This window comes from Misgurnus anguillicaudatus, unplaced genomic scaffold (assembly GCF_027580225.2).
Source record: "Misgurnus anguillicaudatus unplaced genomic scaffold, ASM2758022v2 HiC_scaffold_26, whole genome shotgun sequence".
Taxonomy (NCBI): Eukaryota; Metazoa; Chordata; class Actinopteri; order Cypriniformes; family Cobitidae; genus Misgurnus; species Misgurnus anguillicaudatus.
In genome coordinates this window covers 4,673,019-4,745,107 of record NW_027395276.1, presented here as the reverse complement: position 1 = coordinate 4,745,107, position 72,089 = coordinate 4,673,019, and the positions used below count along the sequence as shown (strand labels likewise).

Sequence of the window (72,089 nt, the reverse complement as noted above, 5' to 3'; positions counted from 1 at the left end):
ATTACGCCCCCTAGTGGCCAAATGACACCGTAATTCTTACAGACCTTCAGGAGCAGTACACGAAGAAGCACAGTGCGTTTCGTTCCGATCGACCTTCGTTAACCCTGTCAAATCGGTCCTCAACCTTCATTGGCCGATGACGGCCATGTTTTTGGAGATACGCCAATGTCCTTCCAGACCCTCATGGTACATTGCACAAAGACACACCATACCAAATATTAAGTGTATCAGGCTAACGGTTGTGTAATAAAAGCCATTCCCGAGCTCAAGCCTGTTTTAGCGCCACCTAGTTGCCAAAATCCGCATCTTTTTTACTGTGACCCCGGAGTGAGCTGGCACATATGTGTACCGAACCTCGTTAAGATATCTCAAACCGTTCACGAGTTATAGCCATTTCACTGACGATAGGCTACTTCCTGTATGGAGTTTTGGCGCCCCTTAGTGACCCTGAAGGAAAATTTCAAAATCTGTTCGATAATTATTTACCTACTCACTCCACAGATTTCTCCTGCGTTGGAATGATTCCGATCGGGCGAAAAACCTAGGACTAGTTCATTTTGGCTAGAAATGCATATTATGCAAATTAGCGAAAAATTGCATACCGGAAATGAAATCGGAGATATACATTTTTTAAGTTTGGAGCCAGGGATTACAATGGTACCAAATACTTGAGTGTTTGATGTCCGGTTTAGGAGTTATGAGCCCCAACGCGTCGGGCATTGCTATAGCGCCACCTATGGGCCGATTTGGCTGATTCACTGTATCTGAGTAGCGAGCTGATATACAACCAGTTGACCAAGTGGCAAGTTTCTACGACTTATGGTTTGTGCTGGGCGACGCGTTTTATGGCGGAAAAATAATAATAATAATAATAATAATAATAATAATAATAATAATAATAATAAAACAGACAAATACAATAGGTTTTCAGCACTTCGTGCTCGAAACCCTAAATATAGCTGCAAGCAGCGATTACGGGGTTCAAGCGATTTGGGACATTAAGACCTTTAAGGGCATGCCTGTATAGATTTGCTGCATTGTACAAAATAAATGATGAAAAATAAGCTACCAGACACACGTGTTCAAAGTTATCAGCAAAAAAGGTGCTATCATTCAGTGAAATGTCTCCCTCTCTTCTCACGGAACATTGACAAACAGAACAATGAAGGAAATGTTTGTGGTGCTTGCAGTGGCAAAACTCGGGTCACAAAAATACTGTTAATGAGTCAAAAGAGCCGAACCCCATGTCTCTACGATGTTCTGATACAGAGATACAGCTCTTGCTAAATGATTGCTAGGGTATTCTCATTGGTTGCTAGGAAGTGAATTGCAATCCACCAATGATTATACTCAAAGCCATGAAAGGCATAATCCATGATGACTCATGATTTTAGATGTAAGGTTGCAGTATTTTTAAGTGAAAATAACAAATAACCACTAGGTGGCGCTATGACAAACTCGTGCATGCAACCTCAGGTCATGACTGTGTTACTTGTAGCTAGTATCACGGCTATTCACTTTAGTTTAGTAAAGAAACAGTTGTATGACCATTGGGCTTACTCAATGTCAAAGGTTTTGTTCAATTATGAGGCCAACTAGTGGTGCAGGCATACTATTTTTTTTGTATTGCCTCAGACTCTGCTCAGACATCAGCATATCAAATTCGGTGAAAAAAATGTCATTTCGTTGCAGACTTATAACCATTTATGTGTAAAAAACACCAAATTTGGAGGTAATTTTTCGTTTTTTGCAATTTTCGGCCATTTCTGATGGAAATTTTAACATAACGTCAATAGAGTTTTTTGTTCAGAAGGTAAAGTTAATTTCTTCCTATGGTTGTTTCGAGTCGATCGGAATAACCCTCGCGGAGTTATTCGCGCGTGTTTTTTAAGCGCTATTTTGCTGTGCAGGGCTAACCGTTAGGCGAAAACTGGCATGTTTGGTATCGTTGGACTCGGCAACAATTCAAAACTCTAAGGAAAAAAGTCCCATGAAAATACGTTAAACTCAGCCTTAGTTATAAGCATTATTAGATTCGTCTGACCACTAGGTGGCGCTGTGACGAAACGATGCATGAAACCTCAGGCTGTGACTCTCATCACAAATACCAAGTGTCGTGTTGATACTTCATTCCTGTTCCCAGTTATAGCCAATAAAGTCCAAATGGCTGCGCACACTACAGACATTTGGGCGTGGCATGTTGACCGTGAGTCGAAAGTTCAACTTTTTTTTAATAATTATTGATATACAAACTCCAAGGAACATTTTAGCACTGGAATGATTCCGATCGGGCGAAAAACCTAGGACTAGTTCGTTTTTATTTTTTTAGACAAAATCGAAAATAGCGGAAAATTTTCCATAACGGAAATGAAATCGGAGATATACATTTTGTTCGTCTTGATGCAAGGAATCCAGGGATATAGGACACTTGACATTTGGACAAGAATTGTGGAAGTTATGAGCATAAACGTGTTTGCCATCGCTGTAGCGCCCCCCATAGGCCGATTGGGTTCATACTCTGTCAAGTTCGCGCACGAGTGAGACCTATCATTTGGCCAAGTCTCAAGTCTCTAGGCCTTACGGTTTGGTCTGCACGATCCGTTTTACGGCAGAAGAAAAATAATAAAAAGAATAAAAATCCATACAAATACAATAGGGTTTCAGCCCTTCGGGCTTGAACCCCTAATAATAAATATAGCTGCAAGCAGCGATTACCGGGGTTCAAGCGATTTGGGAACTTAAGACCTTTAAAGGCATACATGTGTATATTTGCTGCATTGTACAAAATAAATGATGAAAAATAAGCTACCAGACACACGTGTTCAAAGTTATCAGGAAAAAAGTTGCTATCATTCAGTGAAATGTCTCCCTTTCTTCTCACGGAACATTGACAAACAGAACAATGAAGGAAATGTTTGTGGTGCTTGCAGTGGCAAAACTCGGGTCACAAAACGTTAAAATACTGTTAATGAGTCAAAAGAGCCGAACCCCATGTCTCTACGATGTTCTGATACAGAGATACAGCTCTTGCTAAATGATTGCTAGGGTATTCTCATTGGTTGCTAGGAAGTGAATTGCAATCCACCAATGATTATACTCAAAGCCATGAAAGGCATAATCCATGATGACTCATGATTTTAGATGTAAGGTTGCAGTATTTTTAAGTGAAAATAACAAATAACCACTAGGTGGCGCTATGACAAACTCGTGCATGCAACCTCAGGTCATGACTGTGTTACTTGTAGCTAGTATCACGGCTATTCACTTTAGTATAGTGAAGAAACAGTTGTATGACCATTGGGCTCACTCAATGTCAAAGATTTTGTTCAATTATGAGGCCAACTAGTGGTGCAGGCATACAATTTTTTTTGTATTGCCTCAGACTCTGCTCAGACATCAGCGTATCAAATTTGGTGAAAAAATGTCATTTCGTTGCAGAGTTATAACCATTTATGTGTAAAAAACACCAAATTTGGAGGTAATTTTTCGTTTTTTGCAATTTTCGGCCATTTCTGATGGAAATTTTAACATAACGCCAATAGAGTTTTTTGTTCAGAAGGTAAAGTTAATTTCTTCCTATGGTCGTTTCGAGTCGATCGGAATAACCCTCGCGGAGTTATTCGCGCGTGTTTTTTAAGCGCTATTTTGCTGTGCAGGGCTAACCGTTAGGCGAAAACTAGCATGTTTGGTATCGTTGGACTCGGCAACAATTCAAAACTCTAAGGAAAAAAGTCCCATGAAAATACGTTAAACTCAGCCTTAGTTATAAGCATTATTAGATTCGTCTGACCACTAGGTGGCGCTGTGACGAAACGATGCATGAAACCTCAAGCTGTGACTCTCATCACAAGTACTAAGTGTCGTGTTGATACTTCATTCCTGTCCCCAGTTATAGCCAATAAAGTCCAAATGGCTGCGCACACTACAGACGTTTGGGCGTGGTATGTTAACCGTGAGTCGAAAGTTCAACTTTTTTTTAATAATTATTGATATTCAAACTCCAAGGAACATTTTAGCACTGGAACGATTCCGATCGGGCGAAAAACCTAGGACTAGTTCGTTTTTATCTTTTTAGACAAAATCGAAAATAGCGGAACATTTTTCATGACGGAAATGAAATCGGAGATATACATTTTGTTCGTCTTGATGCAAGGAATCCAGTCATATAAGACACTTGACATTTGGACAAGAATTGTGGGAGTTATGAGCATAAACGTGTTTGCCATCGCTGTAGCGCCCCCCATAGGCCGATTGGGTTCATACTCTGTCAAGTTCGCGCACGAGTGAGACCTATCATTTGGCCAAGTCTCAAGTCTCTAGGCCTTACGGTTTGCTCTGCACGATCCGTTTTACGGCAGAAGAAAAATAATAAAAAGAAATATAGCTGCAAGCAGCGATTACCGGGGTTCAAGCGATTTGGGACATTAAGACCTTTAAGGGCATGCCTGTGTAGATTTGCTGCATTGTACAAAATAAATGATGAAAATTAAGCTACCAGACACACGTGTTCAAAAGTATCAGCAAAAAAGTTACTATCATTCAGTGAAATGTCTCCCTCTCTTCTCACGGAACATTGACAAACAGAACACTGAAGGAAATGTTTGTGGTGCTTGCAGTGGCAAAACTCGGGTCACAAAATGTTAAAATCGTGTTAATGAGTCAAAAGAGCCGAACCCCACATCTCTGCGATGTTCTGATACAGAGATACAGCTCTTGATAAATGGTTGCTAGGGTATTCTCATTGGTTGCTAGGAAGTGAATTGCAATTCACCAATTATTATACTCAAAGCCATGAAAGGCATAATCCATGATGACCCATGATTTTAGATGTAAGGTTGCAGTATTTTTAAGTGAAAATAACAAATAACCACTAGGTGGCGCTATGACAAACTCGTGCATGCAACCTCAGGTCATGACTGTGTTACATCTAGCTAGTATCACGGCTATTCGCTTTAGTATAGTGAAGAACCAGTTGTATGACCATTGGGCTTACTCGATGTCAAAGGTTTTGTTCAATTATGAGGCCAACTAGTGGTGCAGGCATACCATTTTTTTTGTATTGCCTCAGACTCTGCTTAGACATCAGCGTATCAAATTTGGTGAAAAAATGTCATTTCGTTGCAGAGTTATAACCATTTATGTGTAAAAAACACAAAATTTGGAGGTAATTTTTCGTTTTTTGCAATTTTCGGCCATTTCTGATGGAAATTTTAACATAACGCTAATAGAGTTTTTTGTTCAGAAGGTAAAGTTAATTTCTTCCTATGGTCGTTTCGAGTCGATTGGAATAACCCTCGCGGAGTTATTCGCGCGTGTTTTTTAAGCGCTATTTTGCTGCGCAGGGCTAACCGTAAGGCGAAACCTGGCATGTTTAGTATCGTTGGACTCGGCAACAATTCAAAACTCTATGGAAAAAAGTCCCATGAAAATACGTCAAACTCAGCCTAAGTTATAAGCATTTAAATGATTCGTCTGACCACTAGGTGGCGCTGTGACGAGACGAGGCACGCAACCTCATGCCATGACTCTCATCACAAGTACGAAGTATCGTGTTGATACTTAATTTCTGTCCCCAGTTATAGCCAATAAAGTCCAAGTGGCTGCGCACACTTCAGACGTTTGGGCGTGGCATGTCGACCGTGAGTCGAAAGTTCAACTTTTTTTCAATGATTATTGATATTCGAACTCCAAGGAACATTTTAGCACTGGAACGATTCCGATCGAGCGAAAAACCTAGGACTAGTTCGTTTTTATTTTTTTCGACAAAATCGAAAATAGCGGAAAATTTTTAATGACGGAAATGAAATCGGAGATATACATTTTGTTCGTCTTGACGCAAGGAATCCAGTGATATAAGAAACTTGAGATTTGGACAAGAATTCTGGAAGTTATGAGCATCAACGCGTTTGCCATCGCTGTAGCGCCCCCCATAGGCCGATTGGAGTGACACTCTGTCAACTTCGCGCACGAATGAGACCTACCATTTGGCCAAGTCTCAAGTCTCTAGGCCTTACGGTTTGGTCTGCACGATCCGTTTTACGGCAGAAGAAAAATAATAAAAATAATAATAATAATAATAATAAAAATCCATACAAATACAATAGGGTTTCAGCCCTTCGGGCTTGAACCCCTAATAAAAATCCATACAAATACAATAGGGTTTCAGCCCTTCGGGCTTGAACCCCTAATAAAAATCCATACAAATACAATAGGGTTTCAGCCCTACGGGCTTGAACCCCTAAAAATGATGAATATTAGTTAATTGTACAGTAGTTGAACAAATAAATTAATACCTGACTAAATGAAATAATGCCTATTGGTTTGGCTCATTATGTTTTAAAGAAATACAGAGTTTGAGTGTTTTGTATTTTTAAGAGCTTTCATGTAAAGCAGGATGGTTTAATGGTTTCAGTCAAATTTTGTTTACACATTGGAGTTCACTTAGTAATCCTGTCATGTGCATAGATGATATTTAGTAGATAATAGTTTATCAAGCTCTCATCTGTTTTTAAAAGCTGAGATGTTTGTAAAATGAAGGGGAAAAAATTCTATGTCTTACCGCTCCTGCTTGTTTTATCTTTGTCATTCCTGACAGAAATTTGCATTTTTCCTGACAAACTTTGTGTCTCCTAATGGGTTTCTCAGTATTTGTAATGATTTTGCATGATTTGGGTTTTTGTATGCATGAACACAGTCTCAATCTGTTCAGTTTGAGATGACACATAAAAATAACTTAATAACACTTAAATCTCATAGGATATAGACCAAAAATCGTATCTTTCTAAGTTTTTTCATGTAAGATGTCATAATTACATTTATTATGGGGGTTAAAATGAAAATAAAATTCAAATAAAGGGGTTTTCCTCCTATTTGAAAATATACAGCTGCACAACATGCAAGCTGGTTGAAAAGTTTGAGTGTACATTCATATTGAATACATATTTAATTAATTTATGCACAGCACTACTTCTGTGTAATTTGTAGACATGATTTATTTATCATATTTTAAGTTAAAAACTACAGCAGCTACCTACACTTCTAATCACTTTGTTGTAAATTTTTTTCTTTTGTGGTCTTCAAGGCTATGAAATAATGATGTTAGTGGTTATGTTGCTGGTAAAATAGATTATGAGATATAATATGTATCAGTATAGCAATATAACTATAATGCAATCATTGTATAGCCAAACAGTACAGTACATATCAAATGCTGGATAATATTCACTCTAAATATAACAGCATAACATAAAGCATAAGTGTATGTTTTAATCCTTACTTTCCTCTCTAATAGCACACAAAGTTAAGTTTCTCCATACAGCCTCTGTTCTCCCATCGCTGAGTTTCCAGGTGTAGAGATCCACAATAAGAGTAATTGACAGGACATGCTGGCAGATTAACTAAGTTTCCCAAACCCTCTCCAGTCAACCAGAACCAAGAACCTGCCAGAAACCTCAGACCGGTCCACACGCTGGGGGTTTCAGTGTTTGAGATGCTTTGGTTGAGTTGGATGAGATGTGAATATGTAGGCAGACTGGCCAGATCAGTGTAGTGAGTCCTGCAGTGTTCAAACGCATCCTCCCAACTCATCTTCTCTCGCACCAGGATCAGTTTAGGCTCCCACTTGTAGCAGAAGAAAGGGAACAAGAAAGAACAGGACCGGTCATACAACTCTCCATTTAAGACTGAACCACAGATGTCATTGCCTGGATCGTTTGGTTCACTGGGTGCCCAAATATAAAGCTGTTGATTACTTCCATCACTCCACTGCCAGGTGTTTTTAAAGGTTTTCTTCAGACCAATCCAGCTTCGTGGGACCACTGTGTAGTTTATCTTTAAATATTCTATTGGACTGTCTACAGTGGACAGGTCATCAAAGTTGTCTCTACAATATTTTTGAGCATTGCTCCATGACTTGGTTATATTTATATGAAAGTGTCTTCTTTGCAGAGCTACAATCAGCTCAAAGTGAGCTGACAGGTAAAGAGCAAACACCACAATCTTCATCTCTTCAGTGAAGGTCTGATCAGTCACTACGGCCTTATAAGACACGCTCAGTCTGGTCAAGCAAATCTCAAATTTGACAGTCATTAATGTATGGAAATGTTCACTACGCATAAAATAACAATGGAAAAAGAAGATGCAGTGAACTCAGCAGTCATTATGTACTAGCTGGTTTTTATTAAATACTTCTACTGTGTGTTAAGGTCTAAAACAGGTTATATGTTGTTTTAATGATACACAGTCATTTCGTGAACAAGATCAAGCTTTCCAAATTTCATGTTTTAATTTATTGCAAAAGTAGTTTTTGCCTCGCGTGCAGAGTTCAAGAATCAGCACATTATTTGGAACAATGGTGACATAATTCATGAAGTGCATCATGGGAGTCAAGTGTTTTATACTACAGTGGATCCCAGCATGCATTGCAACATGGAATATGTCACCATGGTTTTGATTCATGTGCTGATTATTCATATTTGGATGTGTGTTTATAAAAGTGTTCCACAATGTGTAAAAAAAGAGATTTAATCCTGAAACAATCCTATATTTAAGCAATCTTGGCAAAAAAATTATCTGTAACAAATTAACTATTTTAATGACCCCGACTAAAAGAAACACTGATCACCATAACGGCAACCAAACATTTTGAATCAAATATCAGCATCTAAACCTCTGTCAATTCTCAAAAAAGCAGACATAAGAACAGTCTGTTTTGTTATAAGAAAAATATTTATGTCTTTTCATTTAATTTTAACTAAGGCTGTGGCTGGAAGTCAGTTGTAGTTTTTGTGTTTCTCTTTCCTTCAGTGATTCTGCTCAATATCACCAGGTGTCTACATTCTCAAATAATCATCATTCAATTAATCATTAAAAAAATTTATTAACTTTAATACTGCTTTAGTGTTACTCTAACACACCAACCGTGTTAAATTAATCACCAGGAAATGTACTGTTTACAAAGAGTTAGAGATAGAGGTGAGAGAAAATACATTTATGTAAAGAAAATCAATTTAAATAAAATTATGAATGTTATTTAGTTGTACAGTAGTTTAAAATAAAATAATAACTGAATAATGAAATAACGTCTGGAGACTGGGTTGGTTGGTTTGGCTCATTATGTGCAATGTTTTGAAGAAAGGCAGAGTTTGAGTGTTTTGTATTTTTAAGCTCTCATATGGAAAGCAGGGTGGTTTAATGTTTCAGTCAAAGTTTTATTTGCACACTTAATCCTGTCAAGATGATACACAGCAAAATCTCAAGAGTTAAACGAACACTGCTGGTGTATATATTGAAGCAGAATTAAAAGCTGCATTCTGTAACTTTATCCTCTCTATCACCATCTCTGTTTCAAACCTAAATTGCATTTTACATCTTACTTGTGGAGTTATTTTCTTGGCTATTTCATTTAAAGGCATCATTATGATGATCAGTGTTTGTTTTAGTTAGACTTAAATCTTAACTTATTCAGTTTTTTTGGCTGCTATAACTTTGTGTGTTTAAGACATGTTTTTTTATGGCAGAAAATGACAATTGTGCAACTATTTGGTGGTGGTTAGTAAATTACATCAAACATCATCATCATCTAAAAAAGATGATTTATTAATTTAGTGTTTACTCATTCATCAGAAGTATTCTTTTCTGTTACTACAGGGCAAAGTCCAGAACTCTTATAACAGTTTGTCATTCTGCGCATAAAAATTAACCACTGTGTAAATTAGACACACAAACGTCAAGAATCAGAGTATGAATCTCAACAATCGTGACAAAAAATAATAATAAAATGTTCATTATTTATTCATGCCAAAGTGCATTCTCGGAGTTCTGGATGAGATATGAAATTTTTGATACCCAGCATGCATTGCAGGCAGCATGAAGTTTTTCTTTAGAATTGTCACCATTGTTTAGATTCATACTCTGATTCTTGAACAAGCAAAAAAGTAAATATAAAAAAGTTGTTTTAAACATTAATTTGAAAATGGTAGAATGTAACATTTCTCTAACTTTCCGACAATCATTCTTAAAACATTTTTTTTTAAACTGGACACTTATGTTGGCAGAATGTTTTTGATCCCTATCACAGTGGAACAGGAAACCATGGAGCTTATCGCTGGAGCTAACATGCTTTTCAAAACAAAGCAAAGAAATAAGCACCTACATATACACTCTATAACAAAAAAATCTGTCCTCCAATGAAAACTATTTTAAATATGTTTCAAAATATACAAAAAAGCCAGGAAATATATTTGCTGAAATATATTTTGGAATATGTTTACAAAAATATTTATATTTATTATAATATAATATAGTTTTCCTTACTGCAGCTACTCAATCTCATTTAAACTTAAAGTAAATCAGCATTAAATTTCGGCAATATTTAGCAAAGGTGGGACGGAAAAACTGATTTCCGAAATTCCGATTACACAGACATGATCAAAATCAAAAAAACAATTTTTTTCATTTATTTTAAATGGATTTTGTATTTTTGTATAAAGGGTCTTTGTCTCTGTTTATAATAAACTCATGCCTAAGGGCCACTGGGGAGCACAATGTATACATTCCCACAAGAAAGTTCATTTTGCAAAAAAGCAGAAAGCGAAAGCGAAATTTAAACCAGTACCGCTGACTTTTATTTTGTAATAGCGGCTCAGAACCACTGATCTTTTTTTTTTTTTTTTTTTTTTTTTTTTTTTTTTTTTTTATAGAAAGTTTATTTCAGAAATTCAAAAAATATACAAGGAGTTATAAAAAAAAATATACAACTCGCAACAATATAATATCAAGTAAACATAGAATATAGAGTAGTTAAAAAATAAATAATAAGCAAAAGAAATAGAAAAAAAAATTGCCAGTGGTAAGTTATAACAATTTAAAATAACAAAGAATTTCATGGGTTTTTCTTGCCTTTTTGTTTTTGATTTTGTCCAGTGTAATACCATATTGTTTAATTTCTTTTAAAAATTGTTCAAAGTTTGGCTTAGCTTTTGTCCATCTTTTTACATGAATATGGTATTTTCCAAGTAAAATAAAAAGTTGAATAAGGAAAAACATCTTACTTTTGGAATCAACAATGTCCTGCACAAAGAAAAAAACTACATCATAAAGATCAATTTGTATACATATTTCACACATCCTAGAAATGAAGTTAGATACATCTACCCAAAACATTTTTGAGTATACACAATCAAAAAAAAGATGAGTGATAGATTCTTTGGCAACACCACAAAATTCACACAAGTTTTCAATATTCAAATGGAAACGTTCAATCACCTCTTTGACAGGATAAATTCTATGTAAAATTTTATAAGAAACTTCTTTAATTTTATTACTAATAAAAAATTTATTTGTAATTGACCATACTTTTTTCCAATTAATATCTTTAAATTTTGTGGACCAAAATACTGTTGAGGATGGTAAATAATTTGTTTTTAAAATATTTCTTATATATTTATTATTACATTTATCTTTCAGTATATCAACATCCCCAATAAACATTGTATCACTACAAAAACTGGTTTGAAGATCAACATTTACAGGATAGAATCCAGGATTCCGTAATAGTAGTACAATTTTATCAGAGATTGCATCAAAGATAATAGCATATTCTTTTGGTCTCACAGGAATCATAAATTTGTTGAGAAATTCAGAATATGTTAAGAGTAATCCTTGTTCATTAAGCAATTGATTAACAGTAAGAATTCCATTGTCGTACCAAGTCTGATTAAATATAGATTTTTTTTTGTACAGGATATCTTTGTTATTCCATATAAAGTATCGATGCGGAGAAAAGTTATGTTTATAAATTAATTGCCAAGCCAGCAATGCCTGCTTATGAAAGTTTGCCAATTTAATTGGGATTTTGTCAACTGAAAAGTTGCATTTTAAAAGAAAATTAATGCCACCCAAAGAATTAAATATGTAATTAGGGAAAATATTCCAAATACTGTCTTTATTTTTAATATATTCAATTATCCATTTTATCTTAAACACGTTATTAAGATCTGTAAAATTTAAGACTTCAAGGCCACCAAAAGCTCTATTATTATTTAGAATATCTTTCCGTAAATAGTGTATTTTCTTCCTCCAAATAAAATCATAAAGAATCTTATCCAGTTCTTTGACAACAATGTTTGGTACATCTGCTGACATTGATATATAAACAGACCTTGAAATCCCTTCTGCCTTTGAAAGCAGAACACGTCCATTTAGGGACAGATCTCGCATAAGCCACATATTAAATCGATTCTTAATTTTCTCTATAATAGGCTCAAAGTTTAACTTGCTTCTTTGATTCAAATCTTTACATACCATTATCCCAAGGTATTTGAGATTATCTTTAATTGGTATTCCACAAATTTCCTTCAAGACACATTCTTTAAGAGAAAATAAGATGGACTTATTCTTATTCATCACTAATCCAGATATACCAGAAAATGTTTCAATACAATTAATAACTTCGCCCACATCATCACTGTTTTTGATAAAAATTGTGGTATCATCTGCTAATTGACTAAGTTTAATCTCTTTCCCAAACACTGATATTCCTTGAAAACTTGCTTTTTTGATATGTGCAGCCATGACCTGAGTAACCAAAATAAAGAGAAAAGGTGATATAGGACATCCTTGTCTTATCCCACGGCCTATATCAAATCTCTGACAAGTACCGTGGGAAAGCTGGACTGAACTATTACATCCATTATAAAGTGTACGAATTGCTTTTTGAAAAAAAAATCCAAAACCAAAAAAGTCGATAACTTTGAACATAAACGAATGTTCAATAGTATCGAACGCTTTATAGAAATCAATGAATAATATAAAGGAATCATCTGGAATAAGGAATCTATAATCAATTAAATCTAAAATTAATCTAATATTATTTCCAATAAAACGTCCTTTCAGAAAACCCGACTGCTCTTCGTCAATTATTGTATTCAGATATTTTTTGAGACGTTTTGCAAAGATTAAAGAAAAAATTTTGGTATCATTGTTTAACAAACTAATTGGTCTCCAATTGTCTAAGAATAATTGATCTTTGTTAGGCTTTGGTATAAGTGTAATTACCCCTTGTTTTAATGATGCAGGCATTTCTCCCAAATCAATGGCTTCTTTAAAAACAGCAAGTAAAAAAGGTGCAAGGTCATCACAAAACTTTTTAAAAAATTCCCCTGTCAATCCATCATTCCCAGGTGCCTTGTTGTCTTTAAGATCAGTTATACAATTAGTAATTTCCTCAATATTTAATTCTTTATCACATAACAGTTTGTAATCTGATGAAATTTTATTAATGCTGTTGGACACATTATCAAGAAAAAAATCTGCATCATTTAGTTGATTATTTGAACTATACAATTTACTATAAAATTGATGAACAAAACAAGAAATATCCCTGGGATTATCATTAGTAACTCCATTAATTATTAATTTATTTACAGATGTTATTTCTCCATTTCTTTTTTCTAAACCAAAAAAGTATTTTGTGTTTTTTTCTCCTGCTTCCATCCATTTTCTTCTAGACCTAACAAAAGCACCCTTCGCTTTCTCTTCATAAATCTTATCCAGATCATTCTGCAATGTAGCAAGTTTTAATAAATCAGTGCTTGTCATATTTTGGTTCTTTTTACAAGTGATGGATATTATTTCATTAATTATTTTATTTTCATTTTCTTTTTTCTTTTTCTTAATTGATTTTCCATATGATATTGCAAATCTCCTTATTTCAAATTTAGTTTGTTCCCATAATTCCCCATAAGTTTGAATCAAAGAAGCCTGTTGCCAATATTTAACTATTAACTTCTTAATTTGGTCACAAAAATCATTGTAATCCAGTAAACTATTATTTAACTTCCAATATCCTCGCTTAATTCTGCTTGACTGACATACTAACACATTTATTTTAATTGATAAGCCTTTGTGATCTGTTAAAACTGATGGTTCAATAGTAACAAATTCAACTCTCTCTTTTATATGTTCTGAAATTAGCCAAAAATCAATACGTGACTGTTGAGATCTGTCCCTATTACTCCATGTATACATAAGTGATTGTGGATTTTTATATCTCCATATGTCGATCATGTTCAGCCGTAAACCAGAACCACTGATCTATATAAATGACTGGATTGCGCATGACGTCACACTTGTGAAGCCACCGCGCCGCCATGTTGGTATACCCAAACGTTCTATTAAATCAATGGACGTTATCAGATTTTAATGATAAAACATCACTTTACTCGTCTTCGTTTTTATATGTGTAAGACGCCACCCAATTGGCCCAACGTCGAAGTCCAATGCGTGGTGAAGGTAACACGTGTTCTTTCCTTCCATAGCACTTCTAGAAGAATAATTCCATTTATTTAATTTATTCCTTTGACCTCTGTGGTTAAATTATAATCTGACTCCAATTTAATACAGTAATAATTTAGTGTATTATTCCAATTATCTGTTGATCATAATTTAGTTATTGATTATTTATAAATTCCCATAGTCTTAGTTATTCGTTCATTAGGGACCCGATATCGCACAGAGTATACGTCGGCCGTTGCGTATATCTCACGGACACAAAATTGCCAGTCTGACCTTCGTCAGAGGTTGCCGGGTAAACTAATATTTTATGTCTGGCCGCCCCATGCTTGCTCCGATCATAAAATAGTTACTTTAGTCACGATCATGCAACTTGCTAAGTCAGGTGATAGACATAAATCTGAGAGTCCTGGTGAACGTGCCCCATGCTCCATCCAACATCAAAACACCAGTGTGATCAATATCCTGGCATACTTATTTTGCGGTAATATCAGACTCCTTCTAATCTACTGGAAATAATAATTTCTGAAAGAATTAAAATAAATCAATACAATTTGGAAGAATTTAAAATGAATCAATAATAACAATTTATTATGCCAGGCAGGTTACACTTAAATCAATAATTTAGTTTTCAAATTCATGGATCAAAATATCAACATTCACATCCAAAATGTAAAACTTAAAAACAGTTGTAAATGAAATAAAAATCACAAAGTCAAATCATACCTGGCAATTACAACGACACACCGTAGTGCGGGAAGTCTGAATACAGATGCTTCCATCATTAATATAATACACCCAAATGGTGTAGGAAGACTCTTGTTAAAGATTTCTTCCATGATGTTTTAATACACACACAAAGTGTGGGAGCTCCTGGTTACAGGATGCCTCCATAAAGTTTGAATACACACAGAGTGTGGGAGCTTCTGGGTACAGAATGGCTCCCAGAACATTTTGCCAGGCCACCTTTTATACACAGCTTGAGAAAGCTACCAAAATCTAGTTTGACCTGTACCAAGTGAAACTAAAGAACACCTGGTCAAAATCCAGTTTGACCTGTACCAAGTGATACTAAAGAGCACCTGGTCAAACTAGCCAGGAGTATCTTGGAAACTGGTCAAACTAGCCAGAAATATCATGGCAAAACCCCACCTCTACAAGAAATGCATCTTCTATCCAAAGTTCTAAAACCTTAATCCATCTGATCTTAGACTTATAGAAATGAGACCTTTTTACTCATCGCACCATGACCTTTAAAATGAAACCAAACATGAATATAAAATTACAATCTTAGAACCACATAATTTATATACATCATATATTTCAGCAGAAACTCAGTGATATGAGCCTTAAGGCTAACGGTGCAAAAGCCTTTGTGATGAAGAGATTAGGAGCACCAAGAGTTTCATGTCTGTAACCAGTTCCACCTAAGAGTCAAATTTGGGTTAGCAACACCACCTGAGGTTTAATTGTTTTATAGTGTCTCTTCATAAATAAACTTAAAGTTGATTATATACCAGCTGTACTACAAATTTCTCCCCTGGCCCTTTTGGGGCAATTGAAAAATGGTCCCTAAAGGCCATTGCTGGTCATATTCAAATCCTCGTGCGTTTTTTCTTTTATTGCAACAGTCTCTGTATGGCGGGCACTTGTAGAGGACTCGGGGTGAAATCAGTGTTGGCAGATGTCCGTAAAGAGTGAATTGTGGACCTGAAATAGCAGCATTGAATCAAAGAAAGCATAAACACAAGTCCACTGCCAATCACACCCCCATGAAAAATCCAGTTCCACCAAGTGTACACATACTGTGCAGAGCGAATAGATGAACTTGACAAATTTTTTGCTGTTCCTTTGGCCAGGTTTGTTTCTACCTGAGCCTGGTTTAGATGATACTCAGTCTGTTGAAACGTCTGTTGCACCAAATTCATGGTGTCAGTCAATGACTGTACTGTGCTCGTTGAAAGTGTCTCCCCACCACGGAAAGACATGTGTCTAGCGGGATCCTCCCCAGGATATTTCTCTGACATTTTGAAAAGTCCTCTGTTACCTACTGGCAGAAGGTAGTTTTTTGTAGAATAGTCAGACCTCCATAGGTGAAGGAATTCCTCACACTGAGAATGTACCACTGTATGTGGGACATTTTAAGAACATCAAACACATGATCATGCAATGGCTGAACACTGAAGAACTTGACCTTCATTGGACGAAAATGGTTGTGAAAGATTACACAAACAAATGACATTATTAGATGTTTCATAATAGTAGGTGCGAATGGTAAAAGGTCTTATTTCTCTTTTCAAAGTAATTTATCCCATAAGGTAACAAATGAATTCATCCCATTTAAATACCAATTTCTTCTCTATTATGCATCTCTTATATAGAGTGGAATTTTGATATAATCTGTGTATTTTAAAGGAAGAGTGGCAAAAGTTTTTAACTGGCATATTTACCAGTGGTATACATCATTAAAGCATATAAACAATAGCATTCAAATATAATACAAATAAATGTACTAAAATACAGATATTTATACTAAGGTATATATAATATGATATATCTATATGATATATGACTATGTTTTAGTAACCATATTATTAGTTCAGAACACTGAAAAGCAAGTTAACCATGTAAATCTAAAATTTCATTAAAGCAAATAAAAAATACATAGAAAACTTTACACAAACAGATTTTGACTTTCTTATTTAACCATTGTTCACAAATTCTGTACATATACATTGGCAAAGTCACAATCAATGGTTAGGTGTCTGATTGAGTATCATGTGGTTGATCAATAGAAGTGCACTTCAGATCTAACCATTTTTAAAGTTTGGAATGTCATAAGACATGTTTGCAACCACGTCAAATGGCTTAATTCTTCACTTATCTTATTCTCAAATAGGTCTTATTTAGAGTTTTCAGGTAGAGTTTCTACCTTTTATTTATACAATCAGAGACAAAAACCTTAATTTGTGACTATAACCATGCATATGTTCTACGTACACTGTAATATTTCACGTAGTTCAAAAGGAAAATTCAAACATAGTTTTTATACCAAAAATAAAATTAGCATCATGAGTAGATCTTTGATTTCCTATGTGTGATATGCTAATTGGTTTTGTATGACAAACTTTAGAGTTTGGATTCTTAGTCATTAATCATACATATGTGTGATGTTTTCAGCCTGGATAGTTTTAAAACTTATACCAGGTAACAGTGTTATGTTGTTGCAATGGTGAAAATATGTGCATTAAATGTTCATGCCTGGGAATGGGTGTATTCTAACTTAAAGTAATCTGTGTTGCACAATTTTAGTTCCGATGCTACATCGGGAGGTCAGATAATGAATATATTATTTTATTACTGTGAGATGTGTATGACCTCTTAAAGCATTATCACACCCACCTCCTGCATTTCAGGCTTCTGCCTGTATTTAGGCTAAGACACATCTCTAGTATCTGGACTCTTAAGGAGTCATAATAATCCACCTGAAAGGAAAGATGTTAAGATAACAGACAACGAAACATTCATTTCTAAACTTTGGTCAATTTGCATTAAGGCATGGCATCATCTTTGGTTTACATGTCACTACCACACAGCTGTCCATGACAGCGTTATCTTGTAAATTCTTCCTGTTAAGAAGATTTGTATCATTACTTTCTGCAAATTAATTTCAGAGGCCAGATTAAATTGGGAATTTTCTGTTATATATGACTATGTTGTTTCAGTATAGTCTGAGTGTGTATAGCACCATAAACTCCACTTGCATTTAAACTGTGAGCATAAAAAGTCCCATTTTTGCTGGGGAAATTTTCTGGATTAACTTTAGATTTAATCTTAAACTTAAATGACTTTTCTCTGAGTTGTTCTCAGTACCGTCAGCTCACATGTTTTACTGCTGTGATGTCTGTTTATGGTACACACTTTTAAACTTTTCACATCTTTGTGACCTGTAGGACTGTAATTCCTGATGATTTAACATTTCCCACAGTTTTAACCAACTATAAAAGTAAATTGACTAATCAGATTCAGTTAAAGTTGATGTTTCAAACTTATAAAAGAGTTGTTTGGTTTGCTATCTTGTGCCATAATATTTTCCGTGTTCCTGCAAAACAAAAAACAAAGCAAAACAAGCAAGCAACAAGTAAAAGCATACACATACCCCCATTTTGGCACGAGATAGTGGACCAAATAAATCTGAATCGAAATATTCCCCGGGCCTTTTTGTGGGTCTTAATCATATAAGTTTGAAATGCATGTAATGCATCATTTTTCACCATATTAGGCCTGTTTGGCCATTACAATATAATGTATATTATAATGCGATTATAATATAAATTTCATTATATTAAAAATAATATTCATTAAAATAATTTTATTTTATTACTGGTCTCGAGGGCTTCAAGAATGATAGTAAATTTGCAAAATTTAGAACATGTTTCTGTGCATTAACATGTTCACTAACAACACAGCTCACTGTTGTGAATATAAAAAGTAATCAAGGAATAGGGTGTAAAAACACAAACTTTTGCTTTAAATGTTAAGACATACAGAAATATTAAAAGACTTTTAGCTCTGACCGATTTAATATAAACAGGAATTCTGTATTCCTGCAGTGATTTAAGACTCAGCTCTAAGCTCTCTTTTTATGACTTTCACAATCTTTAGACAATTAGACAACAAATTGCTCTTTAACAATTTCCACAATCTCATAGAGAAACAAAGACTCAGCTTCGATAATTTCCAGAAAACTGGGTTACATTGTTTATTTACCAATTAATAATAGTCATCATAAAGAAAAGACTACGTCTAGCATTTTTAACAGTGCTGACTATACAGTGTGTATGTACTACTGTATGTATGATGTTAATTAAAGACTTAAATAGCACTTTGATTGATTCACAGAAAATAATGATGCATTTTATTTGTTAAATCTTATCTAAACATCTCACTTGAAACAAGGAGAACCACACATATTTTTTGAGAGGGGGGTTAAGCCCTTTTACTCTCAGTGGTGATTCTTTCTCAGTGAGATAAGATCACATGTGTTTTATTGACCATTGTAAGAACAGTTTCATCATTATCTTTCTGTGCATCAGTTAAAGCTTAACTCAATTTGCCATATTTCAACATTAGGGAATCCTGCAATAATTTAGGAGTTTTAAAATTTACTTATTACATTCCAATCCTGAGTGTTCTTTAGGAGATTCACTCACAATCATTATTAAATCCTTACTTGCTTAATATCTTAATATTTAGCTCCACTCTGCATTCACTGAACCTCTAACATCAACAACGCTGCCTTCAATCATGTATTTACTTCCATTTATCTTTCATTCCCATAATTACATGTATCTCCTTAACTCATCAGGTATAGTTAATACGCTGATGTTTGCAGCATTTAATGATCTTAAAAAAAACTAATATGAACATTTGCTCTTGTCATATCAATCATGTAAACCCCAAATTCACTTCTTATATGCAAACACATTAACTTACACTGTAGTTTAAATGTATATAAAATCTCTTTATTTAAGTTAATTCTTGTTCATAAGATTGTTCCTTTAAATGTTGCACATTTGCTGTGACAACATAAACAACCATACAGTGAGCTCAGATTTAGTCATTACTGTAATAATTCAATGTTTACCCTTATTTGAGAACCAGAATAAAATTTGGAAGATGTTACTCCATTTTAAGTTTATCTTTTGTTGCTTTAACAAACAAAAGAACTTTGATTTGCTAACAAAGGGGATTTATCCTCATCTACGCTGCTGTTGTCATGCTGTGTATTTTCATTAACAGAGTTATTATCGCCTGTTTCGCGCAGGTTTGTTTACATACACGGACGCAACGACTTGGGCACGGAGTTTTCTCATCTCATCCGACATGACTTTATTGTTCACAGATATTCGCTAATACTTTACGGGTTTCCGATATAGTTGCGAGATCGTTCAAACGAGCAAATAGATAATCGCAACGGATATGTTTCCACTTTTAGACTCAAATGTACACTTTTTCGTAATGTAACGTTACCGCATAACAATTTAGCCATTAGTTCATGTAATTTTCACTCCTCCTGAGTGTAAACGTAAGAGAGGATGTTTGATTCGGAGCGCGAGGAAACATATTATTTCATTATCTGCAATGCCACAATTATATCCCTGACAGCGGTGTTCTGATTGTCATGCCTAAACGGATTTCTCCGGACTTTCACTGAGATTACCGTCCCATTCTACAACATACGGGTGCGTTTATGCTCACCCCCAACATTTCTAATAGACAAATAAAATCAACTTACCAACACAGCTGCAGACAGAAAAGAAGAAGTTTAAACCTCCTGTTTTGCGATGAATGTAATCCTCTGTTATGGTTGAAATGTCGCGCTGGAAAGCTTCATGGAGTACCACGTCACTCTTTCTGGTGTACACGTCACTCGTCCCAGCCTATGACGTATCACGTCGGGGTCACCAAGCTGTAAGACGCCACCCAATTGGCCCAACGTCGAAGTCCAATGCGTGGTGAAGGTAACACGTGTTCTTTCCTTCCATAGCACTTCTAGAAGAATAATTCCATTTATTTAATTTATTCCTTTGACCTCTGTGGTTAAATTATAATCTGACTCCAATTTAATACAGTAATAATTTAGTGTATTATTCCAATTATCTGTTGATCATAATTTAGTTATTGATTATTTATAAATTCCCATAGTCTTAGTTATTCGTTCATTAGGGACCCGATATCGCACAGAGTATACGTCGGCCGTTGCGTATATCTCACGGACACAAAATTGCCAGTCTGACCTTCGTCAGAGGTTGCCGGGTAAACTAATATTTTATGTCTGGCCGCCCCATGCTTGCTCCGATCATAAAATAGTTACTTTAGTCACGATCATGCAACTTGCTAAGTCAGGTGATAGACATAAATCTGAGAGTCCTGGTGAACGTGCCCCATGCTCCATCCAACATCAAAACACCAGTGTGATCAATATCCTGGCATACTTATTTTGCGGTAATATCAGACTCCTTCTAATCTACTGGAAATAATAATTTCTGAAAGAATTAAAATAAATCAATACAATTTGGAAGAATTTAAAATGAATCAATAATAACAATTTATTATGCCAGGCAGGTTACACTTAAATCAATAATTTAGTTTTCAAATTCATGGATCAAAATATCAACATTCACATCCAAAATGTAAAACTTAAAAACAGTTGTAAATGAAATAAAAATCACAAAGTCAAATCATACCTGGCAATTACAACGACACACCGTAGTGCGGGAAGTCTGAATACAGATGCTTCCATCATTAATATAATACACCCAAATGGTGTAGGAAGACTCTTGTTAAAGATTTCTTCCATGATGTTTTAATACACACACAAAGTGTGGGAGCTCCTGGTTACAGGATGCCTCCATAAAGTTTGAATACACACAGAGTGTGGGAGCTTCTGGGTACAGAATGGCTCCCAGAACATTTTGCCAGGCCACCTTTTATACACAGCTTGAGAAAGCTACCAAAATCTAGTTTGACCTGTACCAAGTGAAACTAAAGAACACCTGGTCAAAATCCAGTTTGACCTGTACCAAGTGATACTAAAGAGCACCTGGTCAAACTAGCCAGGAGTATCTTGGAAACTGGTCAAACTAGCCAGAAATATCATGGCAAAACCCCACCTCTACAAGAAATGCATCTTCTATCCAAAGTTCTAAAACCTTAATCCATCTGATCTTAGACTTATAGAAATGAGACCTTTTTACTCATCGCACCATGACCTTTAAAATGAAACCAAACATGAATATAAAATTACAATCTTAGAACCACATAATTTATATACATCATATATTTCAGCAGAAACTCAGTGATATGAGCCTTAAGGCTAACGGTGCAAAAGCCTTTGTGATGAAGAGATTAGGAGCACCAAGAGTTTCATGTCTGTAACCAGTTCCACCTAAGAGTCAAATTTGGGTTAGCAACACCACCTGAGGTTTAATTGTTTTATAGTGTCTCTTCATAAATAAACTTAAAGTTGATTATATACCAGCTGTACTACATATGTGAAGTTACCCTGTACATTATTACAACACAAACGTCCAAAGCATGTAAATAGTTATTTACTGAAAGTTGTACATTTTGCGTTTTAATCAGTTATTATACATTCATCTTCATTACAGTATCAGATCAGCAGACAGACCGCAGCATATTTAGTATTAATGACAATAAACGTGCTCATTCTGAAATCTAAATAAATAATCATGCTTTGTACCGTATGTGCATGCAATAATTTGCTAGTTTTGTAATTATGTTATCTAAACTTACAAGTTACCTAAACTTATTTAGATAAATAACGCTGACCGTCACAGTGTAGCTGAATGTCAAAAAAAAAAAAAAAAAACTTTATTTATACCCGTGTCATTAACAAATGCAACAGACACACTCACATTAACGGTTTTTTATAAATCCATTATCCTGCCCGATTAAAACATAAACATTGCAAATAACACCAGAATTAACAAATAATTAACGTACACATATCATAAAAATTAACCTTTTGTAACTGATATGCTGTAAAGGGGGTAAATTTTGATCATGATTTTGAATGGAAGTCAATGACGCTCTCTGCCGGTTGGGTATACCAAGATGGCGGCTCGAACTCTGCGCTGGCTTCACCTCGCGCAGTTACGTCAAGCGTTCTATGCGCAATCCAGTCATTTATATAGATCAGTGCTCAGAACCCGGAAAACTTACCTGTGCAGTACGTCTCTCGATGTTGTAAACGTTACCTTTTTTAAACATTAACATTATAAAATTATTTTGAATATAATTATAATGGTGTGCACTTAATATTTGTACAGTGTGTCGTGAATGTGTAAGCATTTAGCCTAGCCCCATTCATTCATTGGGATCCAAACCTTGTTTTCCCTATTTAAAGACTGTTACATGAGTATATGGTGTCACAAAATAAAACCTGGCGATTTTTTAAGGGGATAATTTTTTTTAAACTATATTCATTGTATGGCTAAACACTGAAAAGAACAACTTGTAAAATTTACTTTAAAAAAATCCTCGTAACAATTTGCACTAACCTTTATTTAAGTAAAATTTTAATAATTTAAAGTATTTTTATAAAGTAAATAACTAAAATTAAATAAAATCTACTTAATAATGCATGAAAAACATTTGTTAAATAATTAAGTATGTCACTTAATTATTTTTATTTTAACAGTTAGATTTATTTTAATCGTTTAGTTAAGTATACTTTTTTTGAATATTGAAGCATTGTTGTATGGTAGATTGTATTTAATGTTTGTTATTTTCTTTAACATTAGTTAATGCATTAGCTAACATGAACTACTGACATTAACTAACATTTACAAAAATCTACACATGCTGAAAAACTCCATTGTTTATTCATGTTAGCTAATTGAATTACTAATGTTAACTAATACAACCATATTGTAAAGTGTTACCAATAGTTAAATGTATTAAAATGCAATGTGTTGGACGTGCACTGTGAAATATGTGAATACAAAATAAATGTCTTATTTTGAACAAGCTGGATTTTGGTTTAAATCTTGTGACCACTAGATGACTAGATGATGTACTGTACAATAGATGTAAGATGGCTGTGTCTTCTTCACAAAGGCTTTATAAAGTATGGTGTAAAATACTTCTTGGCCATACTTCATTTTTAGTAGGCCTTTGTAAACAAAGATACAATGGGGTCCAGAAATATATTACAACTATGGTAAAATGTTTTTGTTTGACATTTCTGTATAATTTCCAGTATTTTTACAAAAAAATATTTTGCTGAATACAAATAAAGATATTTTAAAGAATATTTCTAACCAAGCAAATCTGGGGCACTATTGACTTCCATTGTACGAAAGATAATACAATGGAAGTGAATGGTGCCCCAGATGTGTTTGTTTATTAACATTTTATACAGGTTTGGAACAGCTTTATTTGCAAATTATTCTTTTAATGATGCAGGATCCCAAAACATTTATTGTGGTCAGACTTTTTAACGCCATCGTTTCTCTTTCATAGAAAACACTTTTAGGAAGATTTCAAGTTGCGTTTTTATTGTTAAAATAGAAATATTTGTCAAAAAAACCGAATAAACAATAAATATACACAATCTTTGTAAAAAATATATACCAAAGTCTTTGTTATAATCACAACGCCTTTATAAATACATAAAAATATAAAAACCCATATGACTTTTTAAGGCACGGCCTCTGAAGTATTCTGAAATGTAATTAAACAAAATTAATTTATAATTCCTCTTCTATCTGCAAAGGTAAACAGCAATTGTCTCGTTTGCTCTATCATTACACGCGTGACAGTGGCATTTGTTTTGGGGGACACAGAACCGAGCTTGCTGTGCTCGACCTCGCAGAGCTCGACCTCCACGTGAGTCTCGTACTCGCGTCACTGTAAACGGACCCGCTCGTGCCCTTACCGCCCCAGCTGTTCCAGGAGCAGCGCGCGCACAGAGCGCGCCACGAGTCTAGAGTTTTGCCGGACCACGTCCACGCACCGGACGCGATCCCGACCAACAGGCACATAAAGTACTTGAGCATAAAAACTGCATAATACTGTCTCGGAGCGGTTTTCTCCGGCTGACAGGAGCACGCATGTGCGTTTTCCCAAGCCTCGCGATTGTAAAGTTCGTAGACATAACAGGACACGATCACGGTGGCGAGCACCGTGTACAGCACCGTAAATACGCCGATTCTTACCATCAGCCTCTCCAGTTTGTCAGTTTTCGTGCCGCCTTGTTTAATGACGCTGCGTATCCGAAACATGGACACGAACCCGGCAAATAAAAACACAGTTCCGATCAAAAGATAAATCACCAGTGGAGCAATCACGAAGCCTCGCAGATTATCCAGATTTTGATTGCCCACGTAGCAGATACCCGCAACCGAGTCCCCGTCCACCGAGCTCAGCGCGAGCACCGCGACGGACTTTACGCTCGGTATGAGCCACGCAGCAAGGTGGAAGTACTGCGAGTAGCGCGCAATTGCTTCGTTTCCCCACTTCATCCCGGCCGCTAGGAACCACGTAAAGGTGAGAATGACCCACCAGATGGAGCTCGCCATCCCAAAAAAATAGATTAACAGAAACACAAGCGTACACAGCGCAGGTCCTCTAGTTGCGTAATGGATGTGATCCACCTCATGGTCCTGGTGGCAAGCAACATTTTCGTGGCCGGCGATGAGTCTGATGATATACCCGGCGGACACGAACATATAGCAGGTGGACATGAAGATGATCGGGCGCTCGGGGTATTTAAACCTGTCCATGTCGATCAGAAATGTGGCCACCATGGCAAACGTGGACACGAAACACAGAACTGACCACACTCCTATCCAAAAAGTGGTGAAGGTCCTCTCCTCTTGAGAAAGGAACGGGCTGTGGCACGGCATTACGCAATTCGTAATCTGACCTGTTTTGACCCTGTTGAACAGAGGATGCCGGTCACTGCTTACTGTTACCATTGGAGCCCGACAGTGGCATCCCGGCTCACAGGAAGTCGATCCTAATCCAGGCAATTTATGTTTACCACCCGGCGCGCGTCCATTATTGCTTTTAGTCCTTCGGTTGTTTGGTTTCCCCGGGCGGCTCGTCGGTTTTGCAGCACCCGGTGACGCGGTTGTTATGTCAGTCCTGTTGTAGTCCATACACAACGTGTTTGGATCCCCCTGCACGGGCAGTACATCGCACCTCATTCGGTCCGGCCACGGGAAACCGTACTGGCGCATTAACGGCGCGCACCCAGCTCTCGCCCGCTCACACACGCTCCTGCACGGCGGCAGTGGCTTTTTGTAGTCCTCCAGACAGATAGGCGTGTACAGGCTGCAAAGAAAGAAGCGCATGTCCGGGGAACACTGGATCTCCACGAGCGGCCAGAACTGATGCACCTCGAGCCCAGCCTCGTCCTGCGTGGCATGGTTGAACTGGTTGGGCATGTACGTGTAGTTGTATCCGATCCCTCTACACAGCGGGACGGAAATCTCCTGACAGATCGGCTCTCGAGCGCGCACGAAGCTCCACAATAGCAGGGCACAGATTGGGTACCAGTAGGATCCCTGCACTGGGGAGCCCATCCTTGGTCACAGTTGCGCGCACCTCCCGGTCTTCTAAATAAAGCAGGATGCGCATGCATGTGTTCAGTGGCTGTCCGGTTAAAACGCAGTCATCTTCTGGCAAACAGGTACATGCTGATGTCTGGAGTGCAACACTTACGATTGTCTACATACACGCTGAGAGAAATATCAGGTTGCACATCAGGACCACATCCGTCTTGCGTTACTCATAAATAGGTGAACTGTCAAATAGTGAGGACTGGAGTCTGTGTATTTATACAGAGGGTAGACAAGTCACGCCCCTTTCTCTCAATGCCCAGTCACAGCACTCATGGGGCGAGATCTGATTGGTGATAATCATGCATCCCCCGAGTTGTCTTAAGTAAATGTTTGCATTGCCTACGGTTTGTATGTCTTAAATTATTTTACTTCTGTTTATCTCCCACCCTCTGTCTAAACATTGAGTCTGTAACTGTAAACAAGTATCACGACATGTTTAGATTGTTCTGATCCTCCCAGAATATCTATCCTCTGAAAAATGTCATTATTACGCAGCTGAATTCCCATTTTTTCTGTATTTAAATGGATTTTAAAGGAAGTAGAACGGTGCGTAATAATTTCAAGAGCTACACAAAAGCAATAAAATACCACACAGTAAAACAAAAACAACAAAATCCACGCTGCGATGTAAAGTTTGCACAATGCCCATCCATTTTCTTAAAAAAAAAAATCAAAGGTTGTCCATGAAGAACATTTAACTTCCTGTTGCACAAAAGGTTCTTTGTAGTGAAACCTTTTGACTTTTATGATGAACAAAACAAATTGTTCTTCAATGGCATCGCTGTGAAGACCCATTATACAACCTTTAATTGAGGGTAAAATGTTTATTGGCACTTAATACTCCTAAACGTAGTAGCTATGTAATTTAAAGCAAGACACTATAAGTGATATAATAGAACCATATACTTTTCTTATATCTATACTGCTTTTATGACTTTCTAGAGAAATACATTAACTGAATAGTGAATTTTCAGTGTAGTTTCAAAGTTTTCCCATACTTTCTGGTTCCACTACAGGTGCTTGCATTCTCATGGACAGAAACAACAGCGCGCATTTAGAGACGCACGCGAGGTTTCTCTCTGTTGCCGCGTGCGCGTGGTCTTGATGAAGCGGGATGGGCTCGACGGGGGGCAATTACCGTACAAACTGCCACGAGCTGGGTGGTGGTGCATTGTTTTCCTGGCCTCAATAGATTTTGGTCAAAAACAAGTTTATGACAAAAAGTATAGAAGACTGGGACTGAGTTATTTTTTTAAAAGTCAAATTCTGTTTATGAAGCTTGCACAAAAAATCACTTAACATTGGCCCGAATAAAAATTTCACTGAACACATTTACTTTATGTGGGGCATGATGTCGTCACACTTTAAGTTATAATGGCAACCTTAGTAGTCAATAAATATAAATAACTAAAATGAAAAAAAAAATTTCATTCAAAATAATAATGTGTAAACAATATCAGGCAAATAGCAAAGATAATGTAATAGGTCATTAATACATTGTATACAAGAAACACATTAACATTTTAAAGCGACCATCAACACGTTAACATTTAGGCATTTAGTAGATGCTTTTATACAAAGTGACTAACAAAAGAGAACTTCAAAGCACTTACTTAAGAAGGAAATGATGTGGCAAGTGATGAGATATAAAATGTAAACAATTGTTAGAGACATATCTGCTAGAACAGAAAGAAGAGGAAGATGATTTAGAGCAGATGAAGAGTGTAAGTAATCCAGCATGCTTTTGATAAGTCTTCAGAGAAACCAAATGGCACTGCATACTCACATTTTCCAGATTATGTCTATGTCAAATCTCAGACAATCAAATCAAAGAAACAAATAAGCTTACACTGTTAAAATGTCTGTAGAAATTACAATATTACTGTGAGCTTTTAATTGATGTTATTTACTGGCAACAGTTTGTTCAAAGTTAAATGAACATTAAACATTAACAAGTTTTTATCTTTATAGAATAAAACTATAAAATAACAGCCTTATGCAAAACATTCTGAAGAAAACGAAAATCTGAAGGAAAAAAAGAAAAAGGTTGATGAGGATTTCTGGTTCCCAGAATGCTTTACATGAGGCTGTGATTTTATAGTTTAATTCTGTAAAGATAAAGACTGAAAATGTTTCATGTTCATTTAACTCTGAACAAACTCTTGCCAGTAAATATGATAAATGTGAAATCTACAATAAGTTACTGGCAACCAGCTGCCAGTAATACCCAGTAATACTGTAATTTCTACAGACATTTTTACAGTGCAGTAAATAACATAAATCTACAGTAAGTTACTGGGAAACAGCTGCATAACTACAGCAAATATATGTAACACACAACACTGGCTTAAACATACACACAATTTGCTTGTAATAAAAAAAATGATTTTTTTCCCTGCCATCACATCGGACACTTCTGTTCTGTACAAAACACAAATTTTCCACTATATATAACACCATAAATTACGCTTTTTTAAAACATCTTAAATATTTTTTAATCAAGATTTGGTGTCCAATTATACTTATGTGGCAAGTAAAATCTGTCTAGAGAAACAGATAAACACGAGCTAAGTGACACTTACACAATATCTCTATTTTAGACGGTGAACTTGGCATAAACTTCTCACACACACAACCTTTGGCTCAAATCCACATTCAGCCCCAGTGATTATATTTGCTCCTGTCAGAGTCGTCCTTCAACCCTCCAGTTTTCTCAAATGCATTCACCAGATTCCTCATTATGGCAAGAAGCCCACCCAGACGGCACCCGGCAGTCTAGACACACATTCACATACACTGTTATGCTTTTTCCCAAACAGAAAAGGTCAAACATGAAAAGTTTGAAGTTTCCTAACACTTTGATTTGGTGTCTTGTAGTTCTTATCACTTCGTAATGTTTTGTCCTCTTCGTTCAATCCGAGCGGAACTCAAATCCGCCGCTTCCCCTTCGACTTCCACACATCGCACAGGGACTACAAACATCCTGTGAAAATGAAAACAAAACCTGCAGAGGAATGTACTCGAATGACTTGATATCCAACATAAGAGGAGATGTTATCAGCTTTAATCACAATTTCTTTGTCTTGTTAAAATTACAAATAAAGAGACAAAACAAGACATCACATCACGTGCTGAACTGTGTGTGTACATGCCTTTCAGTTTACACCTGGGGAACTTTGCATCCAGACGGCTGAACTTGGTGAACCAATGTCTCAGTCTGTCTTCGGCCCGCAGAGTCATGACGTATATATATGGCACACTCTCAGAAATAAAGGTACAAAAGTTGTCACTGGGACAGTACCCTTTCAAAAAGGTACACCTTTGTACCCAAAGAGTGCAAATTAGTACTTTGAACTGCCAAAATGTACCTTTAAAGGTACATATTTGTACCTAAATGGTACATATTAGGACCTTTTTTAAAGGGTACTGCCCCAGTGACAGCTTCGTACCTTTATTTTTGACAGTGCACTCGTGAACGATTGGCATTTGTGCAGGACTGAGGAGAGAAATCCCATCAGCTGGTACTTATAAATGCCAAGAATAAGAGAGTGATTTATTACTACATGCATTATTTTTAGGGCAGTCAAAAGATTAATCACAATTAATCGCATACAAAATAAAAGTTTGTGTTTGCATAATATATTTGTGTATAATTATTATGTATTTTTATATATAATATCAATTATTTCAAAATCTAAATATATATATGTTTCTAAAATACATACATCCATATTGCGTGCAATTATATATACAAAATAATTACACACAGTGCACACATACAGCACAGTCCAAAAGTTTGGACACACTTGAATAAAATGTTAATTATGACTTTAAAAATATTTTAATCTGAAGGTGTATGGTTAAATGCACACTGAAAAAAAATGATTCATTGAATTTAATCAATTTTTTTAAGGTAAGTGGTTGCAATCAATTTATTTAAGCTACATTTAAACAAAAGTTTTATATTTTATTTTACTTTACTAATCTTTTTTGTTTAAATGTAGCTTAAATAAATTGATTGCAACCACTTACCTTAAAAAAATTGATTAAATTCAATGAATCATTTTTTTTCAGTGCATGAAATTGCGTTTGTAGAAAAAACTATACCTGTGCAAAGCAGGTTCATTTCTGTTATTAGAAAACTAAAATTGTATTTTAAAATATTATTTTTTAAATAGATGACACAAAAATCTGTCAATAAGAGCCCAGATTAAATGTGAAGTCCTTCAATATTCTTTAACATTCAGTCTAAAGTAAAACTTCCAGAAGCTTCTTGATAAAATGACACGAGTATGGTTTTGCAATTTCTAGGCAAAGGGTTGGGTGTAATTATTTTGTAAGATACTTTGGATAAAAGCATCTTCTAAATGTATAAATATGAATGTAAATATCTTGTTGCATTTACACTTAATTTCTGAGTAAAATATTCAGACGTGCCTGATGCATGTGTGCATTGTGTGCATGTGGAGCTCTTTTGTTGATTGTTTTATAGTTTCTCTACTTTAATAGTTGTTGTGCACAAATGACTGAAATGTTTTCTTTTGTGCACTTAGTGTTTCTACTTCCTCTTAGTGGCTTTATTTCCTTTTGTTTATTCAAGTACCCCCAACCCAACACCCCCCACCCCCAAACATCAGTCTTACGTCTGTTTAGTTTTTCTACCATTCACCTCAGGCTTAAGACCTCTGTCTCTCACCAGACTCCTCCAGGCTCTCCATCTCCCCTCCTCTTCCTCATCCTGCTTTCCTCTCATTCATTCTTTCTCTTCTTGTCCTGGTGGTCTCAAAGGACATAATTAGGCACCAAATTCAGAGAGTCTCTACAACAGTCTTTATATACTCCTTCTCAATCTCTCTTCCTCTCTTTCTAAAGCCTGTTAAATGGCATGGAAATCTGTGAATGTGTCTGCTTAACTACAGCAATACACATCTTACATTACTGCCTCTTTCATAGATAATGTGTTGACGGACATTTTAAAGTTAGCATCTTTTTAACAGTGCTGTTGAAACACTTCTTGTATTATTGCCACCATATGACAAATCACTTAATTGTTTCCTAATCTTTGAATAAAAGCATCTGCTAAATGCCTAAATGTAAATATATTGATGTGTAATGATTCATTCTGTTTGGTTAACCACAACATTGTGCAAGCAGCGATTTTTACGTATTGTATGCTGGGAAATTAAAGGCAATATTTTGCATTGTTTGTTTCACATTAAAAATATGTATTTGGTTACATCCTTTCTTGTTTAGCGCATTGCATTGTGGGATAGCTACAGCTTGCACATCCCACATTTGCCCAAGCTTGGGGTGTCTGTGGGAGTTTATTGATTATTCTAGATTAAACTCATTAGAAATCATTTGCATAGACTGATTAATCTTCTGGTCTGTTTTGATTTTGTCAGTACAAATGTGATCACACGGGCAGATTACACTACTGTTGTGTTTTTGGACATACTGCCAGCTGGCTCAGGTCCCTAATTAGACAACACATCTGTAAAATAGCTCATTACCTCAACGTTTTACTCAATTGACAATTCAGCAACCGTAAATTTTTTTTTACATGTTTTATTATTTCTCTTATAACTTCATTATGGCCATAAAATTGTTGAGGCTGAGATCAAGATCTCATAATGCAATTTGAAAATGAAAATAGATGGAGAAAAACCTTTAAATCACATTATGCTACAGACAATTTCTCTTAAAGTGTACAGTTAAACAGCTGTTAATATATTTCTTACTGTTTACATACAGAAAAACAGAACTGGTAGTTTAACCTTATATTGCCTCGATTTAAATATGTGTTAACTTTCTATATTCAAGCTGATGTGTGTCTTTACTTTGTCACCTTATGGCTATAATTTATGTAATCAAAGTCACTTATACGTATATTGAACTATAGTCTGAAAATTAAGTCAGACAACATGATGTCAATGCAAATGTTTAATTGGGTGAAGATATCTGATAAAGATTTGAATAAGCATGAAGAGAGGAATACTTTGTCTATTTGTATGTGCGTGTCTCCAGTTTTAGCTGTATAGGGTAATTAAATAATGTTTTTAAGGACATCTAAAGATAGAAAAGGTCACTTAAAACACATTCAAACCCTGATTTAAACTACCACATACACTTCATGCAAATTCATTAAAAATATATATTTTTTTATAAAAACTATGAAAATATATTTCATAATGTATTTTCCGCAATGATGACTATCAGGATAATTATAAATTAAATATACAATATGAATGATAAATACAATAGGCCTACAAATATGAATTTGGTAAACTAATTTATGATTTTCATAAGTTATTGATTGTCTAACTAAACTAAATACATATATGTAAACGGAGTACAAGTTATGGCAAACATACCAGTATGCAAAATAAAAATTGCACATTTAAATAAACACGATTAATGTGGCAGTTTCTTGGACAGGGTTTAGGTTAATCCAGGACTAGGCCTATTAGGACATTTAAGTCGTTTTTACAAACATTCCTTAATAAAAACAAAACTGGTGTGCATCTTGAGACAAAACAATGGCACTGATTTAAGATATTTCAGTGCAAACTGATTTCAGTATGGACGACTCAAACAAGCATTTTAGTCTGGGTCTAGTAACAATTTCAAATATTATAGCATTTTTTTTATATGTTGGCAACTGATTAAAAACAATTTCTCATAACTGCATTTTGATATATTACATTTAAAACACAGTAAAAATGCTGCTGTAGTTCATTTAACTTTAAACAAACAGTAAGCAGTAAATAACATCAATTTAAATCTACAGTAAGTTACTAGCAGCTGACAGTAATAATTAACTTTTTTACAAGTTTATTTATGTATTGCTAATGTTTTTGGTAATGTTTGGGTATGTGGCTTTTTAAACCTCATATTAATTGAGATACTACAAAGCTATTAAATACTACAGGGCTATTCAATTAGTTTGTCGTGGGGGCCAGTTCATAAAAAGTATCTTAAATGAGGGGCCGGAGATATAACAGTGATGATGACTAAATTTTTCTACATTTAAACATATTCATGTTGTATTTTGAAACTGCATAACAAAATCATCAGTGCATTGTACAATAGGCTTTTTCTACAAACATGTATTTTGAAACTGCATTCAACAACATTAGTGCATTGTTAGATGTCAGAGTAGGCTTTTTCTACATCCAGACATGTTCGTTGTATTTTAAAATTGCATAACAACATAAGTAAGATGCCCAAGTAAGCTTTATTATACATTTAAATAGGTAAATAAGATCCATATCACACTTGAGAATTTAACTCATTTACTCACTTCAGTGCACATAACAAAAAAGTTTATAATATGGAACAATTGTTTTATGCTGTTTTTTTGTCAAAAGCTAATTATTACAGTAGCCCTATTTAAACTACAACAGCCATCTTAATAACTGGCAAACATTAGGCTACCTTCTAATAAACAGAATATGTTTTTAGATTTCGCAAGAGCAGTAAAATCAGGTGTATGTTTGTCAGCATGATACGCATACAGTGGTGCAGGTGCTGTGAGCGATGGGCGACTAACTGTTACTCGTTTTAATTGCATTCTTATGTGAGAACGATGACTCGCATAATATTTGAGCTTTTGTCTGCTTTGAATTTTGGAGAAACTGCAGGATCTTTTTGTCTAGTCCACAAAATCGTTTCAACGAGTTTTCTTTATTAAGACATCTAACGTTAATGTAATTGTGGATAAGCATAAACATATCAGACAACAGTTGTCGGAAAAGGCAGTGTTTTAAGCTGAAAATACAACAAACAAAGTTAAAACAACCATAGAGTCCGGTCTCTTAACTCACCACTGTCTGTCAGCTATCGCGTCTTGAGACGCGGGCGCGAGCGGGGGAGGCGATCGCTTTGAACTTGTGGACAAAAGCGCGAATATAATCACGTGACACAGCTGCTCGCACCAGTCACGTGACTCGCGCTCTGCAGCTCATGCTGCATGAAACAGACGCACGCGCATCAACTCGTAACTGTACGGCCCGTTGTCTAACTTACTAAATTTATTTTAGAGATGTCTTTTTTACAGACTACATAAGGGCCGGATCAAATTACCTTGGGGGCCGGGTTTGGCCCGCGGGCCGCCAATTGAATAGCCCTGAAATACTATATTTATACTTTTGTCACAAAGCAGGGCCAGTTAAGAAACTTAAAAGCAAACAGCCCTTATAAAATTGGTTTCAAAGGTGACCATTCACACGTGCTATTATACACATTCCCTTATAAGTTCAGAGGAATTTTTTCCTAAAACTTTGATGTTGATTAAACGCCTCCATGAACATGTAATGCATCAAGTACACAAGAAGTTAAATAACATTAAAAGTCATTAGAATAATGAAATTAACCCATTATAGCAGGGTATAGATGTTTGTTTTAGTGTGTGATTTAATGAAGCCTGACGTATTGGTCAAGAGTGTTGTGTATTCAGGACTTATTAACCCCTGTGTGGTCTCTCTCTCTGTGTGTGTGTGTGTGTGTGTGTGTGTGTGTGTGTGTGTGTGTGTGTGTGTGTGTGTGTGTGTGTGTGTGTGTGTGTGTGTGTGTGTGTGTGTAATGAGACCCTAACATAATGAGATTGACCTCCCCTTTTAATGAGGCTCATAATCACTGTTTGACAACCACTTTACACTAATTGTCTGCAGATATTTGTGTATTTGTAAAGGGGTTTTGTGGTGGTAATTAGGACTAATGTTAACCTAATGTAAACCAAGAGACAGACACGCTTTATCTAGCACTTGTCTAAGACAAACACGCTGTCATGCACAACCACTGACTACTGAGGAGGATTATGTTTACTTAATGATACGTTGGAAGTAGATAAAATTGGTTTTAAATTAGGGCTGGGCATAGATTAATCTAGATTAATCTCATACAAAATAAAAGTATTTTTTTGCATAATATATGAGTTTGTTATGTGTGTAAATATTATGTATATTTAAACAGACACACATTATATATACATTTAAGAAATGTTTTATTTAAATATTGTTTTTTTATTTATATATAATTTAGAATATATAAAAATATAAATAAATATATATACACATGTAAATGTTTCTTAAATACATACATGAATGTGTGTGTATTTATATATACTTAAAAATTACATACAGCACAAACTCATATGTTATGCAAAAATTTACTTTTATTTTGTATGAGATTAATCTAGATTAATCTATGCCCAGCTCTATTTTAAATAAATTATTATTAGTTGTTTTTTACATAATAATGCCACCAGCTTTTATTTATTTCAAATTTAGCAAACCTATTAATGGTAACTTTGTTATATTGTTATTGTCTCTATGTTCATTCCATTAAGCACACATACAACTATTTTCCAATTTTTATAGAAAAACATAGGAAACGTTTTCATTTTGTCTGATATAAAAGATTATTTTTCAAACATTGCAGTGCATTGCATTAAAGTACAGCATGATCTTATTGATATATGTATATATATATGCATTTGTAATTAAGGTTGTAAAAATGAATGCATATGATATAGAGCAGAATTGAGGGCTTTTGATTCTGAATCTTAATGTTGCTGCTTTCTACCGCTGTGTTTTCTAAACAACACTTTCAGTGATTCATAGTGCACTTTAAGTAGTACATACTCTTTCCTGTGGATGTGTGGAAAATTGTACACCATTTACCATTATGAACAAACCCACCTGCTTTCTCTCTATAAGTTTCTTATTGTGTGTGTGTGTGTGTGTGTGTGTGTGTGTGTGTGTGTGTGTGTGTGTGTGTGTGTGTGTGTGTGTGTGTGTGCGTGTGCGTGTGCGTGTGCGTGTGCGTGTGCGTGCGCGTGTGTGTGTGTGTCTGCTTTAATACACTATATTTTAATATATTATATTAACTATATATAAATAATATATAAAAAATGTGTAAGATCAGATATCTATTTAATCCTTCATATTGTGTGATGATATTTGACTTATTTTGATTTGAATAATTTAAAAAACAATAAAAAAACAACAACATGGATTGTACTCATTATTGACAGTGGCGCTGAACAGATATGGTACAATGAAGCTGGGGATTTGAATAATGGAACTTGTATTTTTGTTAAGAAAACTATATCCTGGCTAACCAAAAACAAACCTCAAAAAAGATCATTCCTTTTTTTGGTTGGGTTATAGTTTGGTTTTCTCTTACTCTGTTTTTATGGCCCTCCTAGATGCGGGAGTATGTTTCGAGGGTTTGTGGGTGTGACTTACATGATGTAACTGAATAGATCTCATTTCACATTGACCTGTTAAATTGTCTGACAAGCTTTTGTCAACCATGGTAACCATCCTGTTCTTGCCATGTTGAATAGTCAAGTTCCTAGTTCTTTAAACATTATTTTAAACTGCACTGACCCAGCGTAAACATCGTTTTATGAATAAATATGCATTTCACTGTATAGATTACAAGTGCATGGTATAAAAATTTGACTTGAGCTGGTAAACATGGGTAAAAGCAATTAGGATATTTGTAAATTATGTCATTTTGTATATAGTTATGCCATATTTTCCCCCAGTTACTTATGACCTGGTTTGGCTCAGCCCAATAGTCTGTATTTCGAAAAGACAGGCCTACCCATATGGCAAAATTATATATATTTTTTAAATATAATTTAAAATATTTTTCAAAATAAAAAAATGGCCAAAAAATATATGTGCTGAAATATATTTGTTTTAATATGTTTACAAAACTGTAATTTTCACCAATATATATTTCTGGCCATTTTTTGTATATTTTAAAATATTTTTTAAAAGTAAATATATTTTAAAACATTTATATTCATGTAGCATTAGAAAATGTACAAAATTATAGCAAAAATATATGATTTTATATTTTATAAATATGTATACATTTTATAATTTCTACATTTTATACAATCTTTTATATTTTGCCCAGGAAAATATAAAATGTAAAATTAGAAATGTATTTGTTGCCCCTGAAATACATTTTTAAAGGTGCAGTGTGTAAATGTTAGCGGCATCTAGTGGTGAGGTGGTGAATTGCAACCAATGTCTCAGTCCACTGCTTACCCCTGGCTTTTGAAACACATAGAGAAGCTACTATAGCCAGCACCGGACAAACATGTCATCGTTGGAAACAACTTAGTAAAAAAAGTTTGTCTGTTAAGGGCTTCTGTGGAAATATGCCGGCCCAAAATGGCGACTTCTATGTAAGGGGACCCTCAGTGTATGTAAATAAAAAAGTCTCATTTTATGGTAATAAACACATAACGGTTCATTATGAAAGGTCTTTATACACCCCTGATCATATAGTTTTGTATATTATTTTGCATTTCTGTCAAGAGATCCTTCTTAAAATTACACACTGCACCTTTAAGGCAAACCTGTCCCGTACAATTTCATTTAGGAATATTAAGAACATTGATTTCCCTACTTTTTCCGATGAACTTGCCATCTTCTCCAGTAAATCTGATTCCTCTTCTGTTGATGAATTAGTAAAATATTATGATGATGGACTGAACACGATCTTGGATGAACTTGCACCTGTGAAAACTCGAACTGTTTCATTTGAGCTCCCTGCGTGAACTCAAAACTAAAGTCCGTAGGCTGGAGCGGCTGTGTGTCAGGACTGGCCTTACTTTTCATAAGGAAATGTATGCTTGCTGAACATATTCAAAGGTATAAAGATGCAGTGACTAAAGCTAAATTTGATTACTACTCCAATATAATTGGAGTTAGCAATGGAAATTCTAGGTCTCTCTCTTTGGTGGTAAACAATATTCTGAAACCCCCTGATTATTTGCCATCTGATATGTATTCCACTGACTTATGTGATCGCTTTTTGACTTATTTTGCATCTAAGGTTGAAAATGTACTTTGCAATTACTTACTGGTACTCTTTATAATGACTCTTGTCAGTTTATAACTCACACACCTGTCCATTCGGTTTTCTTTAATTTTACACTACCTACTGCTTCAGAGATAATGGGTACTTAAGAAACCAGGAGGTGACCCATTAAATTTTGACAATTTTCGTCCAATTTCAAATTTACCATTTATCTCTAAGGTAGTGGAAAAGTGTATTGCAATTCAAATTCATGAACACCTTTCTAATAATGACTTGTTTGAACAATTCCAATCTGGTTTTCGTCCCCACCACAGCACTGAGACTGCTCTTGTCAGAATAACCAATTATCTACTGTTGTCAGCTGACTCTGGGATTTTAAGTATACTCGTCCTTCTTGACCTGAGCGCTGCCTTCGATACTGTCTCACATAAGATACTTCTTGACAGGTTAGCTTCTATTGGTTTTGCTGGCACCACTCTGTGTTGGTTCAGGTCATATTTATCTGGACGCAGTCAGCGTATTCAAAGGTTTTAGTTCAAGAATATCAACAGTCACTACTGGTGTACCACAGGGCTCTGTTTTGGGCCCGCTTCTTTTCATGACACCCAACTTTACCTGTCTGCCAAACCCACTGGTTCTTTTCCTCCGCCATTCTTGTCAAGCTGTTTGTATGAAATTAAAGATTGGCTTTCAGCAAACTTCTTAAAGGTAAATGGCACAAATGGCTTTGTGGTTGGCACTAGATCTGTTGTGTCTAAACCTAACTGCTTTTCTCTCACCATTGACAAAACACAATCTGTCCTTCCTCACAGGTTAAAAGCTTGGGTGTCATCATGGATAGCACACTATCCTTTGAAGCACAAATAAAAAATATAACACGGACTGCATACTTCCATCTGCATAATATTAACCATCTTCACCCTTTTCTTTCAAATAATAATACTGCAGTTCTTATTCACGAACTAGTCACTTCACGTATAGACTACTGCAATGCTCTTTTCCAAATTGCTGCATAAACATTCAGATGGTTCAGAATTCTGCAGCTTGTGTTCTCTCTAGAACACCTTATACTGCTCACATCTCTCCGGTTCTTCAGCAATTACACTGGCTTCCAGTAAAGTATAGAGTAGATTTTAAAATCTTGCTACTCACTTATAAGGCACTTCATAGGGCCCTATTTTAACGCTCTAAGCACATTGTCTAAAGTGCACAGCGCAATGTCTAAATGGGCGTGTCCGAATTCACTTTTGCTAATTTAACGACAGGAAAAATTATTTGTGCGCTGAGCGCATGGTCGAAAAGGGTTGGTCCTATTATAATGGGAGTATTTTGGGCGTAACGTGCAATAAACCAATGAGAGTCACAGCTCTCATCCCCTTTAAAGCCTGTTGCGCTGGCACTATGTCTAATACCCATTTAGATGATGGACTTTGTAAACTGAAAAACTAAGCGGAGGAAGAAGATCCCCAGTTTAAGATTAATGTTAAATAATTGTGTTGTTTTTCACTTGTATTGAAATTGTTATTTTTTTTATTAAAACCTTTAAAACCCATTTTCTTTTAGTCATGGAAGTAAAAAGCAGGCTTGTAATTGCTTTAAATGTATGGCTATCCAATATCATCAAAAATAATTTACAAGTATGTAAGATAAGGTTTGTACTCTAAAAATACTTTATTTGTAACAAACAGGAGATAAAGAATTTACAAACGGCTCTCCAGCAGGTTCAGCATTTTGGACAGCGTTTTTTTTAAGCAAAGAGTTTTTTTTATTACTTAAAATGTTTCTCATCTCACCATATCCACAGGTACAGAGTCATCATATACAATAAATCCGTGAGGTAGCATTAAAAAAAAAACATTTAAAAACAGACGCATTTGTTCAAAGCAAAGCATTTATTTACTTACCAGGCTGCAGGTGAAGCAGCTCTTTGTGCCTTACGTCTCATAATCGGTCCTCATTTATGTCCAAGAGACTCAATAATAATATTTGACATTCAATCATTTAATCTTTCAAATTTAAAAAACGTTTTTGTGCTGCTGGGCATTCATGTAATATGGGATAAGCAAACCCGCGTTGTCCTCCTGTTTATAGGCGCATAGTACTAATGCGCTCTTTAAATAACATAAAACATATTGCGCCATTGACTTTAGACTTTAGAGCAGGTTTTTGTTGGTCAATGGCGTAGTCTATTTTAGTTGCCTCAAAATAGCAACGCGCCAACAATGCGCCTGAACACACCTCGTTTTCAGACCAGAACGCCCATGGGCGCAAAAGGGGGCACAAATGCATTGACTATTTAAACAACGCGACGCTAAACGTGAAAATGATAATTGCGCAGGGTGGAAACTAGCGAAAGACACTTGCGTCACGCATTGCGCTGCATTGCGCCGGGTGTAAGATAGAGCCCATAATCTTTCACCACAGTATCTTAATCAACTTCTTCATGTTTACACTCCTTCACGTGCACTTAGATCTTCATCTTCAATTTCTCTTGTGGTACCTCAGATTCAACTTACTACAATGGGTGCCAGATCTTTTTGTTATGCTGCCCCTTGCCTATGGAACTCCCTTTCCCTTGATGTTCGCAATAGCGAGTGGTTGTTGACTTTTAAAAAGCATTTTAAGACATATCTTTTTATACAGGCTTTTTTAATGAAATGTTTTAATTGAGATTTAAATGTAATTTACATGTATGCTGTTTCTTTGATGTGTGTTTTGTCTTATGCAGTGACTTGTATATTTTTATTATTTCTTTTTGTAAGGTGACCTTGGGTGTTCTGAAAGGTGCCATGAATTAAAATGCATTATTATTATTATTATTATTATTATTATTATTATTATTATGTTGAAAAAACGTCATTAAAATGTTGTAAAGTAGCATCACCCCAAATAGGGCTGTATTACACCACTGTATTCACCTTGTGTGAAAATGTATGGTTTTTTATCCATATTTGTGACCCAGTCTGTAAAAACCCAGCTGAAATAATTTTGATAAAAAATGTTATTGGATAAACTGATGCAATAGGGAGACTTTAGAGACTTTGCATGATTTTATTAAGCATACATTTATTAAGAAATAACATGTGAGAAAATCTTGTATCAGTTAATTAAAATGAAACTTGCCTTGTCAGGTCATTGCTGCATATTCACAAAATCTTATAGGCCTATTCTCTCTTGAAACCTGAACTTGCTACAAAGATTTACATACATTACATGGCGTAAGATCTAATGTTTGAAGATCAAAATGTCATTCAAACCTTATTATTTTCCATTTATCTTTGAACAGGGACTTTGTTTCATTTGGCTGATTTAACTTTGTTAATATTACACATGATTTACCTCAGGTGTGTCCATGTACAATAGCAAATACAAGCCATTGTGTGTATTGTCTGCGCCTTAAATCTGTTTTGCTTCTTTCCTACACATAGTAAGCAATGTGTAAAACTCCAAATGTTTTCCTGATTTAAAAGACAAGATAGTACAGAAAATGTTTTTGATTTGACTTTTAGAATTAAGAAAAATATGCTGTTATATTTAGTGATTGATTCCCAAAGGGCTACAAAGAAAGCTTTTCAACTGCTCCATTATCTGAATCTAAAATACAAAATTCAATTACAAACTAAATTACTAATTTAAACATTCTTTTTAAACTCATCTTTATTTTGATTAGAGCGTTTTTTGATCATCAAGGCCAGAGTCTTCTTTAGTCTTGTGTGTTTCCTTGTTGCTTTCTGATTGTAAAGCACGAACAACATTTTTCATTTTCATAATTTTCTGAGCAACCACTTCCATTCTCTTCTTTCTGTCTACCATGATGCAGCGCTCATTTTCAAGCAGATTCTCTCCTCTAGCAATCTTTTCCACAATAAGAGCTTCCTCTTTCATTTTCTCAAGTCCAATGATGCGGTCCTCAAAGCCAGGTTTTTTCTCCTCCTCCTCTGTTTTGATCAGAATGTTAAGGTATTCTGCTGTTGAGAGAGATTTTGGCTTCAGTGCAATTTCATCCAGTCGTCTTAAACAATCAGAGGACAGTTTGATCAGTTTCATTAGTTTGTCTTCAATTACTTTGAATTCATCTTCAAGCGCATCAAGCATTTGCCTGGAATCCATAAATTTCCCTTTTGCCTTCATGAAGTTCTCCTTTAGCTCATTTATAGTTTTTTTCTCTGTTTTTGTTTCATACGACCACATGACTTTTTCCCGTAAATGTTTTGAGTAATGGCAGTTTTCAGGACACATAACACAGTAGCCATCATTGCCCATTGCAGCACAAGTACTCTCTGAATCTTCTTGAGGAAGGAAGCAGTTGGAGTGACATGTAAAGAAGCAGCTGTTGCAGTTCATGGTAAAACAGTTTACAGGAGTTCTGACTGCATGCACCACCTCCACTTCTTGCTCGAAATTCTCACTTTGTTCCATGTTCTCACTTTCGTTTTTCAAACATTGCTTGAGTTTCTTGATCTCACTCAGTTTAGAGAGGCCAGCAGTTATCTGAGGGGTCAGACTTGCCATTGCATTCTCAAGACGCGCTCGTTCATCCAAGACCTTTATAGTCATTGTCAGATCTTTACTTTCAATGGCCCCCAGTGCCTTGAAAAAAACTCTCATCTGTTTGAAGGTTGATGTCCAGACCATTTCGTTATATTTTTGATCATCACCACCTTCCTCTGAGTCATCTGAATCATTGTCGGACGCTGTAGGTTCTTCTGCTCTTTTGTCTGCAAACACAGACGAGTTGTTGAACTTGAAGTGAGTGGGTTGTCCCTTTTTATTTTTCTGACAGGGCAGATCAGCGGCTTTGATGGCTTCCAAAACCGGAATGTCTTTACCATCTGCAAACGTCACCAGTATCATTATATTCTCTGCGATGTCTTTGCCAAAAATGGACAAAATGGAATCAAATATGTACTTTTGGTTGGCACTAAGACGAGCAAGAGAGGCCTGGACAACAAAACAGACAGCATCAATATGATCGATTCCCAAAGGGTTACAAAGAAAGCTTTTCATCTGCTCCATTATCTGTTTATCATGTGCAATTCCTCTTGTATCCCCAAATCCCGGCGTGTCTACAATTGTAAGAGAATAGGGAATTTGAAAGCCAGCCTGATTGTACAGCTCATAAGATGAGATCTCAGATGTCTGACTTTCTGCCTGTGTGCGATTGGTCACTTCATTGATCAGTTTGAAGCGATACGCATCTTGCCACTTTACCCCCAGAATGTAATTGATCATGACATTGAGCAGCGTGGTTTTTCCTGCACCTGTCGATCCCAAAAGAAGAATGACTTTGTTTTTCACATCCTCCACCTTTTTTCCAAAAACATACTGATTAAAACTTACATTTTCACCAATTTTTTTGTGCAGTGTCAATGTATAGATAGAAGGATTCCCTTTGTGGATACGAGCAGACTGCTTCAGAAATAACTCGCTTCCATCTTTGCCTGACCATTTAGATTCAGAACTGGTAGAAAACACAGATTCAGTGCTAGGAAGACTTATTCCATCACCACCGCAATTTGCGAAAACTTTAATTGTGTAATCTGTGTTTTCTTTCAGTCGTTGAAGAGTACACTCCCTGTATGTAGATTTCACTGACATCCATGGCATTTTATTTTCCTGATCTTTCTTAAATTCTCTGAATTCCAACACATATTCAGTGACCAGGACGTCTTCACCAACAGATGTAGGAACATCCCAGGCTACAGTCGCAGATTCAGCTTCCACTCTTTTTATTATGGGTGTTCCAGGAGGAGCACATGGACGGGTCTGAAAGAATGATGTTGCATCACTGGGAAGACTTTGCCCAGGACGACACACAGCCTTGCAGCTGAACTGATATTCTTTATGTGGTTCTAAGTCCTTGACCGTGACCTTGTCAGAAATCCCATCAGTATACATCTCTGTCCATTCAGGGTTTTGTTTTGACTGGTATGAAATGCAGTAAGAGTCCACACAACCAGCACCACGTTCAGGAGGTGTGATTTGCAGATGTATGCGATCATGCTCAGCACTCAAGATGTTCGGTGTTGGAGGTTTTGAAGGAAGCTCATACTGGGAGCTTACGAGCCTTCCCCTTTCAAAAACATGAATTGAGGCAGCTGTGCTGAGCTTGTCTGGGATTGATGCAATGCCGAATTCAATATTTCTTCGTTTGTCATTTGCTTGTTTGAAATCTAGGAAGGCCTGTATGTTCTTCCTTGTCAGTGCAGTTACATCTCCAGAGGAAAACCATTTCTCAACCTTCATTGTGGAACCTGGTTCATAACTTAATGGGTCCCCCTTGTTACATGATGGTTTCTTTAGGTAATTCTCCAAGTCTGTAAGGTATGTTTCCTTTTCATTCAGGGAGGAAAGTGCAAAAACTATCACATAATCATTGGTTGCATTCAGGACAACCTTGTCCAAGTCATTACTGGATGAAAGGAGAGGGACTTGATTCATAATCTCTTGGTAAGATCTGACAACATTTATCTCACGCTCTCTGTCTTTAAGATACTCTGCTATCAGAGCACTTTGAAATGGAGATCTTTCTTTGCTGTTCAGAACATCCACAAGATCTTGTTCTTCATTCCCCCCACCTCTTATAGATGGAAGAAGCTTGCATAGACGTTTTTGAAAGACTAGTTTGTACTCTGAGCAGAGGTCTTTAAATTTTCTGAGCTTGGACTTGATTTCAGGGAATTGAATGGCAATGTTCTCCTTCATCATGTCTTGACATTGTATGTCACAATCATCCAGTTCATCTATGATGCGTTGGGCACGTCGTACAAGACCAACACTTATCTCTCTGACTAACTGAGCGGCTGCAGAATCAAGTTTTTTCAGAGGATAAAGCCACGCGGTCATGGGCACAGCTTTTTCTTCATTTTCCCCCAACAGTTTTGGAAGCTCTGAGTAAACCTTGATTGCATCTAAATAGGTAACCGGATTGTTATCTAGTGCAAAATCTCCATGAAATGTGCAGCTGAACTTGTTTGTTTTCTCTTGTTCTGACTCACTCATTTTCAAAGATGCCTGACCCTCAATTGATATTAAAGGTATCAATTTGATTGACGCTTGTAGGTCACCTTGTATGTCTTGATAGTTTTCATTGGATGAAACCTCACGGTCAAAAATAAAGAATGCTTGAGCTCCATACAACAAAGCCGTAACAACATGTGTGGCAGATCCCTCCTCAAATACATTGCAGTGCTTGAAGTTTCCCGCTCCAAGATGCTCCATGGTTAGCTGCTCAAAACGTGAGGTTGTTCGATACTGTAAAGAAACTCGAGACTGGTGTCGGGATTTCTTCTTATCATTAAAAAAGTCAGCTGACCCTTTCACGCTGACTAATCCACACAGAAAGCTGGCTTCAAGAGATGCAGAAACATTCAGAGCTTGTTTTTTGTCTTCACTTGAATCTGAGGTAATGATTTTGAAGTCTGTGTTTGGCTGTGGCCGTACATTAATATTCTTTTGTAACATCTCTGCATCCCAAAGAGTTATTCCTTGAAAAATAAATGCATATAATAAATTAAGGGAGAAATTACATTGCTAGCACATCAAGAAGCAAATAAGAATTTTATCCTTCAGCCTAGAAATTTTTTACTGTAAATGAACAGTGCTTTTTTGAAGTTATTTTTTTGTCTTTGACACAACCTTCTTATGTTAAAGGAATAGGGGTCTCACGATTCTCCAAATCCTCGATTCGATTACATTTTCGATCCTAAGGTCACGATTCGATTCTCAATTTTTTTATCTATTTTTTTAAGACAAAAAATGCTATACCATTATTATTTATTATTATAGTTTCACATTAACATGCAGATTCCATGGTTTTCATCGAATGGGGGTTTGTGGGCTTTACTACACGAGAGAGCTTGTAGAGAGAAGATTCCTTTTTGCACGCACATGGACTAAATGAACGCGTCTTGGACTCCTAGCATCTGAAATAAATCCAGCGGGTCATAAGCAGCTGCAATTCTATCTGTCTCACATGCAAGCGCTCTCGCATCTGTCTGAAGTCTTAACATAAGCTAAACTAGTGAACCTTACGTATTTGTTCTGTTTTATGCATTTCATGCGAGCTGAAGCAAACTATCCATTTTGTTTAAAATATAAATCGGCTGCATCTTGGCGCCTCTCTCACTCTCGCGTACGTGCAGAGAGCTGGGCTCTGTCCGAAGTCAGATCACTGGGTAATCCTGTTTATGATATGCATTTCAAGGAGTTGTAGCAATAAATTCCTTGTGTTTAAAATATAAACCGCGTTCCGCTGGATCTATGTTTTTAAAGGCACCTCTGAGAGTTTTTCCCCCGCTTGGCAAGCCGACTGGACGTGACATGGGGGCGTGGCAACATCGACGATCCCATGTTTTAATTCGAAGTTCGAGGTTGTTACTTAAATTCGATCGATTTTGATTTTAAAATCGAAATCGTTACACCCTTATAAAGAAAACATGTATATATCTATGCTCTTGGCTTCATTCATGTCAGTCCCTCAAGCAAGTTTTTTGTGAGTACAGCAAACAAATCTATGGTTTGGGGGGGTGCATTTTTTCTTTTGCAAAACTGCATTGTTTTGCAGAAATGCATTTATTTGTGATCCTGTATAAGTTCTGTAAAATGTCCTTGTAAAATCCTGTAATCATAGATTTAATAAGGACCTGGCAAACCAATATTCTAATTTCACGAGTTCACACTTACAAATAATTCAGAACAGAGTTATTAATCAGAGTTATTAATATGCGTATTTGGCGTGCTGTCCGAGGAGAGGGCTCCGAGCTCGTTAATGGACTGAGCCCGGAGCGCTTCCTGGCGGGGAGAGGGTTTCGGGCTCAGCCTTAGGCCCGAACCCAGAACAACCCCCCCCCCAAAAAAAATCGCAAACTAGCATCGGACAGCAGCCGGGAACTGTGTGTCCCCCCCCAAAAAATTGCTGAATGTAAAGTGGGAGGTAACGGGGCTCCTGCGGGAGCAGAGAAAACAGCACAGGGAAAGTGACACTGCTGTGGCAGTGGAGATTGTGAAAGGTGGGGCTGCTGCGGGAGCAGTACAGACATCACTGCTGCGGCAGTTGAGAAATTGTGAAAATTAGGGCTCCTGCGGGAGCAGAGGAAATATCACTGCTATGGCAGTGGAGAATTTGTGAAATGTAGAGCTCCTGCGGGAGCAGAGGAGACAGTACTGCGATGGTAGTAGAGATTAGTGGAAAGCAGGGCTCCTGCGGGAGCAGAGGAAATGGCACCACTGTGAAAATAGGGTTCCTGCGAGGGCAGGGGAAACATTACTGCTGCGGCAGTGGAGGAAAATTGTGGAAAGCAGGGCTCCTGCGGGAGCAGAGGAAACATCACTGCTATGGCAGTGGAGGTTAGTAAAAGCGGTGCTCCTGTGGAGCAGAGGAAACAACATTGCTGCGGCGGTGGAGAGACAGGCATCTGCAAGAGACAGGGGAAACATCACTGCTGCGGCAGTGGAAACGGGCTCCTGCGGGAGCAGAGGAAAACATCACTGCGATGGCAGTGGAGGTTAGTGAAAGCAGGGCTCCTGCGGGAGCAGAGGAAACAACACCGCTGCGGCGGTGGAAACAGGGCTCCTGCGGGAGCAGAGGAAAGTCACTGCTGCGGCAGTGGAGAGTAGGGCTTCTGCGGAAGCAGGGGAAACATCACTGCTATTGCAGTGGGGATTAGTAAAAGCAGGGCTCCTGCAGGAGCAGAGAAAATGGCACCGCTGCAGCAATGGAGAACAGATCTCCTGCGGGAGATGGTAAAAACACCACTACTGTGGCAGTGGATTTTAGTAAAAAAGTTGGCTCCTGCGGGAGCAGAGGAAAGTCACTGCTGCGGCAGTGGAGAGTAGGGCTTCTGCGGAAGCAGGGGAAACATCACTGCTATTGCAGTGGGGATTAGTAAAAGCAGGGCTCCTGCAGGAGCAGAGAAAATGGCACCGCTGCAGCAATGGAGAACAGATCTCCTGCGGGAGATGGTAAAAACACCACTACTGTGGCAGTGGATTTTAGTAAAAAAGTTGGCTCCTGCGGGAGCAGAGGGAAAATCAATGCTGTGGCAGTGGAGAGAGTATTATAGTTTGTGTTGTCCTGGAGCTGGTGGGATCCGCTGATGAGGGTTCGTTGGGTTTCTCTGATGTGGGAGCGGTTTGATGTGAGAGTAGAGGAAACATCACTGCTGTAGTGGTGGAGAAATTGTGGAAGGGAGGGCTCCTGCGGGAGCAGAGGGAAACCACTTCCATAGCAGTGGGGGCTAGTAGAGTTCAGGGGAAAAGGGGGGGGGCTCCTGCGGGAGCAGAGAAATGTCACTGCTGCGGCAGTGGATAAAGTCTGATATTTTATATGGTCTTGGAGCTGGTGGGATCCGCTGATGAAAGTTCGTTGAGCTTCTCTGATGTGGGAGCAATTTGATCGAATGTAGGTTTTGGAGAAGAGGTCTGCTGGAAAGCCAGATAGGAGTAGGACAGATTAAAGGTGTTTTGGAACCAGAAGCATGTAACCAGGTGATTTGAGTCATCTATGAAGAGTGGGTTTGATGTGGATCTAGCCTGGGAGTCTCTGGAATGTAGTTATGCTAGGAGAGTCTGGTATAGTTGAATTGATGTTTGGAAGTTGAAGATGTAAATGGAAAGGTCTTTTTCTCATTTGGTCCGTCTTGCTTTGTTTGATGGAATTGTCCAGAAGTGATATATCTGAAACTGTTGGGTGATTATTTGGATTGAAGTTGCAAGTGATGGCCAGAATGAACATTGCGTAGAGTATGAGGGCGGTGTTACTGGAGTGGTAACCTCGACAGAGCGTGGAGATGCATATGGTGAGTATTTCTAAGGTTTCTTGCTGTCTTGCATCAGGACGGGTGGGGTGGGTTCTTTGGATTCCTAATGAGCATGGATGTCTGGGTGCTAGCTATTACTGGAGAGGGTGAGCCGAAAAAAAAAAGTTTGTGGAAAAATTTTGGATTCCACTTAGGTATCCTTTAATGGAGCTGGCTTTGAGGTTCTTGTGGTGATTGAGGTAGGATATGAATGAGATGGTGAGTAGGACAAAAACAGGAAACAGGTTGTAAGAAGAGTAGAAAGTCTTTACGCTCTTTCAAGGGGTTAGGTAGGTTTGTAGGTTTCTGGGGGATACAGCTTGGAGGATGGTGTCTAAAGAGGCATTTGAGGTGGGGGTTTCAAGTGAAGATGCACTGATTCCAATTTCCTTGTCCAATTCAGAATTTCGGTTTTACTTTAATTGTGACATGCCGATACAGGTTTTGGATGATACCAATTAGATTTCTAAGAACTATAATTGATGGCAATAGGCTACAAACAAAATCCGCTTCTTTAATAGAACATTATTTATCAATAAATAATCTATTCAAAATTGCACTTTCATCCATGTTGAATTAAATGACATGATCTTTTATTTGAAAAGATCTCAAATAAAGTGCTCTTAAGCAGAGGTGGAAAAAATACTAAAATATTGTACTCAAGTAAAAGTAAAGTTACTTTAATATTTTACTTAAGTAAAAGTAAAGTTACTTGTCTAAAAATCTACTCAAGTAAAAGTAAAAAGTCATTTTAACTTTACTCAGAGTAAAAGTTACTTTTTTACAGCGGGGAGAGGTGGAGGATTCTAGTATAGTTCAAAAACGACAAGGGAATATACATCTCAAACTAGTTGTTTTTAATTGTAGGAACATCTTTACAATTAAAGTGCAATAACAAAAAGTTAATAAAATAAAAAGCTTTTTTAAAGTAAGAAACATTTATGGAATTGTTTAATGATTTTACATGTGAGTTATGCACTTTTGAAGGTGGTCAGCAGCTTGTAAATACAATCACTATAGTAAGGTTGTAATTGATGTATTGCTGGTAACATACATTATTTTATTAAACTATATATCTAGTTTAAATGAGCATGTAATGAGATGAGTGCCATGGCTTTATACTTTTGACACGTTTATTGTCTTCTTACTTCCCTGACCTGGGTACCTGATGTCAGACCTTTATTTTCTCTCTCTCTCTCTCTCTCTCTCTCTCTCTCTCTCTCTCTCTCTCTCTCGGACGATTTGAAGTTGTGTTTGACTTGACACGAAGCTGCTAGACCTCGGAAGATATTGCGCATGGTATTAAAAACTTGTTGTGCAATTTCGTACTTACGAGCATGAATCCTACCTTTCATAGAAATGAAACACTCTTCGCGTCAGTGGATTAAATATGACCAGAGGTTTCTTTTATAAGATTTGAACTGAGGCGGGTCTGCATTAGCGCGCGCCTGTCTCGTCCGTCTCCATGGTTCTTTTTGCGCGTTCCCCCGGGCCCCGCCCATTTACATCCGTTGCGCGTCTTTATCACCTTGCTTTTTAAAATATTTTTTTACTCAGTAACGGATATGATTTAAAATGTAGCGAAGTACAATACTTTAAATAAAACATACTTAAGTAAAAGTAAAACTACAGATTTTAAAAACTACTCAAAAAAGTAAAAATACACAAAAAAACTACTCATTTACAGTAACGTGAGTAAATGTAATTCGTTACTTTCCACCTCTGCTCTTAAGTTTGGTCAGGCTCAGTGACGTTATTTATCAGCCGCATTAAATGTCCAAATATCAGCTGGACGGCTGTGGTTAGAAGTATAGTTCCTAGTTAGTGTACTGACTATGTCCTAACAAAGTCTAGTACTGGTTGCAAATAGAGTGTATAAAGTTTTGACGTGTGCCCGTGCAGCTTACACCAATCAACACTGAGACAATTGCGTATTATATTATCTAGCAAGTTTATTTTCCTTATGTATATCATACAGCGGCAATAACTTGACTCATAATACATACCAAAAACAACAAAACCTATTGTTCCCTGTAGCAAGCTAAACACCAAAGCACAGTCGAAAACTGTTTGCTTCCCAAATTTGCAACACCTGTGTCTGGATTTCCTTGAGGTTAAATCACCCGGGCTGACCCGAGATCAGCTGAGCCACAAAGCTCATACCGCCCTCTAGTGGCACATGACAAAATCACATAATACAAATGAATACAAAATGAATATGGCTCATACACTCCAGCCCCTAATTGCGTCTGGCAGAGCAATTACACCAAAATCAAAAAGAGCCATAGATACCAATAATATAGCCACCATGAAATAGGAACCAATTATTCTTTAGCTTCATTAAGCAAGCATATTTTAGTTATTGGTCGTTCAATGATATTTGTCTTCGTCTTCAAACGAACCACACGTACCAGACCTCTTTTGTCAGGGAAGGTTTCCAGGACTCTTCCTAGCATCCATGACCCACGTGGAGCTGTGGAGTCCACAATCATGACCAGGTCTCCAGGAACAAAACTCCTCTTCTCCTGGTTCCATTTTTGACGCTCCTGTAAAAGTGGCAAGTACTCACGGATCTACCTCTTCCAAAAGAGATCAGAAATGTATTGGGTTTGTTTCCACCTTCTCCTTGCGTAAACATCCCTTTTATCGAATAGTCCTGGTGGAAGAACTGGTTTTCCTTTAAGGAGTAGCAGATGGTTTGGTGTCAATGCCTCGAGATCATTGGGATCCTCTGACAGTCTTGTAATGGGGCGATCGTTAAGCATAGCTTCAGCCTCACAGAGCACGGTATGGAACCCTTCGTCATCCAAGGTTTGCTGACGGAGCACAGAACACAAGATCTTCCTGATCATCCGTATCATGCGCTCCCATGCACCACCGTGGTGTGACCCAGCTGGAGGGTTGAAATCCCACTTAATTCCCCTTTTGAACAAGGCTCTTTCAATACGGTCATGATTCAAAGAGGTTAAGGCTTCTCGCAACTCCCTTTCTGCAACCACAAAGTTGGTGCCCTTGTCAGATCTCAAATGTGTGACTTGTCCTCTTCGACAGATGAACCTTCGCAACGCATTGATGCATGAATCCGTATCAAGAGAATATGCCACTTCCAGGTGCACAGCCCTGCTTGTCATACAAGTGAATACTACTCCATACCTTTTCACGATGCTACGCCCTCTTTTTACGTCAACTGGCCCAAAGTAATCCACGCCAACATTAGTAAATGGCGGAAGATCAGGAACCACTCTCTCTTCTGGTAGGTCTGCCATTTTTTGCTCACCAGCTTTTCTACCAAGGAGCTTACAAATGAGGCATTTTGATATGATCTTCCTTACTGCAGTAGGTCCACTTGTGATCCAGTATTTTCTCCTTGTAGCAGAAAGAACATGATTTCTACCACCATGTCCAAGCTGTAAGTGGACATGACGAAGAATGAGATCGGAGATATGTTGGTCCTTTGATAAGATGAGAGGGTGCTTAATGTCCTCAGGGATTGCTGCCCTTTTAAGCTGACCCCCAACTCGTAGAAGTCCTCCATCCAAAACCGGATCCAATTTGAGGAGGCAGCTACTTCTTGGCACTTGTGACTTGCCAGAGGTTAGTGCAGCAAATTCAACAGGGAATCTCTCTTTCTGGCAAAAAGCAATTATGGAGGTCTCAGCCTTTAGGAGATCTTCCAACGCCACCTTCTGATTCCCAAGTGATGTTGAGAAAGCTTGCATCTCCTTTTGCACATCCAACCTTGCTGCTCCACTGGTGTTTGCACGCTCCAACTCTTTTATTTTTTCTTTCAGTTTGAACAGGGTTTCTTTCAACTTAATGAGCCACGCAACTGCAACTTTCAATCTTTGCCAATCAGAGAAATGGGTCATCAGTTGCGATGTGGCATTGATGTCAACAAGTGTCGCATTGACCGTCAGACTTTTCTTTATTTCTGGGTCGTCGGCAGTGACACTTGTATCCACAGGAAATGTTGGCCACATTTCTTCAGGTTCCTGTAGGAATTTTGGGCCTTCTATCCATCTTTGCTTCATAAGATCTTTGGCCTTCAATCCACGTGAAGCATCGTCAGCAGGGTTCAGGGATGTGGGAACGTATCTCCACTGTTCAATTTCGGAGTTAACCCTGATGGTGGTTACCCTGTTTGCTACAAAAGTTTGAAATCTTCTGTCCTCATTCTTTATGTACTTAAGAACTGATGTGCTGTCAGTCCAAAAGCAAGTCTTTTTTAATGGAAGCTGGAGCTCTGATTGAAGCATCTTGTCTACTCGTACTGCAACAACGGCAGCAGTGAGCTCTAAACGGGGAATGGTGACAGTCTTCAAGGGGGCCACTCGGGCTTTGCCAAATAAGAAAGTAACATGAACCCTCTCATCAATGTTTTGCATCCTCAGATAAGTAGCCGTACCATAGCCGTTCTCGCTCGCGTCAGCGAAATGATGCAATTGAGCACTGACAGTCCTCCCAAATCCTGCAGGTTTCACACATCTGTGGATATTGAAATATGCCACCTTCTCAAGATCTGTCAACCATTTTTTCCACTTCTGCTGGAAAGCTGGAGGTATTGGATCATCCCAATCACATTTTGTCCTACATAACTCCTGCAACAGCAGCTTGGCCGGGAGTACTACAGGTGCCAGGAACCCCAATGGATTGTAGACTGAACTGATAATGGATAACATGCCTCGCTTGGTTGCTGGCTTCTCTTTGACTTTCAGCTTGAATTTGAAAGTGTCCGTCTCTATACACCACTGTAAACCTAAAGCTCTGTCCAATGGCAGCTTATCCCTGTCCAGATCAAGCTCATGCAGGTTCTTAGACTTGAGATCCTCTGGAAGACCCTGTAGCACTTCTCGACTGTTACTTATCCATTGAGTGAGGGTAAACCCTCCTTTACTGCAAATGGTTATAAGGTTCTTAACCATAGTGACTGCCTCCTCTTCAGAGGGCAGACTCTTCAGTAGGTCATCCATATAGAAGTTTCGGTTGACCGTTTCAATCACTTCTGTTGGAAAGTTGGCCTGATTGTCTTCAGCAGTTTTTCTAAGAGCAAGACAGGCGACACTGGGTGAGGAAACCGCTCCGAATAAATGGACAGTCATGCGATGGTCTACAAGACCTGTTTCCAGGTTACCTTGAGGCCACCATAAGAATCTTAAGTAGTCCCTGTGTTTCTCTGCCACCTTAACCTGGTGGAACATAGCCTTTATGTCTGCCATTATGGCCACTTGTTCCTGTCTGAACCTCATAAGAACTCCAACTAACGAGCTGGTGAGGTTGGGTCCTTGCTAGGGGTGTAACGATTCATCGTGCAAATGCGCGTTTTCTCAATGAATGAATTTGAATGAATTACGGTGAAATCCCGGCACATCCGAACGCCAGGGGGCGCTCCCGTGCAGAAACTCCCTTTGTGCCATACAAGAAGTAGCATTACAAACGCTATTCCAGGAAATGTCTACACATGAATATTTATACGCTGTTCTTCAAATTGTTTCAGGTATTTTTATGATAATAAAGAATATTTTGAATGATTTGGTTTAACGAGTGTTGCTTTTTTAAATGCACGTTATGAACGACTTCGACTTATAATGATTTTAGATTGATAAGGACTTCCTACTGACCAAATGCCGTAATACAGGCACAAGCTGTGCATAAAACAAAGAATCGCAGCCTTGCGATTCAGAATCGATTTCAGACAGGCATTTTTAATGAGGACCGCGATTGAATCGTGATTGAATCGTTACATCCCTGGTCCTTGCAGAAGCTGACTGTTGAGGGAGACCCCTTTGTACTCTGCTCCACAGTCAAACACCACTCGTAGCTTTCCTTTACGTGGATGGTACACACCGTGGTGCGGGATATACCACACCTTCCCTGTTGGTGCTTCCAACTGATGCTGCGGCACTTCTTCAGCATAACCATTTCTAATGACATCAGCAAGAAAATTATTGTACTCTTCATGAAAGCTTGCATTTTTCTGAAGTCTCCTTTTCAAACCACGAACACGTTGCATGGCAACACAAAGATTGTTCGGCATAGAAACATCTTTCTCTTTGAAAGGCATTTGAAATGTATAATGCCCGTTTTTAAGCTGAGCAGAGCTTTCCATTATTTCTACAAACTTCTTTTCTTCCCTTGACATTTCTTCCTGTTCTGCAGAAGCTTGCTCATTGAAGTCGTAGTTGTATTGGCTGGTTAACCGTTCTTCAATTCTGTCAATGGCAATTCTGTTGGCATAAACTAAAGAGTGGTCACTTCCACAGTCACTACTTCCCTGTAATGGACCATTTATTACCCATCCCAGTAGGGTTCTGATTGCGTAGGGTCCTTCACCTTCATGACTGTTAATCACCTCCCAAGGCTCCATCAACTTGGAGGCGTTTGTGCCAATTAATAGGTCAACATCAGCATTTATATGGGGAATCTTTACATCATTTAAATAAGGCCATTTTCTCAGCTTCCTTTCGCTGATTATATTGGCTGTAGAGACAGGCATCTCTTTCTGGGTACACACTTTTGAAAGTGGATAGAAGGACTCACCAGAAACTCCTGAAATTTCCAGACCGTCAACAACGGAGCTTTCTACTGCGTTATTATGGCCTAAGGTGCGGATATGAATCTTGCATTTGCGTCCTTCCATGTTCAATTTATCAATGAGCTTCCTGGTGCAGAAAGTTCCTGTGCTCCCTGGGTCCAGCAAAGCATACGTTTCAATAACCTTGTTTCCCTTTAAGCACTTCACTTTAACAGGTAAAATGGGAAGAATTCCATTGCAGTGGCCAGCCCCTATATGACAACAAGCAGAGGATGTTGCACAGCTGTTAGAAGTATTTGACTGCTCAGTAATTTTCTGCTCACCATCCTTTTGATCCATTTGAGTAACCCTTTCCTTCTTTCCTATGTGCAGAACACTGGGGTGCGTTCGGTTGCACTTGTTGCAAATTATGCGCCTGTCGCAATTCTTACTCAAGTGTCCTGTGCACAAGCAAGCAAAACACAGACCTTTCTACTTTAGAAAGTCTAGTTTCTCCCTGTGTGTCTTCTTTCCCAGTTTAAAACATTGTTCCAAAACATGATTACTTGCACCACAATACAGGCAGGAAACAGAATCATTATTGGTAAAGAATGTCCCTTTGTTCTGAGCCTTTTCCTTCTTGTTAAGATCTGGTTTGCTGTATCCATCCTCAATGACCACCTGTGTTGCAAAGCTATTTCTTCCCAGCCTAGGTTTCACCTGAAACTTGCTTCCTTTTGTAGCTCCTTTGATAACAGGTGAACTATCCTGTATGTCACCAAAGACTGGATCTGAAATTATTCTCACCTGGCGCTCGATGTACTCCACAATGTCTAAGAATCGTGCTCTTCGACCAGTTCTCTCCAGTATCTCACATGCCCTTGCTCTCCACTTATCTCTGAGTTTATACGGAAGCTTCTGACTCAAAATCTTTATGTTTGCTGGCATGTTAAGTTCTTCTAAATACTGAAGATCATCCATAGCATTGGAACACTCACGGAGGAAGAGTCCATAAGCTTTGAGTGCTTTGGAGTCCTCAGCTTTGATACTTGGCCATCCTGTGACCTTCTCCATATATGCCTCTGTTATCTTAAACTCATTTCCAAAATGCTCCTTGAGCAATTTTTTAGCAACAATGAATCCTTTATCTGCAGTCATATGAAGGCAGCTACGCACAATATCCCTTGGCTGCCCCCTAGTAAATTGCTCAAGGTAGTACAAACAGTCTCCTTTGCAGCTGGTCTTTGCTTCCACGCAGTACTCAAACGCCTTCATAAATGTGTTGAACCTTAAAGGATCTCCATCATAAATTGGAATTTCTCGGCGCGGCAGCAGTTGTGAAGTTTGCATTTTAACAAGGAGAGCTGTTATGTCATTCTGTTGTTGCAGCAAATTGTAGAGTCCTGCTGTCTGATGTTGGTCTTGTACGGGTGGAAACACTTGTTGGCCTACAGTGTGTTGTAAGTCTTGAATGACAGCTGGCTTTGGCAAAATAGTTGATGTGACTAATTGTGAAGCATTGCTTTGTAGTGGTGGATAAACATGTCCCTGTGAGGGAATAGGTACAAATACTGAGGCCTGTGGATTGAGAGAAGTGGGCGAGAGCTTAGATCTAGCCCCTTTCCTGATATAGGAAGCCATTCCATCAGATTGCCTTGAATGGACGCAACCACCGACCTGTAACACTGCTAGTTTAGCAGAAGTGGCAGCTATCTCAGTATCCAGCTCAAGCTGCTCCTTCCTTTTCCTCAAGATGAGCTCCTGTTCCTCCAATGCCTGATTGTCCTTCAAGGCAGCAGCTCGAGCCAAGAGAGCGGCCTGTTCTGCCCTCGCCCTGCATCTGGCTGAAGAAGTGGACGATCTACTACTGGAGGATCCTTTACTTGAGTCACGGTGCCTTGACTGCACATTTGAAATGCTGTCTCGAGGTTGAATCTGATCCTCCTCTTCCTCATCATTTCCACTAGCAGTTCTTCTTACATTGTTCTCATCAACCTGATTTCCATTTTCAGCATTGACATCAAAAGTTTGAGTTTCACTTTGAACCGGCATATCATCATGATCATCATCCATTTTGGTAACTGAACAAGTTATAGTATCATACAACCATTGATTTGTACCCACAAAAAACTCATTGAAATTCAACATTTTAGCTCTGTACCATATTTCATGTTTGTCTGCTTCATCAGCAGGCAATAAACCCAATAAAGATATATGTACATGCTGTATTTCATCGCACAACTCATTAAACGTGTTAAATTCATTTTCAACCTGATTTACATGCTTTTTATCACCCATTAATTTAGCAATAGATTTCTTTTTGTTTGCTAGTTTACCAAATTTAGACTTTCTTTCCTTTTCTAAAGTGCTTATTTTTTCCAACAAAGCTTTGGGTGTTAATTTAACTACACGTTTTTCAGTTACAGTTTTTACCCCTTCATCCACACAAAATTCAGTCTCAGGGCCAAGCTGGCCATTTTCCTTTTCAGCCATAATGACCACACAAAGTGAATTGGCTTATTTAATCAAAAACCCTGCAAACAGTTTTGTGTTGCGCAACAGTTCGTCTAAACGCACAAAGTTATTTTTAGATGGTTATGAGTTGCTACCAATGCATTGGTTTTACGCGAATGTGTACACACAAATTAACATGGCCATTCATAATATCAGCGCTGATCATCACATACCCCAATAGTGCGTTGGCCGGCTTGATGAATGGTGTCCTGACGTAATGATGCTGGTATGCCGTTGACCCTTTAACTCGCTCCAGTAGAGCTCCTTTCAGCAATCGGCAACTCCAAACATTTTGCCCACCTCACATCCGGGGTTTCCAAACGAACACAGTTAAATCCACAATATAACCGTTCCGCGTCCTTACGATGAACGATTATCCATTGAAGCAGTTTTCGACCTAAATGTACTGACTATGTCCTAACAAAGTCTAGTACTGGTTGCAAATAGAGTGTATAAAGTTTTGACGTGTGCCCGTGCAGCTTACACCAATCAACACTGAGACAATTGCGTATTATATTATCTAGCAAGTTTATTTTCCTTATGTATATCATACAGCGGCAATAACTTGACTCATAATACATACCAAAAACAACAAAACCTATTGTTCCCTGTAGCAAGCTAAACACCAAAGCACAGTCGAAAACTGTTTGCTTCCCAAATTCGCAACACCTGTGTCTGGATTTCCTTGAGGTTAAACCCCCGGGCTGACCCGAGATCAGCTGAGCCACAAAGCTCATACCGCCCTCTAGTGGCACATGACAAAATCACATAATACAAATGAATACAAAATGAATATGGCTCATACAGTTAGTATAACATGTAGACTTGGGTAGATCATGCTTTTAAACAAAATAAGAAAGCAGCATGCAGTGCCTTCTATAACCGTAATCTAAATATATACAAAGTCTGTTTCATGTCTTTTAGGTTGTAAACCGAATTGAAGCACTGTTTTTGGAAAACTGCGCAGAACTATGAGCTTTAAGACCATGGGGAATCCCTGGAATGAGTGACGTAGAAGGAAACTTGCAAATGAAAGACGAATCTTGGATTTAAACAACAGAGAACTAAACATGACAACTAAAGCAGTCTTTAGATGTGATGTAGTTTACAGCAATAAGATGAAATTAAATCTGAACGAATTAATTTGTCTTGACATCATTTACTTTGTTGAGCCAACATAGTTCAACGACGGATGTGCGACAAAGTTGCTATGTTTTCGGGAAATAGTCATGACAAGCCAGCTGGCCTCTCCAACTATGCACGGTATGGTGGTTCAGCAGTGCGTTATGCCGTTGCTCGGGAAAAGCACCCCTGAGCATGTTACTGCACACAAGCCAGCGAAACAACATCAGTGTGTCACCTGCAGATGCGGGGCAGGAATCAATATAGGCTCGGGTTGTGTTCCTTATGCAGTAAAACGATTGCGTTTCCCAGTATGGAATTAAATTAATGTAGCTGTTGGATAACAGGAGCTGCTTCCACTGCCAGTGCATGTGGCTTTGAAGTTATTTCTTGCGCAACTGGCAACATGATGTAAGTTACGAATGAATGTGTGCTGTGTATGTATGTCATACCGGTTTGATTTATAATTATACGAAAAACAAGGGGGAAAAGGTAGGGGCGTCTGGGCATGCGCTGCTAGCGGAGGCAGCCTCGTGCTCAAGCCCGATGGTGGAGCCGCAGGCCACATACAGCTAGGGGAAAGGGCTAGTAATTAGACAGAAAGGCTTGTGAAGGCAGGGCTATAACACCACTGGTGGAAACATGCTTGAGCTGGATGGGAAACCTGTATCGCTGGGATATGTTGCATCGTGCGGTGCATGGCAGGCTGCTTTGTAGCGAAAAGATGGTGGCAGAATCTGGATCACAACCTGGACAGGCTGAAGGCCTGCTGGTGCGGTCTGAAGAAACCTTCTGATGGAAAACCTTTTGGTGAGTAGAGATGTAGCTTTATGATCTTTCCTTGTTTAGTTTGTGGCTTTGCAGCGGGGTGTTGATTTTGTAGATGGAAAAGTTGGTTGGAGAGAGATGTGAAGATTATGGAACTTCTTAGAGAAGATGTTGGGGCGTTGGTTGATGTTTGTCTTAAGTTTAAGCAATGTCCAATTCATGCTGAAACTATCGAGGAATGAGGGTGAGTTGGTTTCCAGTCTATATAGGTTTCTGTTGATGCCACTCAGGTGGATACCTGATTGCTGATTGTCAACAGCTGGTCGTAGTTGAGGTGATTAGGTTGATTATTTGAACGTGTTCCTCCCGAACTTTGTTAATAAAACATCATGTATCACAATGTAAAGTAAATGTGAAATCGTCATGTCTTTCAGCGTGCAAGAACTAAACTGTGTTCTCGTTCTTATTGAATTTAAAGCAATTGGCGCATGTCATTAGACTGTCATGTGAGGGATTTGAAAGCAGTAGTACTGTCGAGTCATTCTTGTGATATTTTGATTTCACATGCAGATCAATGTGGCACACTAGTATGGTGATAATAGCACTTTCGTTTTTATACGCTAGTAATGCTCTCATTAATATGGTTTAATGTTTAACCCTAATGATTTTGTTATTTCTGTTGTTCCTTAATAAAGGTACAATTTGTAAGAGAAAATTGCCATTCTAAACAGTGACAGGGGGCAGTAATTCCATGCTGCTTCAGAGCGTCATTAATCTATATGTCATTGTTATTGTTTTGATTGTGCGCCATCTAACGGCGGATTTACAAATTACACCTTTAACCAAAGAACTATGTAGCTCACAAACATTTTGAAATTTATACAGGTTTGTAACAACATAAGAGTGGGTAAATGATGACAGAATTTTCATTTTTTGGGTGAACTATTTTTTTAAAACTGCCATGCTTTGTTGGTCTTTGCTTTTCTGTGTTTTCTTTGTTTCTATTTCATGTTAAGCTGCTTTGGTAGCACTATGTAAATACATTTCAGACTACTCTGTTCTTGTTTTAATCAATCTGTTGGTTTACTTTATAACGTAACAGTTATAAAATTATTTTATTATGTTATCCATGAACATCATTTGTGAGGCTAGTCGGATTGATTTCCATTGGCAGTGGAGGAGAAGACAACAACTCCCATCATTTCACCCTCTTTCACAGTGTCATCAAACCACCCCATAGTGTGCCTTTAAAGCACTGTTTTTAACATTATATTTGTTTCTCCTTTTTTCAGTTACATCCTATTTTAAGAAATAAATAAATAATTCTAAAAAAAAACATATGCAAATTTTGGTAAATCATAAAATCACAAAAATTGGTGAAATACTGGTTGGATTGTATTAAAGAGTTTCCTATATCCCGCTGTGGTAACATTTCATAAAAACAAACAAAATAGGATGTTCCCCCTTTCCCTGTGTGGGTCTATCTATTGAAAATGTGTAACATAACATGACAGGAGGTAGGCCTAGATAATTATGAGAAATAGAATTCTCTTCATGCTTCTCAGATTGTGTCATCACTTTTAGCAATGACAATGCAAATGAGGTGTTGACTATATGAGCTTTCATTTACCTGGAATAAGGACGTCTCTTCGGCAGTCGTACAGCATTCCCAACTGAAAAGGTCGGCCAAGACAAGCCAATTCAATTGTGTCAAAGTCAGACATCTTGCTTTTAAAGAAATCCTGCATTATTTTTGTAAAGGTTACACAAAATATTGACATGTTAACATATGAATAATATAACCAAAAACATTTATTTTTGCTTATTTATTTTATTGTTTCACTAGCATGGCATTGTATGGCATTTCATAAAATGATCATGTGACAGATTTTGTTCAAGAACTCCTGCATAATGCATGATTAAATCAATATGTGCTGTATAAATCATGACAATATAAATCATGTCTGCTTTCACCAATGTGTCAGATTAGGTCTGTCCGAAATTTGGACTTTGGACTGACAAATACAGCAACTGAATGCTGCTTGAACAGTTATGATATTGTACTGTATCATCAAAACTATCATACAGTTCAAATGTATATGTTGCAAACTAAAATTTGGTTGGTGGTAATATGCTACAAATCAATGAAAATAAATACCCTTCTTCAGGAATACAGTTAATTTATAATCTATCTTTTATTGTTTACTGGAGTGGACCCTTGCATTAATTAATGTATGCCAGTTTGGATTTATTGCATTTGCATGTTATACTCTCTTTAAAATAAAGTGCTTGAAATATTCTTCACAGCGTTTTCATATAAGAACCGTTTTTGATTCCTCAAAGAACCATTCAGTCAAAGATTCTTCAAACACTCCTTTCTTTCTTAACTTCTAAAAATCAATTTTCACCAGATTGCTACAGATATTAAAGGTGCTTTATGGAACTATTTAGACAAAAAAAAGGTTTCTTCTATGGCATATTTTTAAGTGTGTAATAAAATTGTTTTGGGTGATAGACACAAACATTTTCTACAATCCTGAAACACAATAAAACTATTGCTAAAGCAAGCAAGCATTCATGCATCAAGAAAATGTAAACTTTGAGCCACATACCTTTATTACTGCTGAACGATTTTTCTCACCTCCTTTGGAGACTTTTTGAGGTCATAGCAGTTTTATAGAGTAAAGCCACTCCTTGAGGCAACACTGTGATTGGCCAGAAAACACATCTGACTTTTAGGGTCGGTTTCCTGGACCGGGAATAGATTAATCCAGGAAATATATATATAGCACAATGTTAAGTAAATTAAGTTTTCAAATATGCACACTTGCTCAACAAAGAAGGGTTTCTGTTTTTAAAGTCCTGTGAATTGGACAGATTTTAGGGTTAGGGGATTGGGACTTTCTTGTTGAAATGTCTTTGGAAAATCACAGCAAAGTAAGATGATTTGTTCGTGTTGAGAGCAAAAGAAAAGCATGATGTTTTGTACTACATTTTATAGCTTTCATAAAACGCGTACATAAAAGGTTTGTGCCAAAGGTTTCAAGGGCACCTACAATCTTGACATTGAGAAAATCGACGTAAGTAAACCCTACAGTTGTCCGTATTTGACCCATACATTTTAAAACAAAACCTAATCTCTGCAGGACTTAGTGTTTCAAAGTTCCATTTAAACCATAAACTTAATTGACAGTGTTTTCCAAAAAAAATGCAGCATTTTTGTCAAATCAACATATATTTTTATGCTACTTTAACTTAAAAGAAAGTTTAACAATTTCAACTTGTTTTTATAATGTCAACTATTCACAGGTCAAAAACTTAAAATAGTAGGTTGAATTGACTTGCAAAACCAAGTTGTTTTAACTTTATGCTGCTTTTTTTACAGTGCGTGCATTTGTATTCAGTTGAACAGATAAGAAGCAATTGTTTTGTGAGTTAAATCTCATCTTTTGGTTCCCAGTTTTAAATGTATAGTTGTTCACTCATATATATCATACTTTATTTTAGAGAAACAGATTTGTTGTTGCATGTTTTGTTGTATTAAATTTATTTTGTTGGATCTTGAAGTTAAAAGAAGATTTCTGTGGAGTGGATAATGTGCTTCACTGAAACATAACAGTCGTTGTGTTTTATGATTTTATTTAAGTGATAAGCATATAACGCATAAAGTTCACAATCTCTGTGTGTGATAAAATTAATGTGATTTCTTATTGCTTGTGAAAATTTAGAGGTAAGAAATAAACACACTGATTTAGGATCTCAGTAATCAACCTTTAAAGGGAAATTCCGCCTTGAAATGATCCTAGGGTTAATAACAAACGTGTACCGAGTTCGACCGTTCACTGGAGTTTGTTTTCATGCTAGTCTAACGTGACCAGTGTTATTGCTAAACGCAAATTAGCATGTTATGGTAGCCTTCGGGGCATCAGTGCATTAAAAACGAAATCGCTATGTCTATACTACTAATAATGCTCAAAATAACCCCACACTTACACTGTAGCACAATGAGGGTCTCTATATGTAAACCGAAGCATTGAGAACTTTGCAAGTGTACAGGCAGTTTATTAAAAAGAAACATTTACCGTTCACGTCTGGATCACATATCCATGCGGGCGCCATCTTGGGAAAACTGAACTCTCGCGTGAAAGCACAACACCTGTTCAGGGCAACAACGTTTCACGCGAGAGTTTAGTTTTCCCAAGATGGCGCCCGCATGGATATGTGATCCAGACGTGAACGGTAAATGTTTCTTTTTAATAAACTGCCTGTACACTTGCAAAGTTCTCAATGCTTCGGTTTACATATAGAGACCCTCATTGTGCTACAGTGTAAGTGTGGGGTTATTTTGAGCATTATTAGTAGTATAGACATAGCGATTTCGTTTTTAATGCACTGATGCCCCGAAGGCTACCATAACATGCTAATTTGCGTTTAGCAATAACACTGGTCACGTCAGACTAGCATGAAAACAAACTCCAGTGAACGGTCGAACTCGGTACACGTTTGTTATTAACCCTAGGATCATTTCAAGGCGGAATTTCCCTTTAAAGTGTAGGTTGTATCACCTTATATAAATAAAGCTTAACAAATCATTATAGAAAATTTTGAGTTTAGAGATTTTTAAAGCATATGGCAAATGAGCATCATTTACAGAGTGTAAAACTCTCATTAATAAAACAGTTTTATAAAACAAATTATTTGCTATTGTTTTCATTTTGTGACTTTTCTAGTTGAATTCTGTTCCTTTCTTCTTGTTCTTTAAATCTGTTATTCTCGTCTATTTTTCTTTTTTCTTCTTGTTTCATTATCTGCATATCTTTTTCTCGCTGTAAAATAGCATTTTGTTCTTGGAGTGCTCTTTTCTCAGCTTCAGCTCGGTTGCGTGCTTCCTCTGCTCGATGGCGTTTCTCCTCTGCTCGACCGCGTTCGTCCTCTGCTTGCTGCCGTCTCGCTGCTTCATGTGCTCCATTGTTGCCCATTATTTATCTCTGTGATTCAAGTATATTTATGATTTCTAAAGAAACAAAAAAATAAAACTTCTATTTATAAGAATAAACAAAGTAATTATAATTGTCTTGTGCTTCATTTGTGTGTTTAGTTACACAAAAGTTAAACTAATTCAATTTGAAGCATGAAAGTATAATGTAGTAGCCTATACATTATGAGCTGCAACATCTGTCCACAATAATTTATTACAAGTGGTGACAGATGAACAGACATGTACATCATTTGAAAATTAGGCCTCTATTTATGTGTTTGTTGAACCTACAAACATACAATGATCACGTAAGTGGAAAGAGGTAAGGGTGGAAGTATTCAATCTTCATCAGATGATTATTGTTCAGGATATTACTGGTTGTCTGCTCAGGATCCTGGTAAAGAAATTGACATGTGCGTTTTTAGTTTGTCTGATTATTAAAAAGTCATTAAACGTTTTAGTTTATATGGCATTTATTTTACGATGATACAAATGTTTAATATTTTAACATGCATTTACTTTTAATACAGTATAATCTACAGTATTATATATATATATACTTTATATGTAATCAATCAATTTATATACATACATAATATCATAACATATATAAAATCATATTTTAGATTGGTTTCTAAAAGTGAAAAAAATAACTGTAAGTAACATACCTAGTTGTCATTGACTCCAGTAGTTTTCAAGTGTCTTGTGTTCATCAGAACTCAGACTGAGAGTAAACCAGACAACTCGAGCAAAATACTTTTATAGAGTGGGACGGGCTTGCAGTGCTGTGATTTGACAGTTGAGAAGTCTGTCAAAAACCGGCCAATAACATTGCAATGTCAAGACAGGGGTTTGTAATTTTAACTCTAGGGGAAAATTTGATATGATTACAAGTAAACAATTCCCATAATAAAGTTTCTCACAAAACCTTAAATTTAAAACTGTTGCTGTTGTTTCAGATACCTACATTAAGATGTGTCAGTATATGCCTTTATTTAAAAGACAAATATTTAAATCTAAGTATTAATACTATGTACTAATATATACTGTATTAAAATAAGGTGGATTTATTTGCATAATATTAGCTGACCAGTGATTGTAAAATTAACTGTGCAATACTTTCACATAACTTTTCTCACAACAGCCATATTGAATAAAAATGCATCAATATTTTACTAAGTCTCAAAGTCCTCTTTAATGATTTTATGACTTGTGTGTTGGATCTCAAAACACATCATAGTATAGCTGTACTACACAGCAAAAGTCAAGTCAAATTAGTTTATAGTGCGTTTTTACAATGTTGCATTTTTTTCAAAGCAGCTTTACATGAAAGACAGACAAAAGAAACCTTAAAAAAGTGAAATTATTAAATGTAAGAATTGTAATTAATAGAATAGAATAATTACATAAACTGTGAAAAAATAAAGAGCTGTGCTGGACACCACATAAGTCAATGTTTTCAAGCGTCTGTGAGTGAGCGTTTCAGACTCTCTTCTGCTGAACATTGACTGTCATGAGGTTGTGTTCAGGTTAATTTGTGTCTGTATGCATGTGTTAACAGTTATGTTTCTCAGGCAATGTATGTTTTCACAACATGCTGTAAAATCTGAATCGTCCCCCGTCACTTCTCACACACTTCTGAATCATCTGAATTCTCAAACATGTGTTACTTATGTGGATTCACAGAGGTCCCCAAACACACACAAATACACACACACATATGAAGGCAAAAATGTAGCATGCAAAGCATTAAATGGGTTGTTTGTGATCTGATAAAGAGTTTGGATTAGATCCTGCTATTATTACTTTTGCAAAATGATTAATGATTAGTTGAGCTTTTTGTTAATCATTTCCAGAGACCACAGTTCCTTTCTCCATTCCAAATCTTCATTTATTAAATGATTAATTGATTGGGTAACAACAATCCAAAATTTTACAATCTCTACAGCACTGCTGCTGGTTTCAAAATGTTCAGATTTAAAAGGTAATGAAATATTATAAACGTGAGAGGAGATACATTTGAATGGTGTCCCTCGTTCAGACAGCCAGCGACGTTATCGCTGTGTCGCCCGTTTCTTTCAATGAGGCGTTTCTAAATCTGCTTGTCATACACAAATGATTACCATTGTTGTGGTTTCCCTTTTTAAGATGCAACAATCTTCAATCGTAGGTTTTGATTTCAAAGATGGACTTTATTGTCAGCAAAATAAAGCCGTGAGGAGATCTTGCAAGATCCACTAAAGTTTTACTGTACCCCAAGTGGTATATATATAAGGGGGCCTCCCCACCCCATGTACTCCATATATGGTCTAATATTCAGTAACATATGGTTTGTATCATATGGAAAACATATGGCATCACTTTGTCAAGAGTACAGTACGTCTTTTGTCTAGGCCTTCGACATGTAACAACCTTCGCCATGTATAAGAACATACTGCAATGCATGCTGGTAAATTTCATACACACAATGGTGAACTATGGTTATATTCATATAGAAAAACATAATGGTAAAGTAAGATTATACTTAATTCCTTTATATTCGGATTAAAACAAACTTCATCATAATCCCCGCTCTGAGGCTTACCTAGCCTCACTTTCCTGTTTATTTATTTTAATCCGGAGTGCCGTTTCATAATTCAGTTTCTCAGTTATCACTATATATTGTGGTTAAAGAAAACCACTATACATTACCAATTACTAAATTATGCCACTGCACTTCGAACTATGGACAATAAGAGCAAACATCTTTCAATTCTTATTTTGTCTTTGAATGTAAAAGTAAAAGAACTTAAGTCCTACATAAACAGTTTGTGTGCAATTGGTTCTGCACTTGTCTGCGGCTGTTGTAGTTATATTGAACATATGTGGTAAAACTGGGTAAGTACATGGTACAAAATATATGATAATCATACCGTATATATAAATGTTGGCAAATGAAAAGCAATAATATAGTAAGTAATTAAAACAAAAATAAAGTATGCATAGAGAACAAATAACTGTAAAGTAAAATCAAACCAAGTAAATAGAAATAAACAAAATTAAGTAAAGCATGCATAATAATTATAATAATTATAAAGTAAATATAAAGTTAAATCAAAAAATAAGTAACCAGAAATAATCAACAAAACTAAGTATGTATGATAACCATAAAGTAAAATGTAAATTTAAATCAAACCAAATAAAATAAGTAAATTGAAATAATTGATACTACAATCTAAGTTATGTATGCATGATAAACACGAGAGACATGTAAAATTAAATTGAATAAAACAAGTGAATATAAAATTCCCCAATATAAACTAAAGCTAAGCATACATATAAAACCCAAAACAAAAAGTAAACTCAAATCAATAAAACAAAAGTACTACCTAATAATACATTTTAAGTAAGATTCGTGTAATACGTTTTGATTATACTTAACCTACATGCGCTCGAGATTTGCTTTTATTCCTCGTTTTCATCCTCCTCAGAGGTGCTTGAATATTCATTTACTAACTGTAGGTTCATTACTGTTCTGTAAAGTAAGTCCTGGTAATGCATGGACTGATCATTTTGTGCCTTTAGTTTTTTATCATCCTGATAAGTTGTCATTTCCATTTGTTTAACAGTAGCTTTGATAACGAGGGATTTTAATAACGGTATGACACAACAAAATAATAATCCTCCGATGCCGATCGCTACTCCTACAAATATTCCTAATTTTGCTAACCAAGCTCCCCATGCTCCTAGTTTTAAATCGAACCAATCCCACATTTTCTCATCCCTTCCGGCATTAGTTGCCATTTCAATCTGTAACTCTTTGAGTTTGGTCATAGCTTTTGTAAACGTACCTTCTGGTGCTGTATTATTAGGTATGAAAGTACAGCAGTAATTAGAAAATAAAATACACACTCCTCCTTTATCCGCTAATATCCAATTAAGCGCGAGTCTATTTTGCCATGTCATTTTACTGGTTGCATCTAGTTGCTCTCCAAGTGAAGTTAAAGCTTCATTGGTGTGGTTAATGAATCTCTGCTGGTTGTAGTATATATAATTGATCCATTCTGTATTTTTATTTTGTGAAATCCAAATGAATATTGACTCAAAACCTGCTTTAACATCTCGGGCCTTAAATTGATTTGGTATACCTCTGGGTTGACCTATTGCGTCTATGTATACTGTAGGATCTGATTCGTAACCTCTCTTAACTCTACGGTTACTTGTGTCCTTTGGTTCTGACTTGTAATCGAAATCCCATTCCATTATATGAATCTCCTGTATTAGTCGTACTCTTGTACATTTTCCTTTCCATCCTAATGGCAAAGAAGGTAAAAGTTTTCTATGTCCGCAAATCCAGAAAAAATCTGCTATTGCTTGTGTTTGATCAGTATGGGTGTCTACATCGGGGAATGCTATAGTTTGATTTTCACAGATTTTTTCTGGAATCATTTTCTTCCCATTTCTAAAGTATCACTGGCTTGTCGAACTTTTGTCTTATCTAACATCCAAATTACTTTGCATTTTCCTTTAAATTGTCCCATATTAATATTCCCTGTGGTTTTTACAAAACACTCATATTCCTTACTATAATCTATGATGTACCATTGTGGGATTTCTATTTGGTCATTTCCTACTTGCAGAATTTTTGATACATCAATACCTCTGCATCTAGATGCAAATGATCGTATGTGTTGATACATAAGTCTTTCTCTACTATTACTTAGAGAACTCAAACATTCTGCTGGACAAATAGGTCTGTGCAGTTTCATTTTACAATGGAGTCTATTCATCTCCGCACATTTTTCAAAATCAAATGGATTTGGCACTACTATTACTTGACTTGCAGGTGATTTAGAACAAAACAAACAGTTTTTTCCTTGTAAATCTGTTGCTGTAAAGGTTGCCCATTCATACCATTGATTACTTTTTGCCGTTTCCCATAAAATGTCTAGTTGGGCATCTTCTCCATACATACTGTAATCATCCTCAATATCTCTACGTTGTTTTCCTCTCCATGTTAGTTCAGTTGTATTTGAGATTGTATTGTTCCTCAGTCCTTTTGAGGGTTCAACAATCAATGGCAAGTTCGTTTGGTTGAGCGTTTGTGTTGACGGTAGTAACGTTAAAGACTTAAGGGATGTGTTATTCAAAGTCTCTGTGTTTGTATATGGCGTTGACATACGGGATGTGTGATTCAAAGTCTGTGTGGGTGCAAGCGCTGTTGACGTAAGGGATGTAGAGTTCAAAGTTTGTGTGGTTGCAAACGTAGTTGTTGTAAAGGAGGTATGGTTCAGAGTCTGTGCGGTTGCACGCTCCGTTGCTTTAAAAGTTGTAAGATTAAAAGGCTGTGTGGTTGAAAGTGAAGTTGATGACAGGGAAGTGTGGTTCAGCATTGGAGTTACAGGTGTTGAAGTCAATGGCAGGGTGGTGTGATTCTGGGCCTGAATAACTGGAGGCGGAGTCGTGGTGTTGTTTAAAGCATGAACTGGCCACAAGCATATGATGATCAGGCATGTCGTCAGATGTGTTCTGTCCATGGTCATTTCCTGATGCCGCATCTTGTGCCTCATTGCTTTTAGCAGAAGTTTCTTGGCTGGTTGTTCCAAGGCTGTCCTCTCCAGTCACTGTTTTTTCTTTATGAGCTTTAGTGCAGTGGTTTAAGTGGTACCACGTGTTGCTGCCTTCCACCTGGACTGCTGTTGGGGTAGAGGCCACCACTTTATATGGTCCTTCCCTTCTGGCTTCGTTCCATTTCCTCCTGAAAACCCTCAGATAGACTTGGTCCCCTGGGACAATTGGACATGTGGTCTCCGTCTCCTCACTCGGCTGCTTTCTCTTTTCCTGCACAAAAATAGCTTTATGGATAGCAGTTAGCTTTTTCATGTATGACCTTAATTCCATTTGCAATTGCTCTAATGGAGGCCCAGAATATGGACCTCTGCAGTGTGGAGCGGGCATAGGTCGACCTGTAAGCATTTCATGCGGTGTTAGATGTGTAGTTCTGTTAGTTTGCATGCGATAGCTCATTAGTGCAAGAGGTAAAGCATCAATCCAGTTAAGTTTAGTACTAGCACATATTTTGTTGAGTTTTGCCTTAATGATTCCATTGGCTTTTTCAACCATCCCTTGAGACTGTGGATGATAAACACATCCCAATCTTTGCTTTATTCTTAAATGTTGTAGTACTTGTTTTACTGTTTTTTGAATGAACGCTGATCCATTATCTGAACTTATTTCTGATGATATTCCGAATCTAGGAATAACCTCTCTTGTCAGAAATTTGATTACTGTTCCGGCTCCTTCGTCAGCCGACGGTACAGCCTCCACCCAACGACTAAACCTACAAATAACAACAAGCAAATATTTCTTACCCTGCACTCTCTTGATCATATCCACATAATCCATAACCAAGTGTTTAAATGGTCCCTCTGGTACCGGAATATGACCTATTGCTGTTGTTATTCCTTTTCTGACATTGTACTTGGCACAAATTTCACATGTTGATAAAAACTCCTCTACTGTTGCATACAAATAGGGAGACCAATATCCTTGTTCTTTAATTTTTCTAATCACTTCTGCTCGAGCACAGTGGTCAAATCCATGCGCGTCTGTGATTAGAACATTTAACAGTGCTGTTGGTGCAACAATGTGACCTTCATGCGACCGCCAAATGTTTTGGGAGTCTTTTGTGGCCCCTCTTCGGTGCCACATAGATTGCTCATATGGTCCTGCCTGTTGTTGAATCCGAGCAATATCATCAATGGTTGTGTTGGGTTCAATAAGAACTTCTGGAGCAAATATTGCCACCTGACACCCGGAGGCCTTTTTAGCCTCTAAATCTGCTGCATTATTACCCTTGATGACATAACTATTTCCTTTTTTGTGAGCTTGACATTTGATAATGGCCAGTCTTTTTGGCAACATCATAGCTGAGATTAATTCAACTATCTGTTCAGCATGTTGAATAGGAGTGCCATCACTTCTTTTAAAACCTCTTTGTTTCCATAATGCCACATAGTGGTGACAGACGCCATGGCTATAGGCTGAGTCTGTCAGAATGTTTGCTGTTTGCCCTTTTGCCAATTTGCATGCTGCTGTAAGAGCTTTTAATTCTGCCAATTGAG

The 72,089-nt window shown here is 37.1% G+C and overlaps 2 protein-coding genes and 1 long non-coding RNA gene across 3 annotated transcripts; all 3 read right to left on the bottom strand.

The window, feature by feature from the left end:
- Positions 1-24,376: 24,376 nt before the first annotated feature.
- Positions 24,377-26,751, bottom strand: LOC129443243 (frizzled-8-like). Its single transcript, XM_073864436.1, has one exon. The coding sequence runs from the start codon at positions 26,406-26,408 to the stop codon at positions 24,627-24,629; it is 1,782 nt and encodes a 593-aa protein (XP_073720537.1). The 5' UTR covers positions 26,409-26,751; the 3' UTR covers positions 24,377-24,626.
- A 14,580-nt stretch (positions 26,752-41,331) lies between these two features.
- LOC129443242 (uncharacterized) lies at positions 41,332-62,650 on the bottom strand. The gene is made up of 3 exons (XM_073864405.1): positions 62,621-62,650; positions 61,639-61,750; positions 41,332-45,781 (listed from the first exon to the last, which is right to left on the bottom strand). Exons 2-3 carry the CDS (start codon positions 61,730-61,732, stop codon positions 41,961-41,963), a joined length of 3,915 nt encoding a protein of 1,304 aa, XP_073720506.1. The 5' UTR covers positions 61,733-61,750; positions 62,621-62,650; the 3' UTR covers positions 41,332-41,960.
- Positions 62,651-64,651: 2,001 nt separating this feature from the next.
- On the bottom strand, positions 64,652-65,416 carry LOC141362410 (uncharacterized). The gene is made up of 2 exons (XR_012368231.1): positions 65,278-65,416; positions 64,652-65,022 (listed from the first exon to the last, which is right to left on the bottom strand). It is a non-coding gene; the product is annotated as an uncharacterized lncRNA (long non-coding RNA).
- Positions 65,417-72,089: the final 6,673 nt, after the last annotated feature.

What these genes read in the sequence shown, in the direction of transcription:
- LOC129443243 (XM_073864436.1), bottom strand. Translation starts at nt 26,408, where the DNA reads ATGGGCTCCCCAGTGCAGGGATCCTACTGGTACCCAATCTGTGCCCTG.
- LOC129443242 (XM_073864405.1), bottom strand. Translation starts at nt 61,732, where the DNA reads ATGTCTGACTTTGACACAATTGAATTGGCTTGTCTTGGCCGACCTTTT. An exon ending in AAGAGACGTCCTTATTCCAG is followed by an intron (nt 45,782 to 61,638) that starts GTAAATGAAAGC and finishes TTATTTTTCAAG; the next exon opens with GAATAACTCTTTGGGATGCA.